Source organism: Delphinapterus leucas, chromosome 3 (assembly GCF_059928025.1).
Source record: "Delphinapterus leucas isolate spDelLeu-1000000601 "Yukka" chromosome 3, BTC_Dleu_Yukka2, whole genome shotgun sequence".
NCBI classification, from domain to species: domain Eukaryota; kingdom Metazoa; phylum Chordata; class Mammalia; order Artiodactyla; family Monodontidae; genus Delphinapterus; species Delphinapterus leucas.
In genome coordinates, this window is record NC_143131.1 from 73,698,559 (window position 1) to 73,759,506 (window position 60,948).

Consider the following 60,948-nt stretch of genomic DNA (forward strand, 5'->3'; position numbering starts at 1 on the left):
AGAAAACAGTTATAACAGCAAAACCAAAACCCACAGGCCAAGACCTAAAACAAAGTAGGTGATAAGGTACCCTGTTGAATCCCCAAATCAAGCAGATAGGGACAAAAAATTAGCATCTACATGACCTGTGTGGAGTTGGCATTTTTGTATAAGGAGGTGGAGAGGTGTCTGACTGACCTAAGGATGGCAAACCCCCCAAATCATTGGAAAGTGTTTCAGGCTAAGACTCAAGGCTTCTTCCTAATAAAAATAAAATTGCTGTTTTAGAGGTAAATGTTGATTTAATTGATATCACAAAAGATCGGTGAGCTATTCTTATGCTATAGACTGCAGATTGGGTCACAGAAAATTTGAATATTGGAAAGTTATCAGGTTATAACAGTCACATTTTTAGTTGGCAGTTTTTAAAAATTCGTAGTTAAATAAATAGCAGTTTGAAAGACTATTCATGTATGTGTGTGTGACCTTATCTATAACAATCTATCAATATTTTTATATAATCTTTCCTTCAGACTATTAGTTTTGTACTCTTTTTTGGTACTAAAACAAATATTCTAGAAAATCACTATATCTTGATTTTAAAATTGTTTCAAACTATGAAATTGACCTTTAAAAATACTAATGTTTAAGCTAAGGGCCGAAGTATCCTTTTAGCATCAGGAATACTTACTCTTATTTTGGGGATATCAAATCTGCTATTTTCCCTCACAATGCATGAGAAGACCCTCCAGTATACATTGATATGGTGCCCTGAGGATGTCTCTATTTATAATGTGGGGTATCTCATGAACAATTCTGGTTCTAGGCAATAGTGCTCCAAGGCAGAAGAGCGTGGTCTGTCCCAGATGAGTTTCTTAGGTGGCCCCCTACGATGCAAATTGGGCTGCCCTCAAGGCACCCTGTAAATTTATTATAAAAATCTAAAATAAAAAATACACAAAAACCCAAAAAAGTTTGCCTTAGTAAAATGAAAACTGTTCTCCTGAACTAAATGTAACTTTAAAATAGAGCAGAGCAACAGCTGCCATAAGAAACAATGGAGGAGGCCTCCAGTACTTCAAAAAGCACTTGTATATAACTCTGAAAGAAGTTTTTAAAAATCTGATTTTAAGTTGCTGAGGTGATTATAGTGTCTTCTGTGCTTTGCAATCATTACATTGCTTTGTGGGTAGACAATGAGCATTGACAATTGTTACAGTTTATTATAACAAATCCAGGATTTGTTTTAATAACCTTCTCACTTTAATGTCTCCAGAAATGGATCCTAGCAAGAATTGCTGAATAAATAGTTAAATCCAAGTCTTAAACTACCTTTTAAACTTTAGTTATTTGCAACATCTGCTTCTGACTGTGATAGAGTAACAGGGAGCTTTCCACCTTAAACAGTTAGAAAACTTGACCAAAATATGGGAGAGAGCTGCTTTCAGACATTGAATAATAGGTGGCATAGGAGTATGGTTCCTGAGGAGAGGGAGATGCTGAGCTCTGCAGCCCTCCAGCATTCTGCATGAAGACAGTTAACAGTCCTCAGGGAAGGGGAGGGAGCCCAAAGTGAACCCGGTGATCTTGCTGAGTTGAAGAGACAGAAGTTGAAATTCAGAAAGGCCAAGACAGGTAGACTTTTTGGGGCAAAGTGCCAGAGAGGTGGGAGCTACAGAGAGATTTCCAGAGTTCTGTGGAGGGTGTCCCACAGATCTTTGGCTAAGCACTAATTTGTACGTGCAAGAGGAGGTAGTACCTCTGACCAAACAAAGAAGCAGCAGAAAGCAGTAAGCGGATCAATTTTCACATCTCCTACAGGGATGGAAATAGTCCCATGTTCCCATCAGGCAGAGTGGGAAGACATGTAATACAGTAAGCTTGAGGAAGAATCTTCAGAGGGTACTGCCTTAGCCACAGGGCCAAATTAGCCCTAGACTAAAGGCTGTTCTGGATCCGCCTAACAAAGCTTAAAACTCAGCCTCACCCCCATTGTGAATGTGCAAAGTGAGAGAGTGGCATGGACGTATATACACAACCAAATGTAAAATAGATAGCTAGTGGGAAGCAGCCTCATAGCACAGGGAGATCAGCTCGGTGCTTTGTGACCACCTAGAGCGGTGGGATAGGGAGGGCGGGAGGGAGACGCAAGAGGGAGGAGATTTGGGGATATATGTATATGTATAGCTGATTCACTTTGTTATACAGCAGAAACTAACACAACATTGTAAAGCAATTATACTCCAATAAAGATGTTAAAAAAACAAAATTCACCCAAAAAAACAAAAGCACAATACCCATTATCCAATCAGTATTCACCACACAGGAAAAAGAGGAGTACATGACAGAGATGATAGAATTGGCAAACATGAGGTGATGAGGTGAGAAATGGAAGATTTTTTTTTTTTATGGAACTTTTAGAGATGAAAATTTTAGGACCTGAAATTTTTAAAAAATATATCCTGATATAATTAACAGCAGATTAGGCACTACAGGGGGGAAAAAAAGTGGATTTGAAGACATGCAATAGAAACTGCCCGAAATGAAGCATAGAGAGAAAAGACTGGGGAAAGAAAGTATCACTGACCTCTGGGACAATGTAAAGTTGTGTAATATATGTGTAATCAAAATCCAGAGGAAAGCCAAGAGAGGGGAGGAGAGAAAAATATATGAATAAATAATAGTTTGAAATCTCCAAAATTTGGTAAATTCTAGTTATTTTTTAAATTCATACTATCTCTAAGAAAATTCCATTCTCCAGTGATTGATGAGCCTAATATTTAACCTGGGGAGATAAAAACGTCAAAAATTCAAAGCTAGTACTGAGAAATTCAACATAACATCTCAACTCTTTTATCAAAAAAATAGGGACAGAGAGAGAGAAAGAAAAATAAAATAAATAGTAGCCATAGGAAGTGAATTAAGGTTGAAATGCCTTGTGGTATTTTACCCTTAATTCTGAATTTCCTTGTTCTCATCTATCTAAATGAGGCCCTAATGATATTTAAATGAAGCTACTTGTAATTCCCATAATAGGCAAAGAGAAGGGAGGTTAAAATAATTCTATTATTTCACAATGATGAAACAGATTGAATATTTCAATTATTCTACTTATTATAGTACACATAGAACAATGCTCTGTAATCTGCTTCGATATATATAGGTTCTTTACCCACACCACAGTGGGACAAATGCAGTCAATTTGGTTGAGCCTCACTCGCTGATTCAGTGTTGGAATAAAGTACTTCACAGATTAGCTTAGTCTGCAGCACTTAAAGGTCAGGATTTATTGTAATGTAAATCACAAAGCAATTTTATCTTGACAGAGATTACATACTGTTACAATATTTCTCGCTGAATCTAGCGATGCGTTTGCTTTTTCTTTGCAACTGCTGTGCAAATTGGACCGTAGCCCAGAAAAGAAAAAGAGATGGCAGGCTGCTTTGGCTTTTTAGAAACAACTTAATTCTCTTCATTTTTCAAAGTTCCACAAAGAAAAAAAAACTCTGAATATACACATAAAACCATACATAAATACTTGTAAACCTTTACAAATCCTGAGCTTGAGTGCACACAGATATCTTTGAATGACCACTCGCAAATATTTTGACGTGTTTTAGGAAAGAGTATAATTGCTAATGGCTGACCTCTTATCATTCATACCAAAGTGTCTTGATATATTATCTAAATTGTCTCCATTTGAAGCAAACAAACAAAAGCAATAACAAGCATTCATGCTTTCTATTGTCGGAAGTCACAAACAAAAGAAAACTGAGTGCAAACAAAGTAAGGTGAGCATTAGGAAGTCCACTGCTGTCAGATCTTGGTAACATACTGAGAGGCAGAATGGTAACACCTTCCTAATTTTTCTGTTTCTTTGGAGACTGCAATTAAAATAGAAGGGATTGAGACTAGATATCAGGAAGACCTTTTTGATTACCAGAGAATTATATGAATTACTCAAAGAGTTTGAAGAGTATTCATTCCTGAAATTCTCAAGACGAGATCAAATAAGTCTCCATCCTAAATCATGTATCTCAAAGAATAAACATGAATAAAATGTTCCCACAAAGTTTAAACCAGTGTATGTATTAAATTTTGCCAAGTTTTATCAATTCTTCATACATAGCTTCCATTAATAACATACAAAATTACTGGTGAGGCCCAGGACTTACCAGGAAATGTAACCAAGGCTTATCTTCAGGTGCAAATACTCCATTTCTATTCCCCTCACCTGAGCCACAAGTGGGTATTTGTCTTTTCTCCAACTCTTGCAAAGCACTTTTCCTGGAATGAAAGGTGATATATTATAATACTGTTTATTCAAATACTGAATAGTTTATTCTTTCATTCTCCTGGCTGTATCCTATCAAGCAGAGCTTCACACATATCAGTCATTCTGTAACCCATTTATAATGATTTATTTGTTTCCTTTAAATCAATTCTAAGTTTGGTCTAAATAAATTTATTTTAAAATTAAAAACTTTACTTCCAAAAATATAGATTTGACAGGCTAGTTTAAAAAATTTAATGTTTGCTATATAACAATTGAAATGGTCTCAGGTAACACCTGTTGTCCATGTAGCAAACTTTGGGAAATATAAGCTATACAAGGAGTTGTGAAAATAAAATATAAGTGGTACAGGTTCATCTTGTATGTGGGCAATGAATGATATTCTTACTCATAAAATTCAGGCACCTGTTTCCACAATAATATGTACAATTAGGCATAGGCACTTCCCATCTGAAAGTTCCCTACCTATGGACTGATCAGACATCCTGGTTTGCTTGGGACAGTCCCAGTTTCTGTCTGTCATTGTCCTGGAGCTCCCTCTTTCACTCTCAGAAAATGTTCTGGTTTGGATGATAGCCAAAAGAGTGGAAAACTGGACACCCTCAGAAAACCGGACAGTCAGATGTTTCTGATTGGCCTTAATCTTATCTGCTGGACAGCTCTGCAGCTCTTCCATACACGTTGTCTTATTCAGCCTTCACAACAAACCTGTGACTTAGGTAGTATGTATAAAACAGAAATGGGGGGAAAGGCTCAGGGAAGTTAACAACCCAGGGTTCACACAGCTATTCCAGGACACAGCTAGAACTCACATCCAGTCTCTGCTCCATATCGAGAGCGCTTTTCTAGGGAATTGGGAGGTGTGGGGCTCTAGAAAGGAAAAAGGTGGGGTTTAGGAGGCAGAAGCATTCTGAGACACAGCCCATTCCCTTTCACAGTGGATTTGAAGAGATCAGAGCAAGAAATATCACAGCTCGTCTGCAATGTTGCCACATTCTCACGTCATAAGAAGAACTCATTTTCCATTAAAAGTGTAAGTACTGGTTAGATTACCAGGATTATAGTCAACAGGCCTTGTGACTTAAATGGACTTTTGTGTTCTGCCCTGAAAATCTAAGCAGACTCTTAATCACAGTTAAATTTTATAACCCTGTTTTCTTTTTTGATGCTGAAAAGAAAAGAACTAGATGGAGGAAAAGGAGGCACCCCTGTGTGGAGACATGGAGAAAAGGGGAGGACGTGTAACAACATAGTCAGCCTGCCTTTCCCCAAGACCCTCCTTTCCTCCTGTGCCACTGTGCACTGCCAAGCACATCTCCCCTCCCAGCTCGCGTCAGAGAGGGCCAAAAGCTTTGCGTTACACCACTGGTTTACACCCTGAGAAACGTCGCGTGAGCTGCAAAATACACTTTGAAGCAACTTTCTAAAAGGCACATCTATATTTACCAATGTGTTCCACATGATTAAACTGTGAAATTTGTCTCCAATTTGGCAATACCTTAGAGAGATGTTGTGAGGTTTAGAAAGAAAATGTCTGTGAAGTGCCTTAAGTTCCATGGAAAGAAAGCACTATATACATCCAAGGTGCTGTTACATGCCTTGATGCTATATTGGTGCAACAGCAAATAAAATAACGTAAGTTATGATGTCACAATGTTGTCACGCAACATCATCCACAGTGAGAGCAAGAAAAATCTGTTTTTAAAATGCCTCTTTTCCCCCTCCTCTTCAGCATGTTAAAGCATATGGTATCCAAAACTAGTTCGCAGTGAACTTCATTTCTGCCACTGCTGTAAATGAAGTTTCTTCTCAGGCAGATGTCAGTGCTAAAAGTTTGGTGCTCATAAATACCAAATTTACATAAAATCTATATAGCTTTTCTCAAAAGTCTTCCTTGGTTGATTTAGGCTAATTGGATAGAGCTCATAGTTCACATATTTATTCCTGAATCCCTAATACATTTCCAGATTCACTAATTTGAAAAACAATAATTATGACTGAACCACAAGTGATATTCCCTGAGGCCTCTCTGACTGTAAATGTCATATATCAAAAGAAAGAGAAAAAACTAGAAAGGTAATGGAGTTCTTGAACTGTTACTTTAGGCCTTATGGGTCTAAACTATGAGTCACCAGTTATACAAAAAGCATTTGTAGATGGAATAAGAAATAAATCTTGTATGTACTTTACTCCCTGAAAACACCACCAAAATAACCTCTTAATAAAGCAAACCTGAATTTATTGCTTACCACAGTACAAGAGGCCAATTCTCTTGACAAGAATCATGATGGTGTTTCAGAAGAGGAAAGGCAAAGACATGATACATATAAGATTTGGGGGATCTAGTTTAAGATGGATATACTGGATGGCTTGATTACAATTAGGCAAATTTATGATCTGATAGTTTAGGACTGGTAGACAGAGGGAGGGAAAAGTTTTTTTAAAAAAAAGGGTTTCAAAGCACATCTTGAAAAGTAAAAAACTGTTTAATGCTTCTTTAGTTTGAGTTGTCTAATATTGGTTTAAATGGATTCCCAGGAATTTTCTGAAGTGAACAATAAAGTTATTGTCAACTTTATCCTTTTGGGCAAGAATTTTCTGAAATAGTAAGTAAAGTCATGTCAGTGCAAACCATAGGCTGTTGTGGGTAGAGATCGTTTTGTTTCTCAACTGTTATTCAGCTGGAAAAGCCCAGCACACCAAGAGCAGCTCCTTTTCTGAGAAAAGGACTCACTTTAAGCCACAAAAACAGACAATGGTCTCCTCTCAGATGCCACTTCCCTTCAACCTTGTTGTCATTGCTTACCAAATTCAGGTCGGTCCATTATTTCTTAAAGAAGCTACTTCTTTAAGCTCACAGTTAGTTCTTGGGACCATTCCTTTCCTTTACGTGACTTAACATATCTCTATGTATACAACATAGTTCAACACTTTGAGGACAAACCTCAAGTTCTTTGGAAACATCTCATCATCATTTCCACAATGAAAATCCTGATCATATCTCTACTCTGCTTAAAACTTTTTAGTAAGTCTCCTTTGTCCTCTGGATGAAGACTAAACTTCTCAACATGCCTCTTGAACTGTATTTCCCTCTGCTCCTCTCTCACTTCTCTACATTTATGAGTTCATACATGAATTCTATATGCCAATCACATTAAACTACTTGCAATTCCAGGACATATTTGGCTCTCTCTTCCCTCACTGAAAGTTCTCTTCTGTGCAGAGCTGTGGCTTTCTGGAAAACTCACCAACACTCCTTTACTTCTCTTTCCACCGGTTAATTCTACTCATGTTAAAGATCCACTCAGCTGGATCTTTCTCCAGGAAGCCTCTTGCAAATATAAGGGAAATGCTCCCCTTTAGTGCTCTGTTAATACTTTGTACTTATTTGCATCAGCCAACACCATCCCCAATAATAAGGTTCTTGTTACATTGTATTGTAATGGTCCATTTACTTGCTTACCCCATCCTCCCTGTCAGTAAGCAGCTTGAGGGCAAGTACCATGTCTTACCACATTGTCTGGGAAATAGAGGTCACTCAAGATATTTTTTGAATAGGTAGTGAGTGAGTGGATAGATAAAACCTTATGACTTGACCAAAAAAATTATAAAACTTGACAGGATCTCAAAAAAAAAAGTCATCTGATAGACCCTAAAAAATAAAAAGGAATTCTCAGAGTGTTAGTTCCAAATCAACAGTAAAATTTAAGAGAATTAAAATTAAACTTTACACAAACCAGATTAATAAAACTTTTAAAACATGGGAATGAACTCTGTTGGTGAGGCTGTGGGAAGGCAGGCACTTTCGTACCTTAGGGTACACCCTTTTGGAGGGGAATTTGACAGCAACTAACAAAACTACATACGCATGTACATTTTAGCCCAACAATTCCACTTCTGGAATTTAGTCTGAAGATTCACTTACAATAGAAAAAGACATATACACCAAGTTGTTCATTGCAACATTGTTTACAATTGAAAAATACTAGAAACAACCTAAATGCCCATAAATAGAATAATGATTAATAAATCATGCTACATCCACAAATGGAGAATTATGCAGCTAAAAAAAAGAATAAGGAATATCTCTATGAGCTGATATGGAGTGATTTCCAGGATACTTCGTTAAGAGAAAACAGCAAAATGCAAAAGAGTATCTATGGTATTCTGCCATTTGTGTTAGAAAAAGAAAAGGGAAATAAAAGAAGATATACATATAAAGGATAAACCAAAAACTAATAAAATTGACTACCTACAAGGGGTGGGAACAGAATGGAAGGAAGGAAGAATAAGAACAGGATAGAATGGATAAGGGGAAATATCTCTAAGTACATCTTCTTGTATAATTCTGGTTTTTAGAAAAATGACATTGCTTCACATACAAAAGAATATAAATAAATGATTAAAATCAACCAGGACTTGGAGAAAACCCCAAATGGAATATAAATAGCAAAAAATGAGCCTAACTGTGTTAGAAAGGAATAACATAACCCTATTTAAGAGGACAAAGAAGAAAAGAACTAACCTAAGTAACTTTGGAAAAAAAAATTTTAATATATATTTTAAGTCTAAAGACAATAAAAACTGTACATAAGTATTATACCCTAATTAATAAATTATTCTGAAACTAAATACATTCTAGAACTGAGCAAATAAATATATTATGGATAATAAAATCCAGGTATCTATTTCACTGTTGGAGAAAGGATTTACAAACAATGAAAGAGGGAAGGCTAGAATGAATCCTGTAATGTAGGATTGGAATTAGAGATATCAGTATGAAATTGTGGTTTTTATCTATACAGAGAAAGAGAGAGAGAGAATGTTTCCTTGCTCTGTCCACTGAAAGGGTCTAGAAGCAATGACACCTCAGTAGTAATGAACACACTTAGCCCCCAGATCTTGATTTCTAAAGGTATCAATACAATGAACCACGACTCCTTGGAGAAATGACTGATTCAAGGGCTGGAGCAGAGAAAGTTCAATATGAGCCTAGAACATCTCGTGGAACCAGAAAGTATGGAAGTGTTCAAATAGGTAATGTTGATATATATTGTTCCTATGCACACACAAATATACAAATCTCACAAAACCTAAATGAAATAAAGAAGGTGGAAAATATATGAAGTTTTTAAAAAAAAAAAAAACCCCACTGGTGGCAAGGGAGTGTAGAGGAAAAACTATAGGGGCAATATTCAAAATAGGTACCTAAAACTAATTAATTAATTTAACTCTTGTTTAATTTTTTATTTTATTTTGTCTAGGTATCCAACTTTCCCAGCCACTTTTTGAAGGGTATTTAGAATGAAAGCATAAGCAATTATTTTATATCATGTGCTCTAATACCATAAATGAGAAAAAGAAAACATTCTACTTGCTTGATCATTTTAATCCATTTTCTCTTTACCTATTATGGTCATTACAAATAAAGATTAAATACTGCATACCTCAATGGTATTCTCAAGAACAATTTCCAACAGTAAGAATAAAGATCCACTTTTATGTCTCATGGCCCTGCAATAGAAGTTGGTAAATAACTATAGACAGTATTTCTTTGACCTCCCTGGGTTACCCCGGAAACAGAAAAGGGAAAAATGTAATTCTGATTGCCAATATCAACTTCAGATGAATGTTTTTATTTCAAATGAAAGTTGACCATTCTTCAGAGAGTTGCATTAGCACATATTTATGCTAATGGTGAGTGTTCGGACAATTACTCAGGTACTACCTGGGTCATCTCTTCTAACGTTGCTTTGAATGTTATTTAAATCTTCTATTTTTATTTACTTTTCCACTTGTTTCTGATGTCTGTCCACTGGTGAATCAAAGATACCTGAGGGCACAGATTATATCTTACAATTCTCTTCTTTACACCCCCTATAGCATGTATCACAGCATTTGCTTAAAGAAGGAGAGGGAGTTTGAGTAAGAGAGTGCATATTACCTTGCAATTTTGATACATGCTTTCTTTACAAAGGAAAATAGATCAATATTACATACTATGAATAGAAAGGACAACCAATTAATAAGAAAAAAATAATTTTAATCATCTTCAAACTGTCTATTAGAAAAACGTAAATACAAATGAGAATTTGAAAATGATAAATACCTTTAGTCAAGTTAAATTAATCTAAGCAATTTTTTAAATGGCCAAAAGTTATTTTAGAAAAAAAGTAAAGGAGGGACTACCCTGGTGGTGCAGTAGTTAAGAACCCACCTGCCAACTCAGGGGACACGGGTTCGAGCCCTGGCCCAGGAAGATCCCACATGCTGCGGAGCAATTAAGCCCATGAACCACAACTACTGAGCCTGCACTATAGACCCCGTGAGCCACAACTACTGAGCCCATGCACTGCAACTACTGAAGCCCACGTGCCTAGAGCCCGTGCTCCACAGCAAAAGAAGCCACCACAATGAGAAGCCCATGCACTGCAACGAAGAGTAGCCCCCGCTCACTGCAAATAGAGAAAGCCCACACAGCAACGAAGACCCAAAGCAGCCAATAAATAAATAAATAAATAAACAAATAAATCTTATTTTTTTTAAATGGGGGTTTTCCCCAGCACATTCCATTCTTTTCTTTTTAACTTAATTTTATTTATTTTTTTATACAGCAGGTTCTAATTAGTCATCCATTTTATACACATCAGTGTATACATGTCAATCCCAATCTCCCAATTCATCACACCCCCACCCCCACCTGTCACTGCTCTCCCCCCTTGGTGTCCATACGTTTGTTCTCTAAATCTGTGTCTCAATTTCTGCCCTGCAAACAGGTTCATCTGTAACATTTTTCTAGGTTCCACATATATGCGTTACTATGTGATATTCGTTTTTCTCTTTCTGACTTACTTCACTCTGTATGACAGTCTCTAGATTCATCAACGTCTCCACAAATGACCTAATTTTGTTCCTTTTTATGGCTGGGTAATATTCCATTGTATATATGAACCACATCTTCTTTATCCATTCGTCTGTTGATGGGCATTTAGGTTGCTTCCATGACCTGGCTATTATAAATAGTGCTGCATTGAACATTGGGGTGCATGTGTCTTCTTGAATTATGGTTTTCTCTGGGTATATGCCCAGTAGTAGGATTGCTGGGTTATATGGTAATTCTATTTTAATTTTTTTAAGGAACCTCCATACTGTTCTCTATAGTGGCTGTATCAATTTACATTCCCACCAACAGTGCAAGAGGGTTCCCTTTTCACCACACCCTCTCCAGCATTTGCTGTTTGTAGATTTTCTGATGATGCCCATTCTAACTGGTGTGAGGTGATACCTCATTGTAGTTTTGATTTGCATTTCTCTAATAATTAGTGATGTTGAGCAGCTTTTCATGTACTTCTTGGCCACCTGTATGTCCTCTTTGGAGAAATGTCTGTTTAGGTCTTCTGCCCATTTTTTGATTGGGTTGTTTGTTTTTTTAATATTGAGCTGCATGAATTGTTTATATATTTTTGAGATTGATCCTTTGTTGATTCGTTTGCAAGTATTTTCTGTCATTCTGAGGGTTGTCTTTTCGTCTTGTTTATAGTTTCCTTTGCTTTGCAAAAGCTTTTAAATTTCATTACGTCTCATTTGTTTGTTTTTATTTCCATTACTCTAGGAGGTGGATCAAAAAAGATCTTGCTGTGATTTATGTCAAAGAGTGTTCTTCCTATGTTTTCCTCTAAGAGTTTTATACTGTCCTGTTTTAAATTTAGGTCTTGAATTCATTTTGAGTTTATTTTTGTGTATGGTGTTAGGGAGTGTTCTAATTTCATTCTTTTACATGTAGCCGACCAGTTTTCCCAGCACCACTTATTGAAGAGACTGTCTTTTCTCCATTGTATATCCTTGCCTCCTTTGTCATAGAGTAGTTGACCATAGGTCTGTGTGTTTATCTCTGGGCTTTCTATCCTGCTCCATTGATATATATTTCTGTTTATGTGCCAGTACCATATTGTCTTGATTAATGTAGTTTTCTAGTATAGTCTGAAGTCAGGCAGTCTGATTCCTCCTGCTCCGTTTCTTCCCCTCAATACTGCTTTGGCTATTCTGGGTCTTTTGTGTCTCCACACAAATTTTAAGATTTTTTGTTCTAGTTCCATAAAAAAGGCCATTGGTAATTTGAAAGGGATTGCATTGAATCTGTAGATTGCTTTGGGTAGTATAGTCATTTTCACAGTATTGATTCCTCCAATCCAAGAACATGGTATATCTCTCCATCTGTTGGTATCATCTTTAATTTCTTTCATCATTGTCTTATAGTTTTCTGCATACAGGCCTTTTGTCTTCCTAGGTAGGTTTATTCCTAGGTATTTTATTCTTTTTGTTGCAATGGTAAATGGGAGTGTTTCCTTAATTTCTCTTTCAGATTTTTCATCATTAGTGTATAGGAATGCAAGAGATTTCTGTGCATTAATTTTGTATCCTGCAACTTTACCAAATTCATTGATTAGCTCTAGTAGTTGTCTGGTGGCATCTTTAGGATAATCTATGTATAGTATCATGTCATCTGCAAACAGTGACAGTTTTACTTCTTCTTTTCTAATTTGTATTCCTTTTATTCCTTTTTCTTTCTGATTGCTGAGGCTAGGACTTCCAAAACTACGTTGAATAATAGTGGCGAGGGTGGACATACTTGTCTTGTTCCTGATCTTAGAGGAAATGCTTTCAGTTTTTCACGATTGAGAATGATGTTCGCTGTCGGTTTGTCATATCTGGCCTTTATTATGTTGAGGTAAATTCCCTCTATGCCCACTTCCTGGAGAGTTTTCATCATAAATGGGTGTTGAATTTTGTCAAAAGCTTTTTCTGCATCTATTGAGATGATCATATGGTTTTTATTCTTCAGTTTGTTAATATGGGGTATCATTGATTGATTTTCTTACATTGAAGAATCCTTGCATCCCTGGGATAAATCCCACTTGACCATGGTGTATGACCCTTTTAATGTGTTGTTGGATTCTCTTTGCTAGTATTTTGTCAAGGATTTTTGCATCTATATTCATCAGTGATATTGGTCTGTAATTTTCTTTTTTTGTAGTATCTTTGTCTGGTTTGGTATCAGGGTAATTGTGGCCTCATAGAATGAGTTTGGGAGTGTTCCTTCCTCTGAATTTTTTGGAAGAGTTTGAGAAGGATGGGTGTTAGCTCTTCTCTAAATCGTTGATAGAATTCACCTGTGAAGCCATCTGGTCCTGGACTTTCGTTTGTTGGAAGATTTTTAATCACAGTTTCAATTTCAGTCTTGTGATTGGTCTGTTCATATTTTCTATTTCTTCCTGCTTCAGTCTTGGAAGTTTATACCTTTCTAAGAATTTGTCCATTTCTTCCAGGTTGTCCATTTTATTGGCATAGAGTTGCTTTTAGTAGTCTCTTTGGATGCTTTGTATTTCTGTGGTGTGTGTTGTAACTTCTCCTTTTTCATTTCTAATTTTATTGATTTGAGTCCTCTCTCTCTTTCTTGATGAGTCTGGCTAATGGTTTATCAATTTTGTTTATCTTCTCAAAGAACCAGCTTTTAGTTTTATTGATCTTTGCTTTTGTTTTCTTTGTTTCTGTTTCATTTATTTCTGCTCTGATCTTTATGATTTCTGTCCTTCTGCTAACTTTGGGTTTTGTTTGTTCTTCTTTCTCTAGTTCCTTTAGGTGTAAGGTTAGATTGTTTATTTGAGACTTTTCTTGTTTTGAGGTAGGCCTGTATAGCTATAAACTTTCCTCTTAGAACTGCTTTTGCTGCATCCCATAGGTTTTGGATCATCTTGTTGTCACTGTCATTTGTCTCTAGGAATTTTCTGATTTCCTCTTTGATTTCTTCAGTGATCCCTTGGTTATTTGGTAACATATTGCCTGGTCTCCATGTGTTTGTGTTTTTTATGCTTTTTTCCCTGTAATTGATTTCAAATCTCAAAGCATTGTAGTCAGAAAAGATGCTTGATATGATTTCAATTTTCTTAGATTTACTGAGGCTTGATTTGTGTCCCAAGGTGTGATCTATCCTGGAGAATGTTCTGTGCACACTTGAGAAGAAAGTGTAATCTGCTAGTTTTGGATGGAATGTCCTATAAATTTCAATTAAATCTATCTGGTCTATTGTGTCATTTAAAGCTTGTATTTCCTTATTAGTTTTCTGTTTGGATGATCTGTCCATTGGTGTAAGCGAGGTGTTAAAGTCCCCCACTATTATTGTGTTACTGTCGACTTCCTCTTTTAGAGCTATTAGCAATTGCCTTATGTATTGAGGTGCTCCTATGTTGGGTGCATGTATATTTATAATCATTATATCTTCTTCTTGGATTGATCCCTTGATCATTATGTAGTGTCCTTCCTTGTCTCTTGTAACATTCTTTATTTTAAAGTCTATTTTATCTGATATGAGTATTGCTACTCCAGCTTTCTTCTGATTTCCATTTGCATGGAATATCTTTTTCCATCCCCTCACTTTCAGTCCGTATGTGTCCCTAGGTCTGAAGTGGGTCTCTTGTAGACAGTATATATATGGGTCTTGTTTTTGTATCCATTCAGCAAGCCTGTCTCTTTTGTTTGGAGCATTTAATCCATTCACATTTAAGGTAATTATCTATATGTATGTTCCCATGACCATTTTCTTAATTGTTCTGGGTTTGTTTTTGTAGGTGCTTTTCTTCTCTTGTGTTTCCCACTTAGAGAAGTTCCTTTAGCATCTGTTGATGGTGCTAAATTCTCTTAGCTTTTGCTTGTCTGTAAAGCTTTTGATTTCTCTGTCGAATCTGAATGAGATCCTTGCCGGGTAGAATAGTCTTGATTGTAGGTTATTCCCTTTCATCACTCTAAGTATATCATGCCACTCCCTTCTGGCTTGTAGAGTTTCTGCTGAGAAATCAGCTGTTAACCTTATGGGACTTCCCTTGTATGTTATTTGTCGTTTTTCCCTTGCTGCTTTCAATAATTTTTCTTTGCTTTAATTTTTGCCAATTTGATTACCATGTGTTTTGGCGTGGTTCCCCTTGGGTTTATCCTGTATGGGACTCTCTGCACTTCCTGGGCTTGGGTGGCTATTTCCTTTCCCATGTTAGGGAAGTTTTCGACTATAATCTCTTCAAATATTTTCTCAGGTCCTTTCTCTCTCTCTTCTCCTTCTGGGACCTCTGTAATATGAATGTCGTTGCATTTAATGTTGTCCCAGAAGTCTCTTAGGCTGTCTTCATTTCTTTTCGTTCCTTTTTCTTTATTCTGTTCTGCAGCAGTGGATTCCACCATTCTGTATTCCAGGTCACTTATCCATTCTTTTGTTTCAGTTATTCTGCTATTGATTCCTTCTAGTGTAGTTTTCATTCCAGTTATTGTATTGTTCATCTCTGTTTGTTTGTTCTTTAATTCTTCTAGATCTTTGTTAAACATTTCTTGCATCTTCTCGATCTTTTCCTCCATTCTTTTTCTGAGGTTCTGGATCATCTTCACTATCATTATTCTGAATTCTTTTTCTGGGAGCTTGCCTATCTCCACTTCATTTAGTTGTTTCTCTGGGTTTTTATCTTGTTCCTTCATCTGGTACATAGCCCTCTGCCCTTTCATCTTGTCTATCTTTCTGTGAATGTGGTTTTTGTTACACAGGCTGCAGGATTGTTGTTCTTCTTGCTTCTGCTGTCTGTCCTCTGGTGGATGAGGCCATCTAAGAGGCTGGTGCAAGTTTCCTGATGGGAGGGACTGGTGGTGGGTAAAGTTGGCTGTTGCTTTGGTGGGCAAAGATCAGTAAAACTTTAATCCGCTTGCCTGCTGATGGGTGGGGCTGGGTTCCCTCCCTGTTGGTTGTTTGGCCTGAGGTGACCCAACACTGGAGCCTACAGGCTCTTTGGTGGGGCTAATGGTGGACTCTGGGAGGGCTCATGCCAAGGAGTACTTCCCAGAACTTCTGCTGCCAGTGTCCCTGTCCTCACGGTGAGAAACAGACACCCCCCGCCTCTGCAGGAAACCCTCCAACACTAGCAGGTAGGTCTGATTCAGTCTCCTATGGGGTCACTGCTCCTTCCCCTGGGTCCCGATGTGCTCACTACTTTGTGTGTGCCCTCCAAGAGTGGAGTCTCTCTTTCCACCAGTCCTGTCAAAATCCTGTAATCAAATCCCACTAGCCTTCAAAGTCTGATTCTCTAGGAATTCCTCCTCCCATTGCCAGAACCCCACATTGGGAAGCCTGACATGGGGCTCAGGACCTTCACTCCGGTGGGTGGACTTCTGTGGTATAAGTGTTCTCCAGTTTGTAAGTCACCCAGTCAGCAGTTATGGGGTTTGATTTTATTGTGATTGAGCCCCTCCTACCATCTCATTGTGGCTTCTCCTTTGTCTTTGGATGTGGGGTATCTTTTTTTGATGAGTTCCAGTGTCTTCCTGTCAATGACTGTTCAGCAGTTAGTTGTGATTCGGGTGTTCTCGCAAGAGGGAGTGAGAGCACATCCTTCTACTCTGCCATCTTGAACCAATTCAACAAATAAATATTTTTTTTAAAAAAGTAAAGGAAATAGGAATGTAAGCATCTATTTGTTTCATCCTTACAATAACATTCCTAATACATTCCTACAACATTCTTAATATTGTAGGAATTTGTTTCATTCCTACAATAATAATGTAGGAATTCTTATCCTCATTTAATTGATGAGGAAACTGAGGCTCAGAGAACTTATTACATTTGCTCACAGTCATTCAGCTAGTAATTGGCAGAACTAGAATTCACAACTCAATTTGATTTCCAAGCAAATAATCTTTCTACTATATCACAAAAAGAAACATCTCTAATAAAATCTGAAAAAGATAAAATCAAAATAGTCAAATGAAGTTTTAACTATATTAAAACTAAAAACAGAGCATGAGAGGCAAAAACAACCTTAGAAATTAAAAGCAACTCAAATAGCACTGGACTAGAAGTAAGGAGACCTGAGTTCTAGATTATTTCTCACTTTACACCTCTTCACTCTTCTAATACCTAGCTCATCAAAACCAGTCATTAAATATTCATTGCCTCATCCACTGACTGCAAGGTACAAATAGAATTCTTAAAATCAATCAACAAACTGTATTATAGTAAAGTTTCAATTAGCCAGAACAATTAGGAGATTGTTCATTTTAATATAATCCTTGGTTAATTAACCATAAATGAGAAAATCCTTTTTGTAGGTTCAAGGTTGCCAATGGAAATCTTTCCAACTCTATTTTACTAAGCAGAGCAAATTTTATTGTACAGAAGCAGCACTGGAGGACTTGCTACAATGCAGATTCCTAGGTCCCACCTCAAGAGAGTCTTATTTGGTATGTATGTCTGGAGAGGTTCTTGTTCAGATCTTAAGATGAAACTAAGAAGCATTAAGTAAAGGATACAAAACATAATAAAACCTTTTTTGATGGCAAGACTTGACAGTACCTCAGCCATCATTCTGACCACTAATCATTTTTTCCAAACCTCTGAAATTAGAGGTTGAAGGCACAGAATCCAGGACAAGAATCTAAGAGTCATTAACCCTGGCTTTTACCTTTGTCCTCTAAGGAAACTAAATTTTAGAACTTCAAACTGAGGTTAGTTGCCTTCTAGTAAATTGAGGTTTTGAAATTTTTATTAGATTTATGTGACATGGAATACAAAGTGATATTTGGGATTATTAAAAACAATGTTCATGATACATCATACCTCAGGAATTAATAAGAATATGCCAGTGTCGCACAAATGGTGTACACCAGATCTACTATTTCACATCTTCCTATTTCAGTAGATCATAGGCTCAGTATATTCATGGTTACAACACAAAGTGCATGGTCAATAGCCATGGGTAGCAACCTAATGGATATATTAGGATACATTAGGAATTAGTCTATAAGTAGCAGAATTTAAATGATATGTTAAACAGCTGGTACCAATATTCTTCTTAAAGAGAGAAAGAACAGTCTTTGTTTAAGAAAATGTCCTGATGAGCCACTTGGATGGGAAAATATAGATCAGAAGAAAACAGAAGAACAAAGGGAAGATTAAATTGTTCTGGATGAAAAATGTAAGAAATTTGGGAAAGATCTTCCTTGAGAGTGGAGAAAGAATGGAGAAAGATAAAGGTAAGCAGTATGGCAGGAGGTTAGAGTACAAGCTATGAGTAATAGCTAAAATTTTTCACTTTCTTTGAGCACAGCAATGTTCAATACAATTTAAAATTATCTGTTTTGGCTAAGATATAAACTTTTTCTCTCTCTCCAAACATTCACTGAAGTCCACTACTCTCTAAACTTATACTTTTCATTTTAATCCCTTCTGAATTGTTCTATTTTTAATGTATACATATATATTCATAAAAAGGAGACAATATTCAAGTACTAAGCTCTTCAATATTTATTATTTCATTTAATCTTCAGACCAATTCTATAAAGAAGGTACTATTATCAAATCCATTTGACGGATGAGTAAGCTGAGTTTAGAGAGGTTAAATAACTTACTCAAGGTCACAAAGCTACTAAATGATGTACTGGAATTCAAACCATTACTAGATCAAACTAGTATCTACATTTAAGCAAAATACATTTTTATAAAATAGGAATATTCAAAATATGAGTAATATTCAAAATACTAGCAACAATGTTATATTACGATTCTTTTCAAAATCTTTCAAAATCACTAAATCTTTCAAAATCACTAAAAGTGAAAGTATAGTAATAATGAATTCTAGCTATTGAATTCTGGCTATTCTGCATTTCTACTTTATTCCTTTATCATATTATCATCTTTGAAGAGTTAATCACTAACTAATTAATTAATTGCTAATATTAGTAAATAACTAATAACTACTTAGTTAAATACTAATTATAGAGTATAATCTGTACATTGATTTTAAAATATGCCCACGAATTTTTTTGACACTCCTCCCTTTAAAAGTGGATCCTAATTCTCCTTCCCTTAAGTGTGGACTGGACTCAGTGACTCACTTTTAATGAATAGCATGTGGCAAAGTGATGGTGTATGACTAGGTCATAAAAGTCTGTAGCTTCCTCATTGCCCTCTATCTTGGATCACTTGTTCTGGGGGAAGCCTGCTGCCATGACATAACGACACTCAAGCAGACCTATGAAGAGATGCAGATAACAAGGAACTGAGTCCTCCTGCCAACAGCCAGTGAGGAATTGAGGCCTCCTGTCAACAGTCAAGTGAGTGGGCCACATAAGAAGTGGATCCTCCAGCCCCAGTCTAGCCTTCAGATGACTGCAGACCTGGCTGACATTTTGACTGCAACCCTATGAGACACCTCAAGCCAGAATCAGCTAAAGCACTCCCAGACCTGTGCCCACAGAAACTGTGTAAGATGATAAACATTTGTTTTAAGTCATCTAATTTTGGAACAATTTGTTATACTAGCAATAGTTAACCAATACACTCCCTGCGTCAGTGATTCCCAAAATGTGGTCCCAAGACCAGCAGGATCAGCATCTCCTAGGTACTTGTTAGATGCGCACATTCTCACTCTCTACCCAAGACTTACTGAATCAGGAACTCTGGAGTTGCGGGGCAGCAATTTGTGTTTTAACAAGGCCCCTAGGTGATTCTAATGTACACTAAAGTTTGGGAACCACTATGCTAAGCCCTCAATAATTTGGCTAACAGTTAACAAACCTCAAACCTCCTTAATACCAGCCCTCACTCTCCACCTCCAGGGAAACCTGTATTTATTCTTGGAATATGGTATAATATTTCAGCATCAGATTGCGGACACACTTCATTCTCATGACAAAACACCAGCTCGGAAAGGGCAGAGAATCTGCCTATCTCCACATTATGCCTGGCACATAGTCAATGTTAAATAAATATTACTTGGATAAATACATGAATAACTAAATACACAGCCATTGTTTAGTGAAGATTAAAATGAAGTCTTATCTTTTTTCTTTTCCATTTATCATCACTTGAACTTGAACTCTTTTAAATTGACTTCAGCCAATATCATGTTTTCTATGATATCCATGGAAATAAGATGCTCCCAGTATATAAAAGTAGAGATTAAAATGACTAAGCCTGACTTCACACAGACACTCACTTTGGTGGCTTTTGGAGTTGTAGAACACAAAATGAAGTCCATCAATTATCAGTAATGTACAATATGTCCCCTGGTCCTTATTAGGGACCTTATTTGGTGTTTGAACACCAAAAAGAGAGCTTGAGGAACCTGACAAATGCTAACATTTGCCTGACATTTGTTCATATCATTCCTTTCTAAAACATGTATTATTAGAATATGATAACTCCAACTGACTACAGGAGTGTAGGAAAATTAACAGATAGTGATATGAAGCCCTCAAAATCAGCCAACTTGCTGAGCTCATAACACTAATTGTGTAGCATTTTTAATTAATTAAATGATAAAAATCTGTATTCATACAATTGTGGGTTACAAGGTAGAACAGTCTTTTTTCCTAGTGAACATATCAGAGCCTTTGACATACACTAATGTGAAAATATGGAACCTTTTAAAGGAGCAGCTTGTAAAGCTAACACTTTAGTAAACAACAGTCTATTGTAAACCTTTAACAATTCCTTTACTTTGTTTCTTTTTTTTTAATTGGAGTATAATTGCTTTACAATATTGTGTTAGTTTCTGCTGTACAAGGAAGTGAATCAGCTATATGTATACATATATCCCCTCCCTCTTGGACCTCCCTCCCACCCACCGCCATCCCACACATCTAGGTCAACACAGAGCATGCAGCTGAGCTCCCTGTGCCATACAGCAGGTTCCCACTAGCTATCTATTTTACACATGGGAATATATATGTCAATCTTAATCTCCCAGTTTATCCCATCCTCCCCTTCCCCTGCTTGTCCACACGTCTGTTCTCTACATCTGCGTCTCTATTCCTGCCCTGCAAATAGGTTCATCTGTGCCATTTTTATAGATTCCACATATACGTGTTATCATATGATATTTGTTTTTCTCTTTCTGACTTACTTCACTCTGTATGACAGACTCTAGGTCCATCCACATCTCTACAAATGACCCAATTTTGTTCCTATTTATGATGAGTAATATTCCATTGTATATATGTACCACATCTTCTTTATCCATTCATCTGTCGATGGACATTTATTTTAGCTTGCTTCCGTGTCCTGGCTATTGTAAATAGTGCGGCAATGAACATTGGGGCACACGTGTCTTTTTGAATTGTTGTTTTCTCAGGATATATGCCCAGTAGTGGGATTGCTGAGTCATACAGTAGCTCTATTTTTAGCTTTTTAAGGAACCTCCATACTGTTCTCCATAGTGGCTGTATCAACTTACATTCCTACCAACAGTGCAAGAGGGTTCCCTTTTCTCTACACCCTCTCCAGCATTTATTGTTTGTAGATGTTTTGATGATGGCCAATCTGACCAGTGTGAGGTGAAACCTTGTCGTAGTTTTGACTTGCATTTCTAAAATAGTTAGTGATGTTGAGCATCTTTTCATGTGCCTCTTGGCCGTCTCTATGTCTTCTTTGGAGAAATGTCTATTTAGGTCTTCTGCCCATTTTTTGACTACATTTTTGGCTTTTTGATATTGAGCTGCATGAGCTGCTTGTAAATTTTGGAGATTAATCCTTTTTCGGTTGCTTCATTTGCAAATATTTTCTCCCATTCTGAGGGTTGTCTTTTGGTCTTGTTTATGATTTCCTTTGCTGTGCAAAAGCTTTTAAGTATCATTATGTCCCATTTGTTTGTTTTTATTTTCATTACTCTAGGAGGTGGGTCAAGAAAGATCTTGCTGTGATTTATGTCAAGGAGTGTTTTTCCTATGTTTTCCTCTAAGAATTTTATAGTGTCTAGTCTTACATTTAGGTCTCTAATCCATTTTGAGTTTATTTTTGTGTATGGTGTTAGGGAGTTTTGTAATTTCATCCTTTTACATGTAGCTGTCCAGCTTTCCCAGCACCACTTATTGAAGAAACTGTCTTTTCTTCACTGTATGTTCTTGCCTCCTTTGTCATAGATTAGGTGATCATAGGTGCGTGGGTTTATCTCTGGGCTTTCTATCCTGTACTACTGATCTATATTTCTGTTTTTGTTCCAGTACCATACTGTCTCGATTACTGTAGCTTTGTAGTATAGTCTGAGTCCAGAAGCCTGATTCCTCCAGCTCCGTTTTTCTTTCTCAAGATTGCTTTGGCTATTCGGGGTCTTTTTTGTTTCCATAAAATTGTAAAATTTTTTGTTCTAATTCTGTGAAAAATGTCATTGGTAATTTGATAGGGATTGCATTGTATCTGTAGATTGCTTTGGGTAGTATAGTCATTTTCACAATATTGATTCTTCCAATCCAAGAATATGGTATATCTCTCCATCTGTTTGTGTCATGTTTGATTTCTTTCATCAGTGTTTTATAGTTTTCTGAGTACAGGTCTTTTGCCTCCTTAGGTAGGCTTATTCCTAGGTATTTTATTCTTTTTGTTGCAATGGTAAATGGGATTGTTTCCTTAATTTCTCTTTCTGATCTTTCGTTATTAGAAAGTGTGCATACAGGGAACCTACCTCAACATAATAAAGGCCAAATATGACAGACCCACAGCAAACATCATTCTCCATGGTGAAAACTGAAAGCATTTCCTCTAAGATCAGGAATAAGACAAGGATGTCCACTCTTGCCACTATTATGCAACATAGGTTTAGAAGTCCTAGCCATGGCAATCAGAGAGGAAAAAGAAATAAAAAATACAAATTGGAAAAGAAGAAGTAAAGTTGTCACTGTTTGCAGATGACATGATACTATACACAGAAAATCCTAAAGATGCCACCAGAAAACTACTAGAACTAAACAATGAATTTGGTAAAGTTGCAGGATACAAAATCAATGCACAGAAATCTCTTGCATTCTTATACAATTTCTTTACTTTGTATTTTTAATTTAAAATTTTAACTAAATTGTTTGTTTTACAAGATATGTCTTCTAGTGATATTTAAATCATTATTTCATATACTTTCTATAAACTTAACTCCATACCCATTCCCAGCTCCATAATTATTATATATTCATTGATATTATTATTATATACAAAGTAATTCTTTTATTATAAAGTACAACTTAGTTTTTAAAATTACATGCCCAAAATCACATCAATATTTTCCCCTTGTGTTATCAATTTAAATAAAAAACATATAGAAATATTTTAACAGCTCAAGGAAACAATTTTATAAACTGACTGTGATAGTCAAATCCTTTGAGAGTATACTAATAATCTATATAATTGTACTGATAATACTCTAAAACAATGATTTCCAACTATACTGTTTTCCAACTGTTATCTGCAGCATACACATTCTAGGTTGTCAACCTCATTCTCTGAGAACAAATATTCCACCCCATTCAGAGATGGGTCCTGATACCCATGTGTCCTGGTGCCATAGACCAGAATTAATTGGGCCAGATTTGGATAATCAACTAAAGCTTGTCCAATCAGATTCTCTTTCCAGGAAATTGTATTTAGGAATAAGAAATTCTAGTATGTCTCTGCTGCTGTTAAAAACTGAGTCCATATAAATTGGGGGACCTGTGGGATGACTATTAAAATAGAAAAGAAAAATCAATCTGCAAGAAAACCAATAAAACATACACACCAAGGAAAGTGTGTATGACCTTAGAAAGGTGCTTCATAATTTTCTATTTGTAAAAGCATGGCATGTCTTTATAATGGATGCTTTACAGATTTAACAAAGAAAAGTCCCTTCAGTTTGTCACAACCTACATGAAATACACACAATAGAATGGTTATAAAGTAGTAGGTAAATTGCGAGTCACAGAACCATACTTAGAAACTTCTACTTTGACATAAATTAACATAAATTTAAAAATAAGGAAACATATAAATAAAAACACTAATTCTCCATTCTCCAAGGTCAAGCTTTCAAAGATCCTTTACCCACATCTAAAGCAGCAGCCTTATTTTTATAAATGGCTTCTGTAGCTGAGCCACAGAACTCAAAGGCTGCTCTCTGTTCTTCTATCAGCAGATTTGATTCTAGGTAACGGGCCCTTGTAAGGAAAAACTTACTTCTGTGTGTTTCTCCTTTGCTTTCACACTACTACCACACTCACACTTCTGATACCAGATGTGTGGGGCTTTTTCTCACACCAAGCAATTTTTTGTGACACCAGCTGAGTGTCCTACAATTCAATTCAATTATGACACTAACCAGAGTTAGTGAAGACCCCACAGGTTAAGGACTCAGTCCTACAACACTGTCCCCAACTTTAGATGTCAATTATAAGTAGTAGGACCTTTGGTTACCCACAACTACTGTCCAACTTAGTATAAATTGGAGGTTCCCATGACCCCCCTCCTTGGATTCAATCATTTGCTGAAACAGCTCACAGAACTTAGGGAAACATTTATTTACATCTACCAGTTTATTATAAAGGATATGATTAAAGATACAGATGAACAGTCAGATGAAGAGATACAGAGAGCAAGATCTGGGAGGATCTTAACACAGGAAATTCAGTCACCATGGAGTTGAGAAGTACCACCTTCTAGGTACATGGATGTGTTTGCCAACCGAGAAACTCCCTAAACCCTGTACTATGGGGATTTTATTGGCACATGTAGGCACAATGGAATATTAACTCTGTCTTTTCTCTGGAGAATGGAGATTAGGGCTGAAAGTTTCAAGCTTTTAATCTTGGCTTGGTCTTTCTGGTGACTGACCCCCATCCAGAAGCCCACTTAGAGTCACCTCATTAGAACAAAACACATTCCTATCACCCAGGAATTTCAAGGAAGTCTCAAGGAGCTCAGTGTCAGGCATTCTTTTCACTCAGGAAATTACAATGGTCTTAGGAGCTTTGTGTCAGAAATCACATTTAAAAAAAAATTTCACAGCCTTGCTGGAACAACTTCCACCATCTTGTGAACTACCTGTGACTGTCATGACCTGCAGAGAACGCTAAAGGTAAAACTTACAAACACTCCTTGCCCTACAAGGGGTGGATGAAAATATAAGCTATTCGGTGTCTGAGATTTCAACTCTTCCTGACTTACTAGTGTATGATAGCCATCTGGGTTAAAAAGAAAAAAAAAACTATTCATTTGAAAAACCAACTATTCAGTGAATAATCTGTGGATGGAAATCTGTGTTGTTAAGATATCAAAAAATTATACTTTTGTTTACTTTTTTATCGATCCAACAAAACTGGATTATGATGTGATAATAAAACACCTCCAAAACATAGCAACTCAATACAACCAGTTTAATTCTTTCCATGCTAAATATTAAAGGTGGATCATAGGAGCTTTCAGTCTTGTCACTAAGTCATTAAGAAACCCAGGCTATGGAAATTCCATCTTAACATATAGCTTCAGGATCGTCACAGCAAGGGAATGCCAGATTGCACATGGGCTCTTAATATTCCTACCACTGGTTGACATATATCATTTCTGCTCCAGTTTTATCATCAAAAACATATAATACAGCCCACCTAACTTCAGAGGTGGTGGGAAGTTCACTCCTTTCAAACTCCTAAAAGTAGAGTGTAATACTTGTGAATACATTATGACATGTTTTGCATTGGAGCACCTGACAGTTCACATTTCTGTGTAAAAAGTAGAAAACACTCCTCCTCACCTCCATAGCCTCTTCTCACTTAAAGTTCAAGTCTGACCCAAACATTTCAATTCATACACAGCACCTCAAACACTTCTGAACTAGCTTCTTATGATATAGAAGAATTCGCTAAGGGATTCTGGCACAGGCACTAGCAACCTTTCAGAAATAAGAGGAAGACGATTTGTGTAAGCAAAAGAAATAGTGAAGCCTTGCTTTTCACAAATATCTTCTACCCCCAAAGTCTATCAGTTTTACCTCTTTAGGTTAAAAGGACCTTAAAATTATTTTAAATTTAAAAAGCAATGTATGCTCAGAAATTTCAGAAAGGGTAGGAAAGAATCAAGACAATTAAATGTACTCTTTTTCACTACCTAGAGATATCTATTTCTTATTATAGAGAACTTCAATACATATTCAAAAGTATCTAAGCATTTGATACATGGCATTATATTGTTGGGCGTTTAAGGAGATTATAGTTTTATGCATTATAAATAATGATGCAATAGGAATTTGTGTGCATCAATCTTTGTACAAATCTCTATCAGATTAGATTAATAAAAGTATAATAACTAAATTAAAAAGTGAGGACCTTTTTAAAGTTCTTAATGCATATTTCTCACCTGTAAAATCCATAAGGTCAGGAACTTTGTCTTATTTGCCCCTGGGTCAGCAGAGCCAGAAAAGTGACTGGCACATAGTAGACCTTCACTAAGAATGTGCTAAATGAATGAATGAATATATTGCAAAGAGACTTTCCAAAATAAACTGTACTTTCAAATATTATTTTTCCCACAGAAAGTTAAGTCTATCACTTGTTGCCATCTTGATCTGATTCGTTGTTTAGCTAAGTTCTTTCTTCCTGATACTCACTAAAGGAATAGGTACATTTAATGAGAGCCATTTCCTGGGAAGTAGTAAATGAGAGGATACAAATTTACTTTTCCCTCTAAGTCCTCCCCCAAATTTCCCTGAGACCTTAGGATTCAACAATTTATTTGACAATTTTTCAGCAGGAAAAAGAAATACACTCCATAGGAAAATATTTATATTTTCCTAAAGCCTGGGTAGGGGATAGATGCTTATAGTTGAATGAAAATAAATACTATAAATTACTGGTGTGTGTGTGTGTGTACACCCACTAATGGACACAATAACACCAATTACATTTTGCCTCAGATGAAAAAATGTTTTAAAAAATTGTTCATATTCTTCAAATTAATCCACATCCAAAATGCATATATTGTTTTCCATTTCTAAACAGTACTATGATCTCAGCTAGATCAGCCTTTGACAAATTCTTTAGTTTGCCTGGCTCACTTTTCTCTAATAATACAAACGAAGTATACATGTAGTAGTTTGATATGAGCTTCTATATCTCAATTCCTAAATTAAGAACTTTCACAGAGCTTTTAATAATACAGTCCCATGCTCCTGGAATTACAAAGTTAAAAATAATTCCTTCTTTGCCTTTCAACAAATTTCAGTTCTCTCCTCTGTGTGCATGTAAATTCTATTAATGCTAATGGAAGCAATGCATGTGCATACGGAGTGGAATATATCTCTAAACCACACTTTAATCTTTAGCTACATAACTCTGGCACCTGTTCAAATGATGCATGTGCCTCAGATACACACTGTATGTCTGTGGTTTCCGGTCTGGATATTAAAATTTATTCACGTATTTTTAGTAGCTATTACAACATTTTGGCCAACTAATTTTCCTATTATTATTATACATGTGTTGAGTTTTCACTGAGTGCTAAATGTGACTGTAAACATTCATGATTTATTATAATGTAATTAGAATGTAAACGCAATTCCTGATCAGGTTATATTTGTTTTAAAAAAATGGAAAATTTCTGCTGTTTTCCACCTGGTTAAACATAGGTAGTAAAGAGAAAACATAATGCAAACAAAATAAATATAAGTAACCTGGTTGCTTGTTTCTGTACTGAATCATGGTTATCCTTACATTAAAAAAAAATTAATGCATGTATTTAAAACCCAGTTAAATGATATCATATTAGGTTTACTAAAAATATTTTATTAACCATATTAACTTTTTGGAGAAAGTGGTTAGCTAAATAATTTTGCACTATTTTTACATAATCCTAATTGTTCTGTAAAACCATGTAGCAATTTCTCAAGAGAACCCTACACATCTCCATCTTTACATTTCTTCTTTCCTTTTCCACTTTTTACAATATTGCCCCAAAAGATGAAAAAAAGAAGATAATCCTGAAATATGTAAAACATTGCATGGCCAAAATCTATATACTTCGAGGTGAAGAAAAATGGTAATTTTTCTCTATAACTTATCTCTTCTTATTCTGAAGCCTCTTTTTTCCAGTAGAAAAAAATTCCCAATTAAATGTAATTCAGTCTATTTGCGTTTTGAAATGTGAATATTCAGTCAATGCAAAGTTCAAAATCTCTGTCAGATCTGTTTTTCCTCTTCCTTCCCCTTTCCCTTCCAGAAACAGTAGAGGGAGTGTGAAGCTTTCATATCCTCAGGCAGTGATGTAGGGAAGCTCTCCTGTGATCCATGCAGTTTTGTCAGTTCTTTTGGTTGCAGCCCAGTCATTGGCCTCAACCAGTCTTCAGGCATAAAAATCCACCTTCTACAGGAACTTCAAATTATATGGCACTCACATACCCTCTCAGACACCTCTCACTAGCCCCATTCTTCAGCTATCTAATCTCTTACACAGTGGCATGTTGGATGTGGCTTTATTCCAATTTCAGGACTTCTCTAAAAGACTTGCAATGTCCTAAACCATGTTTTAAGAAGCCAAGACTAAGGGTCCCTTCACTAGGAACCTGTGCGTTTCCATCACCCTTAACCTCTGCCTGCAAGGCCCCTTCCCAAGTTTAAACCCTAAGGTGTGAAGTCAAGACATTCATCACTGACCTTTCACTGCCTTTCTCTCTCTCCTCTCAGTGAAAGAATTTTCCACTTTCCCTTCCTATCTCACCAGAACTATTGCTAAAACGTATATTTCTTCTTTTCTATTCCACGGCATTTGCCTTTCTCCTCCCTTATTCCTTGCTAACATAATCCTGGCTATATTCAGGTATGAGTCAGAGATGTGTTTCAGGGGAGCCTGAGCCCCTTACCAACTTCAGAGAGCATTATTTGGAGTAAGCCAACCTTGGTAATTCCATTACTCTAGTGACTAGTTTAGGAATGACATGTGATGCAATTATGATCGTTGAGATATGAGAAGAGACACCCTGGGGCTTCTGGCAAAATGTTCAAATGTGAATGTCTTCTTCTCCCATGCTGCCTTTGGATATTTATGAGGACATAAGGCCTGAACTGCTGCAGTCAGTTATTTTGTACCTATGACAAGAGTAGCCACCATGCTAAGAATGGCACACAGAATAAAAACAAAATATCTGGTCCCTAATAATGTCATTGGGCCATTGAGCTAGACACCCTACCTAGAACCAGTCATCTCAAGATTTCTTTTTATGTGAGAGAATATTTCCTTACGGTTAAACACTCCTAGTTGGCTATTATTTGCAGCCAGAAGCATACTAAGTGATTATATCTTCTCTGGGGTAAAAATGTCAGAACGGCCACACAGAGAGAAATCAGAGACCAGACAAGGAAAACTGTATGGAAATATAGTGTAAAAAAATTTATACCCATAACAAATATGCTGTTGTCAAGTGAGGTGAGAGATATGTAGTATCATTTCACAATTCTCTCTGAGGGGGCTCAGCTATAAAAGAGTTATTGGTGGACTTCCCTGGTGGCACAGTGGTTAAGAATCCGCCTGCCAATGCAGGGGACACAGGTTCGATCCCTGGTCCAAGAAGATCCCCCATGCCACAGAGCAACTAAGCCCGTGCGCCACAACTACTGAGCCTGCACTCTAGAGCCCGCAAGCCACAACTACTGAACCTGTGCCACAACTACTGAAGCTTGTGCACCCTAGAGCCGGTGCACTGCAACTACCGAGCCCACGTACCACAACTACTGAAGCCCGCGTGCTCTACGGCCCGCACGCCGCAACTACTGAGCCTGCGTGCTGCAACTACTGAAGCCCGCGCGCCTAGAGCCATGCTCTGCAACAAGAGAAGCCACCGCAATGAGAACCCTGCTCACCGCAACTAGAGAAAGCCCACGCGCAGCAACGCAGACCCAATGCAGCCAAAAAAAAAAAAAAAAAAAAGAGTTATTGGTGAATTCAGGTTCCTACCCAGGAGTAATGAGTCCCAGTTGGCTACCTGGACATTATAGAGGCTAGATTTTAATCTAGCCTGCATTAAAAAAGAGTGCCCAAAGTGCTATTAGCCCCTATTTAGTGGCATCTTTGATAGAGACCCAGATGTCTACAGTGCTTGAAAGAGAACTCCAAAGTGTTCTTAATGACTCAGATAAAAAAAGACAAGAGATAACTCTGATTTATCAGATGCTGCCTTCCATTTTTTTTGTTTGTGCTTTTTTTCAGTTATAAATATACATAGTTTACAGAATCAACGAGTTCCACAAAGTTTTCATTAGGAAAAAAAAAAGCCATCTCTCTTCTGTACTGCTTCCCAGAGACAACCACTCTTAGCTCTTTAAGGTAAATCTTCTGGAATTTGATAATGTATTAGTTTGCTAGGGCTGCCGTAACAAAATACCATAGATTGTGCCTTAAATAACAGAAATATATTTTCTCACAGTTCTGCAGGCTACAAGTCTAAGATCAAAGTGTCAGCAGGTTTGGTTTCTCCTGAGGCATCTCTCCTTAGCTTGCCTTCTCTGTGTGCCATCTGTGAGAAGGACACACTTCTCACATATCCTTTTCTCTGTGCCAATGCATCCCTGGTGTCTCTCTGTGTATGCCCTCATCTTTTCTTATAAGCACACCAGTCAGATTAGATTGAGGCCTACCCTAAAGTCTTCATGTTAACTTAATTACCTCTTTAGAGGCCCTAGCTCCAAATAAATCTCATTCTAAGGTACTAGAAATTAGGGCTTCAACATATGAATTCGGTGGTGGGGGAGGGCACAGTTCAGTCCATAACAAATAATGTAAATTGAAAATATTTATATTGCAGTTACTACATAGCAGTACAGTGGTGATCTAAGCTCACTTACATATTATCCTCACAATAACTGTGTGTGATGTGCATCATCATATCTCCCTTTTATAGATGAGTATTGATATACAGAGAAGTCAAGTAACATGCCTAAGGTCACACTGCTGGAGAGCAACAGAGCTATCTTTCAAACCTAGGCAGTCTGAACCCAAAATTCGTGTTCTTAATACTAAAGTATGCTCAATTCTTACATTGCTACTTCTATCTATAGAAGATGAGCATTTAGTTCTCTAAGACAGCAAATACAGACACATGAACACATGCACATACACATGTGCACACACACACCCATTCTTCCCTCATCTTCTCAATATTATTATTTCATCAATTTTGGTTAGATCAATATTCAACATTTAACTTTTATGATTATGTATGTTTTTACAGTTAGGCAGTAAAGACATTATTTCTCTTTCTTGCATAAGTTTTCATTTCCCTGGAGTTAATAGCAATCTTGTTTTTACATTTACTTAGTTTTATGTGTAGTTATCACCAACTTAACCCCAAACTCTCTGAAAATTATTAAATCTCTTCTCAATTTTTTATTCACGGTAGGTGTTCTAGTGATTTCATCTTGAATAATTTCTGCCAGAGCTTTCGGACTTACTCAAATCTGGGTTGGTCATTCCCTAAAGCCTAGGGCACAATCAACATCTTGGCATTTGCTTAATCCACATCACAGAGATTTTGCTTTGCTTCTTCTTTCATGGACAATACATCTTATAGTTTCTTATACTATGTCCTCATTTTACGGGAGTATATCTTCCAGGAGCTTCCAAAGAAGACAAATGGGGAGGTAAATTTTTTGAGAACTTTCAGGTCTTCAAATGTCTATTCTATCTCACACTTAACAGTTTGCCTGGCTGTGGAATATTAGCTTAGAAGTCATTTTTCTTCACCATTTTGAACCTATTGTTATATAGTCTTTAAGCTTCCAGTGTGCCAAGAAACCATTCTGATACTTAATACTCTGTATATGACCTATCTATTCTCTCTGGAAAGTTACAGAATCTTGTTTTTGCTCCCTAGTATTCTGAAATTTTGCTGTGAGGTGCCCTATATTCACAACTGGGCCAAGCACTCAACCTGGAAGCTCATATCCTTAAGTTCTTAGAAATGTTATTATTTTACTGATGATTGCTTTCCCCTTATTCTCCCCCATGACACCCATTTCCTCTATTGTCTCTTTCTGAAGTTTTTTTTATTCAGATGCCAGATATTTACTCACCTTCAGAACACCTTTCGCTGTACTTTCTGAGATTTCCTAAACTTTAAACTTATCTATTGAGTTTTCTACATTTCTACCATCATATTTTTTTTTTAATTTTCAGAAGCTCTTTTTTATTCTTTCAATTTTTCTTCTTACAGTGTCTTGCTTTTGTATCGTGGATGTAATATCTTCTCGTATTTATTTGAGGTTATTAATCTTTTTCTTTCCATTTTTTTGGTTTGTTTTACTTTCTGTAATAGATAGGGTTTCCTGAGGCTGAGATTTAGGGGCAGGTGGTTAATTGGGGAGTGCCTTCAGGAACAATACCTTTAAGTGAGTGAGGAAGGCAGGATTGGGCCGACCCGAGAAGCTGACCTCTGATGCAGTTGCAACAGCCAATCCCACAGGGAATTCTGAAGCCAGAATGGCCCTTTAGAGTTGTTCCCCATTTTTGTCCCCAACTGAGGCAAGGGAACCATGTCTTTGTGACCGCAACTCAATATCTTACCTCTCAACCAGATGTGGGCTGGTCTGAGGAGAGGATGTAACCCTAGGCAAAGTGACACTTTTCAGCCACTCAGCTGAAAGTGAGCCCTCAGTAGTCAACATTACCAGCAGCTGGAGGAAAGCTTGAAGGGCCAATCTGAACAGTGCAACACAGCATCTACTACAGTCTTTATCTTTCAGGTTAAAAACTTTCCTCAGTTAATTAGTGATCTTTGGTTTTTCATATTTAAGAATGAGGTACTAAAACATTGTCTGAAAGCTCTAAGTTCATGTTAGCACTTGTCAACTGTGAGCTTTACTGTACTGTGTTTGGACCGGTCATTCCATTGGATTCCCCAGATGTCTTTTCTCTTGACTGGTCAGATTTCATCAAGAAGCATCTTCAGCCTAGACTGGACTCTGAACACTCTGCGCACCAAGTGGGAAAAGAGAAATGAGAGAAAGGGTCTTGATATTCAGTATGCAAATGCTCAGTTAATCACTTTGTTTTCAGCAAGTTACTTACCCCTCCCCTACCTCTTCCTGGTACATCTTAATCCAAAGAGTTTTGTGGGATTTTTTCTTTTTTTAACCCAGTCCAGAAACTAAACCAGAAGATTGGGGAAGGGAATTTGCCTGGCTGTGAAACTGGGAACTTTACTTAAAGAGGCTTTCAACCATTCTTCCTATTTTTAGCCCCACCTTCAATCGCATTTCCAGAGATAACTGGAGAAGCCAATTCCTGAACCTTTTGGATATTCTGCAATGTGAAAGCTTCTCAGCTTTTCCCACTGTCAGCGAAGGATTTGGCTTTCTGGGTCTGCTGAGTCAGTACCATTCATTCATCTGCTTTCCAGCTTTCAGAAATTCGCTATTTCTTCCTCTTCCAATCTCTCTGTCCTTGTTGGTGTATGCCTTTTCAAAAATACCTCTTCTCATTTTAGGAAGCAAAAGTATACGTGTCTACTTAATCTCTGACTTACATATTCTCTTTTTCTTTCCTCTTTCTCACATACACACTTTTAAAATAGGTAGAATATTCTCCTGGTTCTAAAGAAAGTGTCTTTTTTACCCATCTCTCCGCTACCCAGTTGCCTCTTTTGCCTCTAATCCCAAGCAGGTAATCACTTGTATTAATCCTTTGTGTATCCTTCAAGAGTTTATGAATATAAAAGGAAATATGAATATGTATTCTTATTCTTTCCTTTTTAGACAAAAGGTAGCTTAAGACTGTTCTGCATCTTGCAGTTTTCATTTAATATTGCTTAAAGCTTTTTGTGTAACAGTGTAAAGCTTTCTCATTCTCTTTAACAGCTGTGTAGTATTCTATTTATCCAACCTCCTATCAAGGGACATTTATTTCCAACTTTTGCTATAATAAACCTATGAATAACCTTAAACATAAATAATTTTGCATGTGCACAAGTATATCCACAGGCTAAGTTCCAATAAACATGTTGCTGGAACAAGTAGTGTCTATCATTTATAGGGCTGATAGATGTTATCCATTGGTGGTTGTACCAATTTTTAATCCCAGCAGTGGAAGAATGTCTAGTTTATTTATTTATTTATCACCCCCCAACACACACACCTTCTAGTGTTTAACAGAGTATATTACAAAAATAACTGAATAGGTGAAAACAGTATCTCACAGTACTTTAACTTGGCATTTCTTTTAGTATGAGTAAAACTTTTCATATGTCTGAAATACATTTTCATCTCATTTTGCTTGAGTTGCATTCAATTCTTCATAATGTAGAGTTAAAACTTTTCTTTGGGGAGAAAAACGGTGTGTGTGTGTGTGTGTGTGTGTGTGTGTGTCTGTAAACAGAAATTCAAAGGCATCCTTAGAACACTGTTGAGTCAAACGTATTATTACGGTATGAACGAAAAATATCTCTTGCTACAACTAAAACACCATGTGCTGGTATTTTCTAGGGACAATGGAAATTATCCAAATACTTTATCTAGAGCAAGGTATTTCTCATACAGAAAAACATATCTAGTCAGAAGGTACACTAACTCAAATTATGAGTTCACTAGTCTTGGTTGAGAAATATGCTTGGAAAGATGGTTAGTCCATATCTGGAATACCTTAAAATCAACTGTGGTATTGTGGAGAAAATACTGGGCTTAGAATCAGAAGCCACAGTATATTACATTAGTCAGGTGATGTAATCATTCTCAGCCTCAGTTTCCTGATCTGAAAAATGGAGATAGTAATATCTGCCCCACAGAATTTGTAAACTGTTCACCACTGAGAACCATTAATGTAAATTACTACTAATCAGTAAACTCAGGAAGGAGGTAGTAACATGAGTCAGGTAAAAAACACCTAGAATATAGAAACAGAATTACTTGAACCATAAAAAAATTAAGGAATATTAAGAAATATTAGTACAAACAAATAGAATAGTACCTGATGCTAAGAAAGCATGTATAATCTGAAGGCACAAAAGAGAATGTCTTCACTAGAAATGAGGCAAAAAGATTTACCAATTTTGTGATTACATAACTTACCCATTTTATGATTATAAATATTATATAAATAAAAATGTTCCATAAAAACTATAAGCCTTTACATCACAGACAAAAGCCAGTAGAGTAGGGAATAAAATATACTGAATTGGCAAAATTTAGAAACGTGTTTTGTGAAAAAGATTTTTCTGTTTTATGTAGGTCATCCTATATATAATTTTAAATACAAATTATTCTCAAATAAAGACTGAATTTATATTTTCATTTTATAATTATTTACTAAAAAAAGTGTTAAATCAAGAAAACCTCATCTTATTTCCCTATTTTTATATTTTTACATATAATGTAAAAATAAAATTATGAGAAATATTCATATGGAATATAGAAGCATTTTTTCAAATGTGTGTATACCTCAAAAAAAAAAAACTAATGTCATGTAACTGTCTGTGAAATGCATGTTCGTTCTCAGATTCAATTTTTTAGTTGCAGTAATAGGTCCCCCTGGTGGAGGTTGAAAGTATATTTTGTCCTATTTTTCTCTCTCCGAATACTATTCTAATTTGAACAGATTAAGTACATTTACATTCTTCCTTGAAGAAATGCATAGAGAAAGGTTTAAGAGAAGAACTGGTTGATTAAATAAGTTAGAAGGCCTGTGAATTAACTGTCAATTGCACCACATGTAAATTTGTTCTTAACACATTCATAATTACAAGAATCAAAATCCCTCCCCCTAAAAAGAACATCCTCAAAACATAAGATTTAGTTAATAGAGATTAACAAAGTTGAATATGTAACAAGATGAAGCTTTAAAAAATCAGACCCATAGATTACAAGAATCCAGCTAATGACTCCTCTTATTGGTCTACATCTATTAATGTATACAAGGCAAATGGGTCCCTAGAAACAAAAGTGCAATCACTGTTCACTGAAAACTCACAAGAATATTACCAAATTGAAGTACCAAGAGTTATTACACTTCTCACTTTTAGGTTACATGGGATGATACCCTAAGTGATACAAAATGGGAGAAATAAGTGTGCCAACTTCTTCTATGCATGAATGAAACAAGTTTTTGAAATGAAACCAGAACCAGGTGTTCCCATTCAATCCCATCAGTGGATTCCCACCCAATCACCTTAGAACAGTATGGAACTAAGATTTCATTCTGTGCTCTTTTGAAAACTGAGGTCAAGCAAAGTCAGTCTCAGGACAAAAACAGAAATTTGGATGATATTGTTTTCCACACCCTAGAGGTCCTGGAGATCCCAGAACATCCAAGATCAGATTGTAAATGCACAAGCCAATGACTACTGAGCAGTCCTTTGCCATCAGTGTCTGTTGGCCACCCATCCTTTTCTGACAACTCCTTCCAGCTTCTCCCACACCACTCCTAAATCCCTGGCTTCCTCGAGGCTTAGGAACCCCTGAGCAGCTATTGATATGGTGAGCAGCTGTTGAATTGGTCACTCCTCAATGCCCAATTTATCAGAATCCTGAGCCATGTTTTAAGATACTGGGCCATACATTACAGCAATCCTAATTTCTTTTAATTTCATGTTTCTAGACTTTCTTTAGAAAGTAGTATAGGGGATATGTCACTGGGCAAACAATGAGTCTGTGAATTACTCTGCACTTCGGAAACTTCTACATCAACACAGTTAAGTCAGAGTCTAAATCAAGCTTATATATTTTTTACCTCATAGCCCTCACCTTTTGCCTTGGTATGGATTCCTGGAACAAATGTCTTGATTATGTAGGAACAGGTTAACTACTCTGTAGATTAACAACACTAAGGTATAGCAGGAATCCAGTATTTTCCCTCCCCTATAGTCTAGGAGTTGGAGGCATGTACTGGAGAATAAGGGGCTGCTGTAGGTTCTCACCCCCACTTCAACCAGAGATGCTTCTCAGTTAACTCAGCACTTCTCCAATCCCAGGGAGACAAAAGGAAGAAGGAGAGACTAAAAGGGGTAAAAAGCAGCTATTTGTGAAGGGGAGATAAGCCTTGTCCCAGGTCTCTGCTAGCCAGTTAATTTGAAAACTCTTTCAAATTAACACTGAATAACTGAAGTTGACTCTGATTTGTCTCTTCTTCCTTCCATCTGGTTTGTAATCTATTACTGCTCATTAAATAATCTTACTGTATTTGTGCTGGAGACGTTTGCTATAAATTTTTCTTTGGAAAAAGATGAGATATAAATTCTCAATAACAGAAACGAAGAACTCTTTAAGGAAAAAAATTTGCCTTTTCTCTTTTTCACATGAATTAGAAATGAAGAAATGAATACCCTTTAGAAATGAAGACCCTAATAGCTGCTAGGAATTAAGATTAGCTTTTTACAATAATTTTTTTAATATCTTTTGATCATAATAACTTAAGTAGAAATATAAACTGTTATGATTTTAAGCTTATTTCAACCAAATGGAAATAGTTAACATTATTATTGTTTTGACCAAATGTAAACAGTATATGATTTATATAATTCTCTACTTTGAGATACCCCAGGTTCCCTAAGAATATACTTCCTTCAAATGGACTGAACACTGTGCTTGCTCATATGCTTATGAACATTCCAAAGAAGAAACTAATGTGGCTTTAAAACGTTCCTCTACGCAATCTCCTAGCTACCTGGGTCTGGGTACACCTGAGAGTCCCTTAGGGGCCTTGGAGATCCCAGAATTTCCAGGATCAGACTATAGAACTGTAAATAACCTGGGCCCATAGATCATAATTCCAACCAAAGTACATGCCTAATTATATAAAAATTTGTATTTTAATAAAATTCGCAATTCACAAAACATTTCCACAAGTATAATCTGATTTAATTTTTCCCAAAACCAAGTAAGTTAGTTACAACAGATACTACATTTTCTAGTTTTTAAAAATCTTTCCTAGCTATTTTTTTCTTTTAATCTTTGCTATAGCAGTGAAAATAGCCAATTAGATTTGAACACAGTTTTCTTTCGTAAAGAAAATCCTTAGAATCTATATCCTGCTGCTTTTTTTTCTATGAGGGAGTTATTTTGTTTTTATTGCCAATGCTGAAAAGCATCACATCATCTCTTAGGACTTAGGTTAGCAATAATTCTCTCTCAGCAGGATTGGTATAGAAAAAGTCTCCTGGAAAGTTTAGTTTTGGCCAGCTATTTCACATTTAATTGAATATGTTTATCTTAATAGAAAATGAAAAAGAAAAATGTAGATTTTGCTTAAAGTATGGTTAAGTTTACCAGCTTGGCAAGGACTTTAAATGCCTGAATTTTCAACACAAGCAAAATGCATGTTTTCTAAGGAAAGACTGCTCCTCAGTAAGCCAAACACAAATCATTAATCTGCTGCTAAATTTAAGGAGGTCATCCATGATACGAAATATGATCTGGAAATATTTTAACCATTTAGCATTTAGCCAATGTATGCTGAATGCTATTTACTCTAAAGAGACAACCATCAGGAGTAGGCTTGTATCAATGAGTCACCAGAATTTATGTTCTACAACAGTACACGTTTCCTAGCTGTCAGGCTTACACAGACCTTTTGGAAGACCTTGGGGATAGACAGTCTATGATGATGCCACACGGAGAAAATAATTGCTCTTTTCAGAGAACACAGTGGTATGTTGGACAAATGTTACAATCATATTAAAATTAGAAATATTGGACTCCAGAAGTCTATTAAGTATCCCTGATTTCTTTTATTATGGAATAAAGAAAACCCATTTAAAAATATTTTTAATTAAGTATAAAATGGAAGTAACCATGCTGATCTTTGATTCTATAAAATGTCAGTAATCTTCCCAAAATTATCATATAATGAAAAAATATTTTACGTATTCTCAGAACAGCACAAGACATACAGCTTTCCCAAGTTCTAAAGAAAAAGACAATTTGGATTTTTGTAGACAATTAGATAATACTATTATAATTACACTCAATACTTACAGTACAACTCACAAAGGTAACTCTAACATAAATATATTATCTCAGAAAAAAACAAAGACTTGATTTCACTAGTTTTAGATTGTATTTGGCAATCTTTTGTAGAGTCTTAGATGAAGTTTTCAATGAATGCTGTAACTGTAGAATGACATATGACTTAACACAGAATCAGGATATGTAGGCAAATTACCTATTTCAATTGAATGGGTAAGCCTAGGCTGTTTAATCAAGATCTCCAAGACCCAACTAAGCTGCCATCCAGATGACTGCCTCATTTCATCCCAAGAATTTCTCTTTGCAACCCAAATCCTAAACAAGTTATCATTCTACCATTAAAATAACCTTTACTGACCCTCTTCTCTGACCACTGAGACCGACAAGAGCTTTGCTTTAGACTATCAGGTCCATAAACCTTCCTCCTCTCCAGCTAGGTGCCTCAAAGATGTTCCCACACACCCTTTTACCAAATATACTCCTAAGCCCCAGGTTCCTTCCATTTCCTACCAAGAATTTAAAGAGTTCTTTCTTCATTCAAACAGCCCCTAAAATAAAATCTTCTTCACAAAGGGTAAGTGGAAAAAATGTTTTCTCAAAATGAAAATATTTTATGACTACTCAATAATATGCACTTTATCAATAAGCATTTGCTTAATATTGTATTATTTTTTTCCCAAACATTTACTTTTTCAATGTGTTGACTCCATGATTTTAAAAACAGTCTATCTAAGCTTATTAGCTTCCAGAGGACTGGCACCAAATGTTAACTCACATGGAATAATACATAATACAACAAATGCCATGCTAGATTATGCATAAATGTTTAATGCTTTTGCTGCTGAGCCTCTGAATTCCAGATTCTATCTCTTAGTTTTGTAGTTTTAAAAGTCTGATCCTTTACACCTTGAGATAGTTTATAAAAGTCATTGTAAGGAGATAATACAATCTAGTGGCTATGAGTGGGCCATGGAGTCAGAAGACTTAGGATCATATTCCAATTCCAATGTCTATTACCTTGAACAAGTTACTTAAGCCTAAGCTTTGGTTTTCTTGTGTGTAAAATAAAGACAACCCAACAGTATCTACCTCAGGTTACTGAGATTAAAATATATAATGTATGTAAATACCTATGTGTGCCTGGAACACAGCAGCACTTAAGTTACTAAATTTTTTTTTTTTTTGCGGTATGCGGGCCTCTCACTATTGTGGCCTCTCCCGTTGCGGAGCACAGGCTCCGGACGAGCAGGCTCAGCAGCCATGGCTCACGGGCCCAGCCGCTCCGCGGCATGTGGGATCTTCCCGGACCGGGGCACGAACCCGTGTCCCCTGCATCGGCAGGCGGACTCTCAACCACTGCGCCACCAGGGAAGCCCAAGTTACTAAATTTTTAAAGACATTTCCTTTATAAAACTTAGCTGCAGAATGGATAGAATATTCATGTGGAAAAAACTACTTCTATAATTTCATGTAAATACAAAGGAAACAGGTTGAATGAATCTCTAAAATAACAATGGTTACTATTCCTAGAGATCAGGTGACAGTTATGTCCTAGTCTGCCCAGGCTAGTTCTGAATTACACCTGTTGTGCCAAGATTAATAATAGTCTCCCCTAAGCTCCTTCACTCTCAGGTAACCCGGTTTAGATCATAAAATATATGGTCAATTGTGTTGGTCATTAAACTTTTTTTCCCCACAGCTCCAAACCACTATTCTGTATTCAAATGTGTAACAGTAGGGTTGGAACTGTGTAAACTACATTTCCCCTTTGCCAGCTGAATTTTTTTAAGCTCCACTAAAAAGAGGACTAGAAGAATAAAACAGGAAGGCAGGAGGGGAAAAGACTCTTGCTGTTTCCAGTTTGCCTGGAGTTCCCGTCAGCATCCCCAGGGCAACAGTTCTTCGTTCCAGGAGCAGCACTTGGTTCCATCCTCCAGCTTTTTCTCAAGATTCCCCAAACCAGCCTCATCATTCCCCATCAGCATTAGCACCACCTACCAGTGCCCCCTTCCTCAACCATCTCCGAGTCTCTGCTCCATAGGACCTCTCCTCCCAGCTTCTAGTTTCCAGTAACTACAACTTTTACCCTCAGCTATCCCAGTGCTCCTTTCCTGATTTTTTTTTTTTTTTTTTGGTTCTCCAGCACCAATTTAACCTATTCCCTATATTACACTCTGTGAAAATATCCAGTTGTGCTCCTCTTGATGTCTGAGGTCTAACTGAAACTGACACTATTCAGAGGAATAGGAGTGGAGCTGGCAGTTAAAAAAAAAAGAATTTTCACTTTTACTTTATATATTGCCTTTATATATTACTTATGTAATTTGTTTAACTTCATATTTTAAGTGATTTTTTTGAAACTCTTTTGCCGTCTTCACATTGGTCTTCAGAACATTAGAAATTATCTTTAGTGTAGAACACATCACTAGCAATTCCCAAGAGAATTTACATCCAGAGATTAGCATCAGACAGAATGGTTTAGGGAGTTGAGGAAATTAGCAACTCAACTGGATCATCTAACTCATCATGGTGTTTGCTAATGCAAGACCATTAACATTGGCGCATCAACTAAATTTGAAAGTCTTCCATTAGAAGTGCTGTATGAATTTCCTGCAGTGAACGATTAAATGAGCCTAGTGCAGTACCCACACCACATATTAACTGCATAACAAATATGTTTTTGATTTCCTCTCCACCCCAACTACCTACCGCCAGACCCTAATCTAGGAGCTGTTAAGAGGCACATAACTTAAAGTAGGCTTTAATGGTTTACATGTAAGACAAGATCTTAGCTGACAAATCCCAAACTATCAAAGCTTACCAGGATACCAGAACAGCAGATGCAGCAGGTAAGTTTAACAAGAAAGTTATTTTCTTACATCATGAAATGCCATTGTATAATAAATATAACTATAATGGTAAATGACTAATACCCACCTCCACTTCCTTCTTGTTTAAAGCAAATTCTCTCCTTTCTTCTTATTGCCACCTCTACTAGCCAATTTTATAAGCCTCTGACTCTACGGTTATTAACACTGGAAAAAACTTGAAAATAATTCATACCCTTCTGTAGGAGAAAGCTTTCACAAACATAAAGAACTGAAGTGAGCACTCTTCCCTCAACCCACAGTAAGAAGAAACAAAATGCTGGCATCCCAAGGAGTAACCATTTATATCAAGAATAAAGAAGTTATCTCTGTAAGTGACAAAAAAGTACCTTAGGTTACTTATTCCAATAAAGTGGTAGAAGACTAGCAAGCCTAGATACATGTTTGTGTTTTATTCTTCATTTTCTTTATTCTTCAATTTCCTGGAAATCAACATATTTGGTGACTGAGATATAGAAGGCAAATTCATCAGTAAACGTGATACAATTTTTTAAATTTCACAGTCTATTTGTTGCCCTGGATATTGGTATTACTGTGAACACTGATTTCATATTCAAAACTGAATTTTAATATGGTGAACAATTAACTTGCTTTCTAGATAACTATTTGAAATATCACTACTGTTACATTATTCTCTACTGATTTTTTTGTTAAATTTCTAGTGGATAACTCTTTCTGTAATATTCTAGGAGGCTCACAACATTTAAAGTGCCTCAAATTATTACTATGACCTATCTCCCCTAACCACGTGTTTCCCCCTAACATACACTTCTACAAGGAAGAAGAACCCACCAATATGTGGAAAATCTGTCTCCACTGTTTCCTGGTGAATCACAGAACGTTCCTTTATACAGCTAAAACAGAGCCTTAAATGATTTCTGTGGCTTACAGTTTCCTATTTTCATCACTGTGACGTTTAATTGAGTGATAATTATCTTAACAGATCAAAATTCCAAAATTTAAATCTTTCACTTTGTCAAGAAGTTAGATGATTCAAACTATATTCAATTAGTTTAAGAAAGAAATATCCAGATTTAACTGTCATAACTTAAGACACCAAAAGTGTTACAGAACATAATATTGAATACATGAGGATAAATGAGTCTATATGCACAATACTTTTTCCCTCCAAACTGAAAGACATGACTCATGAAAAAGGAATTATGCCTATACGGAGTCATCATTTTGTACTGAAACATCAAATGTCAAACTTGTAATGGAAAAATGTGCTCTTCTATTGCAATTTATATTTCAATTTTCGTTTCTGAAACCAACCATGTATAGAGAAAAGATTTAAGAAAGATACTCTTGAGGGTTAGCAGACATTTGGAATCAAAATAAACAGAAAAGTTACCAAATTTTGAAATACTAAAAAATAAACATTTTATTAAGGAAAGTCTGAAAAACATGTGCACCAAAAGTGACTACTAATGCTAAATAAAAAACCTTCAAAAAATGTGTACCACATGATTCAATTTTTTAAACTTTATATATAAAAGCTATATTATAAATACAAAGCTAAACTATTAGAGTACTAACAATACTGTTCATATAAAGAAACTTAACAGTAGTAAAATATGAATACATAAGATGCTTATTTTTGGTCCTTTTGGAAAAAAGAACTAAGTTGTTGTTTTTTTTAAACACGGCTTCAGGCACAAAAATAGAATATAAGATGATAACTGCAACATTCTTAGTGTTTATCCTTGTAATTCTTTAAATGTCACCAGTCATAATAGCAATGAATTCCTCTTGATTTACTGTGGTAAGAAAGAAAATGTAAGTCAGAAATACAAATTTTTTTCAGAGAACACTATTACTATTTTACTAAGTATCTTTAAATTTTATATTATACAAAATTCTTAATAAACCAAAACATAGCTTTTTGCTTTTTACTTCTTTGGTAGGAAGTTGAATACGTTAATTAAATTGAACTTCATGAATACAAAAATACATAAAATATAATAATATAAATTAATATTCTATAGTATTAGCTAGGAAAAAGACATAATAGTATATAAGTAACAAAAAATCCATCATAATCATAATATGTATACAAAATAAAATAGTTTTAAAAACAAAATTTTAAATTTCTTAGATAAACTCTCTTGATAATCGTTATTGTACTAGTTCATTTAGCAAACCCTTTCTTAATAAATAAGCTTAAATATATCACACATGTAAGTTAGAATTCTGAAGGATAAAAATATATTAGAATTAGAAAAAAGTCAAATCATTGTTTTTTGGAACTTTTATATATTTAAAAGCCTATTTTAAAGAAAAACTAATTGAAACATAGTTAAAGAAAAAAATACTGCAAAAAATAAGCTATAAGGAGTTAAGTGGAATGAGCCATCCAGGAGCTGATAAATAACCAAGAATTCATGCATTCAATATGAAACATCTACAAGACACTATGATAGACACAGAACAGAATACAAAACCTGTAATACAAAACTGAAAATACTTTCAGTGATTTTATAAATTGTAGTACTGATCTTTAACCTTTGCAGTTAAACGAATACATTTCAATATCTTATGAAAGCTATGACCCCTCTCTCCCTAGTTAAAAAAAAGAAAATCAAAATATATAAAAATTTTAAACAATTTCATCAATATGTACCTTCATTTAAGAACCCCTGATTTAGAAAAATCTAGAGTGAGGCATCTAGACCAAAACAGGAAACAAGGGTATATTTTTAAGAAAAACAACATAAGGAAAGCAGCCTTGGAATGATCTGACTACACATTATTTTAATAGCATAATAAAGCCATGATTAAAATATTCAAAATCTGAAAAGTACTTATGTTTTGTTACTTAAAAGATCTAAAACTTTTTTCCCTCTCAATTTGTAAACTCTCAATACTCAAATTCCAAATTAAGCTTCATATAGTTCTAAAACAAAGCAAATCAATATTTGTTATTTATATGTAAACACTTTAAAGCACTGTAGCATTTCAAAAGTATTTTAAACTATTCCATAATTTCATACCTAAAAACAAAATACTTAAGTCCAAAAAAGTGAACCTAAAAGCTGAAGGGAAGAAAGTGGCTAAGGAATTTAAACTAGGTCCTTTATCGTCAGTGAGACTTTCAGACAATTAGGAGAATCTGTGATGCCTTTATACATTTGGTTTTATAACCTTCTCTATCAATCATACTTATATCAAGTTCCTTGATGTAAGGAACACAATACCTACCTTAAAATAGGCATTTGATAAAATATATATTGAATCAAAAATACATGACACTTCATTTTTTTCTACACTGCCTTTTTAAATAATATTTTCATAAATCAATCATTTCATAGGGTAAATCTTATTACATGTCATTAAAATAAAAAATTTTAGAGAAATTAAGTACCTTAGAGACCATCTGGCTTTGAGGGGAAAAAACAAATTTTAATATCTGAAGTGTCAGTTGAATATTTTACTAACACACTGTTTCCTATAATAGTATGCAATTTTAAAAACTCCATAAACATAGAAACCTAATTAATATTTTACTTTATAGCACAAGAGGCAATACAGTGTTATGGCTAAAAGCATATTGTCATTATGGAGGTATGAGTTTAAGTCTGGCTCTGCCATGTATTAGCTTTGTAATAACCTTGGACAGGTTATTAAACTCTCAGAGCTTTAGTTTCCTCATCTATATATATATACATGTATCCTATGCATAAATGGGTATAACATTGTATTCACTTCACAAAAGCTATTATGTAAATTAAGCGACATAATCCACAATGTAACATGCTAAGCACAGAATCTAACATATATAAAGTACTAAACAAATGCTAACATTCATCATAATTATTTAGAAGATGGTCCACTCTGGTTTTTTAAATGTTGCTTCCACTTTTCCAAAATGATTTACTGTATTTTATTTTATATATCTTGGGAGGGATTCTTTCTATATCATTACCACAGCTGTATTTATATTTTGTATTATGTCTTCTTTTCCTTTAATTCCTCATTCACCATGTTTATTATTCTATACATACAATAAAAAAAAATTTTTCATTGCTCTCAAATACTGAAGTGTGAAAAACTCGTAAAAACAGAACAATTACTGAAGTCCAAAAAAGGTAGCAAAGTATTATGATCTTTACCAGTTTAACATATACAAAGAAAACAGGTTAGTTATATCTAAGAAAAATTCTGCCTACAGTCCAAAAAAAAAAACCAGATTAAGTGATCAGATTAATAAATTATTATAAAATCTAACTTCCCACTTTTTCAAAAATGGGCAGATTTTCAGATAGCTACAGAAACCCAATATAAATTAAGGCAGTAACCCAAAGCCACACTAAATAGATTAGGGTTGGAGTTCTCATTGTTTCTGAATATGAAAATGCCTTTCAATAATAATTTTCTGGACTTGCCACAATAACAGCTATCCTTAGTATATCTCGTTTGAGAAGTAGATAATGTCAAATAGCTATATAAACTCTGCAATCAATCACAATAGCATTTAAATATAACTGAAAAAAGCAGTATATGTATGCATGTGCAATGCTATTATTCGTATGGTCTACAGACAATATTTGATGCATACATGAACTCCCAGACCCTGCACAATACCTCAGAAGGCCTTCACCCCTAGATACCCACATCTCAGATTGGAAACTACTGGATTAGACTATTTTAATATGATAAGACCACCCTCCTATCCCCCCCAAAAAAGACAAGTCTTAACAATAAAAGACGTGTCAGGTGTATTTTATTTGTAATCAATCACTTGGAAAAAAGAAAAAGAGTGTTATGTGCCTGTTATTTTATTTGTAATCAATCACTTGGAAAAAAGAAAAAAAAAGCATTATTTGCCTGTTAGTCATGTGAATAAATGACAGTAGGATGCCCAAGCAACAGTTGTACAGTGACTTAAAGTGGAATAATGCAAGCAGTAAAAACCAAAGAAATGTTTTAAGGATGTACTAAAATAAATCTCCCAGCAATGGAGCACAGGTGTGAACTCAAATTCAAAAGCAGCAGGTAGAGCAGTCTAGCAAGGTATGCCAGAAATGGACACATTTTCTAAGAAAAGTTTCACATGAAGTTTGAATTTAAGAACAGGTTACTAACTGGTATTTTATTCTAATGTCAAATGAAGCTAATAACTAAAACCTAACTTGCATGAGCCTAGTACAGGAAAAAGAAACTGTTTATAACTCTGGTCATTTGACACATATTAAGTAGCTGGAGTATGAAAAAGACATATCAAGATTCTCTCTACCACTGAAGAGAGTACCTTTACATAAAGGAACTCATTTAAAGCTAATTTAGGGTAATAATCAACAGCTAGGGAAGACACAAACATTTTTTAACTGTGAAGACAGCGGATTATCAATCCAAATATTAGAATTACAGCTTAAGAAGTCCTTTAAGTTTTCTCAAGTTTTAATCATCTCTGTTTTAAAATATAACTAACTATATCGATACCCTTCAAAGAGCTAGTACTAAAAATAGAAAAGTTGTATAATGCTTAAATAATAGTCACATAATGAGAAAGCACAATAATGCGCAATTCTAATGGACAATCTGAGCTGATAACTATTTGCTAGTGTCTTATTTCCTTATTGAAGCATGCCAGTATTTCCAAGGTTTTAGATATATATATTTTTTTTATGTAAAAATGAATAGCTGGTACTATAGCAACATATATCTACTGTAACGCACACTCCTCACTGCTTAAGTCAACAAACGTCAGAGTACTCATCATGTTCAAGAAAATGCAGGAGAATATAAAGATGAAGAAGAAAAAGGAAAACAAGCTTACATTTAATGCTAGGCACCTTCAATTATCTTCATTTAATACTCACAACCATCTGGAAAGGTATTACCATTCTGATTTTTATAAATAGGGAAACAGACTCAGACAATGTTAAAAACTTGCACAAAATTACAGAGCTACTAAGTAACTGGTAGAGATTCAATTCAAATCCAGGTCTGTATGATTTTAAAGCCTCAGGCCTTTCACACTATATGATTCCAAACTACTCTTCAGTGGCTCACAACATAACTGGAGAGACACACATGTATATAACTAACAGAAGGCAGTGTACAAAAGGTCAAAATAGTTTATTTCTCTAAATGTTATGGGCCCTTAATGGAAATCTCATAATTTATAAACAGAGACCACTGAGGGAGGCTTTTGAGAAAAAGATGGAGCTTAAAATGAACCTGAGAGAACGACTAACATTTTAGCAGACAGCAATTGGCAATTAGAGCATTCTAGGATTAAAGAATAGCATGAGATGAAAGGCACAGCATAAAAAGATAGGACAGAGTATATTTTGTCAAAGTGTGTATACTATATGGGAGGTGAGGGTTAAAGTAGAAAGTAGAAGAATACAGTGGGAAATAAAACTAGATAGTTATGGTATGACAGATCATAGAAGACTTTGGACTTTACTCCATAGGCACTGAAGAATCATCGTAAGTGTTTGAACAGGAAAATGACATCACCAAACCTGCATTTTAGGAAAAGAATGCTGCTAGAACAAATCAGGAAGAGAAAAGAGGCTTACAGGCATAGAGGGCAATTAGGAAGCTACAAGAGACTGTAAAGTCAGTGAGAGCAGGGACAACATCAGCCTCTTTGATTGGGTAGCACCAGTCAGCACACAGAACACTGTACCCAGCAGGCATTCAAGAAAATAATGAACAAAGCTATGATAACATTCCTACAAAGAAATTAGGGCCTGAATTAGGACAGTAGCAGTAAACAAAGAAATAAAACAGATTAAAAATATTTGGAGGGTAGACTCAACAGAACTTAGACGTGCATGTAGGTTGAGGAAGAAGACATTAAAGGCTGAAACTTTACTGAGTGGCTGAAATTTTGGAGATATTTCACCTCAAAGAAAAGTAAAGCAGTTTCTTGAAGTGTGGAAGCTCATACTACAATCTGTACAGTTGGTTTTAAAGGTCTGCTTCATTCTAAACTGACTATGTGAAATATTTATGCAAAAATCCCATTATAGGATGAAAAACATTTACACTAAATAGTTTGCAAAGGGTCTTGAAAATCATTTGGTTTTAGAAAAAATTACTATATGTGTACAGTAGGCATATTTGGAATATATGTTTTACTCAAAACTTACTTTCTCCATCACCATCTTTATCAAATTCTTCTATCATAGCCCGAAGTTCTTCATCACTCATGTTTTCACCCAATTCTCTGGCAACACGTCGCAAATTCCTCAGGCTTATTTTACCTGAATCATCATCATCAAATAGTTTAAATGCCTTCAATATTTCTTCATGTGGATCTCTTTCCAATATCCAGTCTGTCACTATAGTTAAAAAAATATGAAAAGTAAACCTTTATAGTCTCAAAGGCATTCATTTGTGAAATCAACTAATTATTAGATGAGAATTAAAGCTATGAATCTGTCAACATTTAGTTTGACAATAAAAATGCCAAAGTCCAAAAGCCCAAAGAGATAAACAGAAAATTAGAAAAACCAAATCCATATTTTAGAATTTAACCTTTACATTATCAACAATTTATCCTATTATAACTATATCACACATAAGCAAAATTTTGAAAACTACATTTATATCATATTTAAGGTTTACTATTATCAAGAATTGTACTAGGCTCCACTGACATCAAGCACACAAGTCTAGGAGTAACCTAGTTGTAGAGATGATATACCAACAAAACAATTAAAACCAACTAGATAAAAGTTGTTTGCTGGCTAAACTTAATGGTAATACTGACTGTTCTTCAAATTTAATACAACCGCAATCTCAGACAGTAGATGAAAATTCCATTCATATCCTCATGATTTAAAAGAACCTCTTGGTTTCTCACAAGTAGTTATTAAAGGGATTGAATCTGACTGTAGTAAGAAAAAAAAAAGGTCTGAAAAGGAGATCTCTCTAAAGTCAAATCCATTTTGTTCATCAAGATAATAACTATCAGACAGCTTAATTAAAATTAAATGTGAGTAAATTCAAGCCTCAATAGTAATAATTATTTTAAAATACTAAATGTAATAATATATAATAATAGAGTCAACTCAATATTTTCAATATAACCACAGTCTTTAATCAATAGCCATAATAACAGAAATTTTTAAATCTGTGGTATAAAATTTTTTAAGTTACTAGATAAAATTCTGAAAATATCAAAGGAAATATCTCTGAAGTAATTCTACACACTAGTCTACCACTACAACAAGACATATTTATGACCTTCACTGTCCCATTAAAAATAACTCAGTCCTGGGCTTCCCTGGTGGCACAGTGGTTGAGAGTCCGCCTGCCGATGCAGAGGACACAGGTTCGTGCCCCAGTCTGGGAAGATCGCACATGCCGCAGAGCAGCTGGGCCCGTGAGCCATGGCCACTGAGCCTGCGCATCCGGAGCCTGTGCTCCACAACAGGGGAGGCCACAACAGTGAGAGGCCCGCGTACGGCAAAAAAATAAAAAAATAAAAATAACTCAGTCCTGTTGACGTTTACAAAATCACTAAAAATTTGCAAATGCTTATAGATGGAAAATACTGGAATATTTAATGTACCCAAAAGAAAAATACAATTCAAGACCCCCACAAATAGTTGTTTTGCTGCTGTTTTCATCATATTTGGTTGAATAAGCTTTAGAATAAGCACCTATTCAAGCTAACGTTAAATCATCTGCACATATATTCAATAGTTTTCTTTTATCCATTAATTTTATACAAAAAGTCTTCCAAGTAACTAATTGAAGTATATTACTATAAGTATGCAAATCATCAAAGCTCATAAATATTCAGTTAAAAAGGAGTTGGCATATATACAGCCATAACACCAAAATAAAATACCACACTTAACTCTATGGCTCCTACTCAACTTATTTTGAATTTAGTCCCAACAAAAAAGCAGGACAAGGAAAAAAAAAGTGTTAAGAAATTTTCTTCACCAATTAAATAATTTACATGACAGGTGAACCAAAAAAGCAGCTTGCTGAAAATATTAATGTATTTAAAGAAGCAACAGGGTGATCTGGGGAACAGATGGGGCTCCAAGATGTATAAATTCCTATCCCACTGGTGCTTTAATTGTGTTAGTTACTTCAGACTTATGTGTCTATATAATCTTTTATCAATACTTTGCCTTAGAATGCAACTTTTCTTTGGAACTATAAATACCCATCATTCTGGACAGCTAAAACATTGTAACTTTATGGTGACTATCCTCCATGCCTTAATCTTCTATTCTTATTCTACAAAGTAGAATTATAAGAAAGACATTTATTTTTCAACGAAAATAAATTGACTGACATACAAGCAGTAAAGATGGGTTCAATCTATTTCACAAATTTCTGTCCATGTAACTCAATTTTCAAATGATTTAATTATACTCTCAGAAATGTACTTACTCAAAATAGTTAGCCCTTATACATTATAACAATCACTTAATAAAGCAAATTCAAAAACATCACATTAAAACTTTAAACCCAGTTACTTATATCCTAGAGTACTGAGGTTACCACCTTTTTTACTCTTGAATGTACCTCTTTTCTTTTTATTCTCACCACCCTCAGCATAAAAAGTCTATTACAGTTATCCCTCAGTTTCCATGGTATCCATGGGGGATTGGTTCCAGGACTCCCCTCAGATACCAAAATCTGGGACGGATAGCATTTGCATATAATCTATGTACATCCTCCTGTATACTTTAAATCATCTCTAGATTACTTATAATACCTAATATAATGTAAATGCTATGTAAATAGTTGTAAATATGATGTAAATGCTATGTAAATAATTGCCAGGCACTCAGCAAATTCAAGTTTAGCTCCTTGGAACTTTCTGGAATTTTTTTTTTCCTAATATTTTCAATCCACAGAAGCAGAACCCAGGGATAGGGAGGGCCAACTGTATCTTCTGCCTGCAATCTCTTCCCTCCAACACATCTTTAATAATCTCAACAGTTACCTCTCTAAAACATATTATCTCCTCTTCTTTAAAAACTGACATAGATCCTCTGCTGACTAAAGTCCAAACTCTGTGTCATGCAAGACTTTACCTAGCTGGCCCAGTCCTACCTTTCCAGTTATTTCCCTATCCTCTAGAGCAGGAGACTAACTGAAGTTTTCTGAACATGCTACATGTCTGTTATTACTCCTTGTTGTTGCTGTTTTCTCTGCTTAGAATGCCATTCTATACCCCTCCCACAATTTTCCCCTTGTGATGAAATCCTATTCCTGTTCCCAAAGCCTAAATTAAAAATCCCCTCTGCAAAGTCTTCAACTGCTCTAGATCAGGAATTGACAAACTTTCCTGCCTAAGACCAGACAATAAATATTTTAGGCTTTTTTTTTTTGCAGGGGGGCAGCGAGGGAGCATAAGGTCTCTGTCTCAACCACTCACTCTGTCATGGTACCACAAAAGCAGCATAAAAAAATGGATGTGGCAGGGACTTCCCTGGTGGGGCAGTGGTTAAGAACCCACCTGCCAATGCAGGGGACACAGGTTCGAGCCCTGGTCCGGGAAATATCCCACATGCCACGGAGCAACTAAGTTCATGCACCACAACTACTGAAGCCCGCGTGCCTAGAGCCCATGTTCTGCAACAAGGGAAGCCACCGCAAAGAGTAGCTCCCGCTTGCCACACATAGAGAAAAACCACACGCAGCAACTAAGACCCAACGCAGCCATAAATAAATAAATAAATTAATTAATTAAATTTAAGAAAAAAAGAATGGATGTGGCAGCATACAGGCAACAGCTGAATTTGGCCCAAGGGCTGCAGTATGCCACTACTGCCCTATACAAAATTATAAGTCATCACAGAGCATCATAGCTTGTTATCACCCGCATTTAAATTGTAAGCTCCTTGAAAGAACCTCTTAGTAACTTGTGATTAATTCCCCTCCCTCACCCCAGCACAGTACTGAATGCCAAAAAATTCAGCAAATGTTTGCTAAGCAAAACAAAAAACAATATAATATTCTATTCTAAATAGGCAATAAAATAATAAATAGTACATGCCAAAAATAGATGAGTACAAATAGCTGACTTATCTTGGTCTTACTTTAAAGCAGCAATTCCTAAAACACCTGTAACTCACAAGCCTCAGGCTGTCTAAATTCTAAACTTACATTAAGTATATTTTAATACTTTTTTCTAGCATTGGAAAGAATATGAAGTGCCAAACTTTACCTAGAAATACCTGTAAATATCTGTGGAACAATATCCTTAAACAGTAATAGATAGTAGATAAAAGTAAGATTCAAATATTCTGATTTAGAGTTATTTGTCCCAAACTATAAAACATATATTCATCTGTGGCCAGTTACTATTTTAAAATGATTTAAAAAATGGGGAAAGTAATAGTTTTTGATTATTTGATTCCCAAATAGTAATAAAATTTTATTTGACAGTTGATATTCTCAATAGGTAACCTTAGGATAGTTAAAGTATGTACTAAGCCTGCCAAATGGTTGATCTTTGAAAGTCAGGCTGAAGTTTACTCATGACCATTTATTCTAAAAGGAACCCAGTATTTCTGTGCTGTTAATAACATAGAAGAGATGCAGGGTCAGGAAAGGTAGAGATTACATGGGACTCTGGCTTCAACTGCTAATAAAATCAAAATTTTAAAACTGTATTCACCTAAGATGAAATAATGTGTTTTGTAAAATTACTAGAGGCAAATAGTGCTTAAAATAACCTACAACTACAGGAAAAAGGTAATGAGAAAAATATAAATACATGGAGCAGAATATTTTTATGTTCCAGTGATATATATATTTTCCAGCCATTGAAACAAAGACTAATTTTTGAAGTAATAATAACAACAAACACTTAATAGAGCTTACTATATACTAGGCCCTTTTCTAAATACTTTACATAGTTTTAGCTTAGTTATTTCTCCTAAGAACCCTATGAGATAATACAACTATCCCCATTTTATAGCTGAAAATGAGGCACAGAGAAGTAAAATGACCAAGTTACACAGCTGGTAAGTGGCAAAACCAAGATCTAAACCCAGGCAACCTGGTTCCAAAATGTCCATGCTAAACCACTACACTGTACCAAATGTACCTGAATTACAGCTCTTTCCTAGTAGTATCATTTCTACTGTATCCTGATCCTTGTTTCTATAAACAATCTAAGTTGAAACTTGAACTAAGATCATAAACCCCAGAAAGCTTCAATACTGGGAAAATAAAGATGGCTCTCTACCTCTTCTCAAGTAAATAATTCTATGAACTAGAGAAAAAAAAAAAGAATATCCTCTCCAAAGGGACAAGCTGCCTCTCTAAATAGTCATCTATTAGTTCATAAATTGGGGATCTTCTGTGCAGTGCTTTTTTTGGTCTTTTAGATTTATTTGTTCTTTAATTTCTTTTTTCCTTCCTTTTGGTTTGAATTTTCAGATTTAAAAGAAATTACTAATGATATGAATCTATTTTTCCACACGTACTAACTGCCATTTCTTTTGGTTTCTCATATTACTTCTTGTTGAATATTTAAAATAAAGGGTTTGTATGTCTGTAACTGAATTTTCCTAGATTTTTAAAATATCTAAAAATAACTAAATAATATGCTGATATTATAACCCAGTGGGTTGTTCTAAAATGTCTTCTCCTGCTCCCAGTCTGCCAACTGCCTCCCTTACTACAATCTTCTCCCCACCAGCAACTTTAAAGAGATGACTTTATTCATTGAGATCAAGGTCATCCAGAGTAGGTAGGCCCTCATAAGCTTTGTCAACCTGAAGGCATGCACTTCATATACAGCTAAAGATACCAACTGCTACCAATTTCCTCTCCTTCCACTTTGCCAACAAAAATGACATACTAGGATGGTGCTGGGAAATATTTTCCGAACAAAAATATACCAAATTTTATCTTTTACTGTGAGAAATAATTTTTTGATCACTCTTTTAGTTTTATCACATAATATAGGTACATATTACATGGAAAGGCATCTTCCCAGGAGAAGCTACACAATAGTTCCTTGGTTAAAATCTTCAGAACAAAAGACAAAAAGATAAATCCCATTTACAGTGAAGCTATAAATCTTATTTTTTCTTTGAAAATTAGCAAAAAAAAAGAGTACCAAAAAAACCCCAAAATAAGATCCACATTACACAGCAATGTTCAATAGCAAAATTCCATAACCCCAGAGACTTTCAAAAATATTGATAGCAACCAGATAATTTCCTAACAAACTGCTGATTACAAAGACTATTGTAAAATAGTCTTTACAATATTGTAAAATACACACCAACTTCATTAAAATCTTCAAAGGTGATTTTCCCTGTGGCTTCTCTGTCATAATCTTTAAGAATCTTCAGTACATCAGCTTTTTTTACATCAAACCCCAAGGCTCTCATTGCCACCTTTTGGATTAAAAGGGAAAAGCAAATTATAAACATTTTTTACAAAAGAAGTGAATTCCAATTCTTAAATAAGTTTTTACTACTTAAAAGATGACAACGTATCAATAAAACACACACTCTTTTGCATGTTTTATGTCTCTAAAGTAACAGTGATAGTTCTTCTTCATTACTGAAATTAAATAGCAATTTTTTTCATTTATATATCCTTTTTTTAATGACAAACTAATCAGTGAGTGTTTATAGAATACATTCTACAATGTACTGACTTCAGTGCACAGATAATTTTAATAAGTTATTTTTTCTCAAAGGATTAACAAACAAATCCAAAAAAAGGCACACCCTAAATATTAAAAAGTTATACAACAGAAGAGATTATAAAAATTAAAATAAGAATTTTCATCAGACTCAACATGATTAGTTATCAAGTAGGTGGTCTAAGAACCCGACCTTAGAGAAAGAAGAGATCTAGTTACTAGTAACAGGAAGGAGAGATGTTACTGGTTAAAGAAGTCTTATTTGGAGAGATTCAAGTTGTTCCCTGAATCGTATATGGATGAAGTAGAGTAGAAGGGCATTTAGAAAAGAATGACTAGTATTAAAACACACACAGAAATAAAAAATAGTCTTAAAGGAAATGAACAAAGCAGTTTACCTTACCTGAATGGGAAAAGATCAGGAGGAAGAAAGCAGCTAGCAAATGAGAAAAGTAGGTGGTAGTAAAAGTGTGGAGGGCATTCAATACAAATGAAAAAAATCTGAACTTTATCCAGTGTACAATGAGAAGCCACTAAGGGTTTATGAGCAATGAATAATATGATGAAAGAATTTTAGAAAGACGAATCTAATGATAGTGTACAGGAAATGGAGAAACCATTTAGGAAGTTCCAGATATAAAATAAGATCCCAAACCAAGATAATAAGAATAGCAACAAATGGAAGAGACATTATAAAGGAAGAATGGATTGAAGCTGAGTAACTAAAAGAAACAGTGGAAAAGTGAGCTAAAGAGATACAAAAATACTATCTTTCGCATTGTGCTGAGTTTAAGACCCAAACTACCTTCAACACCAATTTCCCCTTGGTTCTTTATAAATAATTCTAAAACCTAAAATTGACATTTTTTCCCCATTAGCATTGTGTCAACACCAGACATCACTTATGTTGTTTGCACCAGAGAAAATAGGTTGAGGCTGTTAATAACATGTTCAAATTAAAAAACAAATAACACTCCCTCAATCTGAAAAATCAATGGATCACCAAACAAAACAAAACAAAACACAGTGGGAAGAGGAATATAGTTAGAACTGTTTAAAACCTATAGTTTCAAATTATTTAAGTATGTGATTAGAAAATAAGCCCCTTCGTAGGAATATATTTTTACAGTTAAAATATTATTCATTTTACCATGTGAAAAGGAGTTTCTAAAAAGATATGTTTTGAGTACTATTCAATTTTATTATAGCACTTAACGGTAAATGTTTAAAATGGTTTCATATTTCCAAAATCAGTTTAATTAAAACATTTAAAAATATATTTTTAATCAACTGTCAAAAATGCAAATCATTTTAACAGAAAAAGATATATTTTAAGTATATTACCTTTAATTCATGATAATCTATTGCTTCATCTTTGTCTGTGTCAAAAAGTTCAAAAGCATCTTTAATTTCTTGTTTCTGTTCTTCAGAGAGTTCTCTTCTTTTTTTCCTCTTTGTTTTGTCTACTACAAGCTCATTTCTATGAAATGATAAGAAAAAAGTCTATTTAGTCCACTTTAATCCTATTCTCCTAGGCTTCTAAATAATAAAATACCAAAAATGCAATAAAAATTAGCCAATGAATAATCTTCTAAATTTCGAAAAAGGAAGTACTTTGTAAAAATATAAAGAAATTTTCCCTACGTGAGTCAAAGCCCTGCTCATTTTATAGTCTAGGCTGCTATAAATGTGTATTTCCTAAACTGAAAAGTGTTACAGGTTATTAAAAGAAATGAGGACCTAGCTTTCCCTCTTCCTAGCTTTGTATTTATTCCCACTAATATTACTGTGGAAGAAACAAGAACTGTGAATAAGAAACACTAGTTTTATGCCAGAAACCCCAACAAAAAACAAAGCAACCATATCCCCATCATTCTACAATATAGACTGTTAAAAAAAAAAAAAAGAATTCAAAACTGATGATCACTATAGATTAGGTTTACTTTTATAGTGCTTATAATTATCAAAATCATTGTAAAAAACATCTAATTCATCAATTAACTTACTATTTTGGCATTGTGGGTTAAAAATGTTTTTAGATTACACATTTTTAACAGTTTGGCACTTCTTTGTAATTTCTCCCATTAATATTAACAAATCAGCCAAAATAATGAACCTAAGCATACCATGAATACTAAGCACCAAAAAAGTACATAATATTTATGCTAATTCTATATAATAATGTGAAGAGTCAACAGTCTTGTAAATCTCACTTAACATATACATCTAGACTTAATTTCTCATAAACTCTGAAAAAACTTTAAGAAAGTAATTTACTGTAAAAGCCAGAAATGTCTTCCTTAAGAGGTGCCGATCTAAGTGTTCCAAATTTTCAAATGGGGCTACAAAACTTGTATAAGAACAAGTTTTGAAACGGAAGAATTCTATAAATTTAAAAAATGTAAAACCCAGTGGAGTTTATTTATTTGCATTTTAAGTTGTATTGTTCTCTGAAATCTACCCCCAAAAACGCAAGAGACGACTAAAAATGACCAAAAGAGGTATGATAAAGCTGAGGAAGTTCTTTCACAAGAGACCTGACTTCACACAAACTTGCAACTCCCGGGGGTCATTTTCTTCCTAAGATTCTGAAGGGACAAGTTCGCAACCCACCAACAGCTGACCCCATCCAAGGATACCACGATTATCCCTTATTATAACTCGGTACCTTTTTAGTGTGACGTAACTACATAGACATTTTTAAGGTAAAACTTCTAGCTGGGGTTGGGGGCGGAGGCAACAAACAGTGCGTTAGAGGTTGGAACTGAAGGAAAGGTAAAGAAGCTGAAGACATTTAGGAAACTAATAGATTACCAACTATAATCACTAAAATGTGTCTCCGATTATACCGTAAAGCATGGCGGCAGGAGAAGAGCGAGGAGTGGGTTTTGTGTTATTTCCAAAATTTACGGGTAAGTATGTTAGCAGGAGGTCTGCGAGCTGGAAGCCGCTGACAAGGAACTGAAACAAGGGATGTTCCAAGGCCTGGTTTCCCGCAAACACCGCGCATAGAAACCTCGCGATATTACACTGCCTCCCCGAGACTAAGACAGCCCAGCTTTTTGGCGGTCGAAAGCCCAACGCCTTGACAGAAATGACCACCTCAGCAGAAGTGTGCGGAGCTCACCAGAGCCTCCAGGGTGAGGGGTCCGGGCCCGGGAAGGTTGGCCAAAGCTCTCTCCTCTCGTCCCAAACTGCATTCCCTTCCTCGCCTCGGCCCCAAGCTGCCTCCCTTCCACACACAGCCGCCCTGGGGCCCGCGGCGGGGTGTGGAGAGCATTGCCGCCTGCTCATTACCGACCTCAGAGCTAAACTCATGTTCTCTTCGGACAGAGACGTTCCTCTCGAGAACGATTTTAACCCCTACCCAAGGTAGCACGACTTCCACAAGCCGTTCAACAGACACCAACGACCTCCGCGGCCTCAAGCACCTCCCACAAGGTAGACACGTCTGAGCTGGATTGGTTGAAATCGCTAATGTCCTCCCCATTGAGGCGAAAGCGTCACTAGTCCTCTGCTTTCATTGGGCAATTTTCGCGTCAATCAAAGAGATCTCCCTGCCGGCCTCCCCCGCTACGCCTACGGCCCTTTAGATTGGCCTATCGCTTTTTCTCTCTAATTCTTTGCGAAGCGAGGATCTGAGTGTCTGTTTGGCTCTTCGGTCGGAAGGTGGCTGAGCTAGGCCTCAGGAGAGAAGGCCTGCGGCGTGTGGGCCAGTGTCCGGAGACGGGGCGGGAAGGGAAGAGAGACGCCGCAGGCTGTTCTCTGGCTAGAAGGAGGGGGAGGCTTACGAAAGAGGTCTGCGAAATTTGACAGCCTTGTGTTCTACATTTTTGGATGGTTTAAGTACATGGGGAGTTTGTTTAAAACGCAGATTTAAATATCCCTCATTTTGATTCTAGTAGGTGTGAATCTAAGTTTTTTTTTTTCCCTTACAAACGCCAAGTGATTCTGAGGCAGGTGCTATGGATTATACTTTGATAAGCACTGGGTTGAATTATTAGGCAATTTACGGTGGAGCTGTACCTAAAGGGCCGTTTGCTCCCCTCTTCCTCCTTTGAACGTTTTTGTCCTTATTTTCAAGGTCTGTAAGCTACTTATACACATGATGTTACCTTCACTTACCTAACCAAGTCTCTTGAAGCTCACTTGGGTATTTAATATCTTTACCTGTTCATCTCTCCTACTAATCTTGAAGGCCAGGATTATACCTTTCATTTAACGCTATTCCTAGATGCTCAATAACTATTTGTTGCACTGAATGGAATCTTGCTGTGAAAACTCAAAAAGTACTGAGCTAAACTGAAAATCTCATAAAGGAATGAAATTGCTTGAGGGTAGGTCGAGCCGGGGAAGGAGGAAGATATATAAACCCTGTGGTATAAATATAAAGGGATACATGTACAGATTTAGAAAAGGGAGAGAACACAGCAGGGTAGAAGAAAGACTTCTTGAAGGAGATGACATATATGTTAGGCCTAGAAGGATGAGCTAAATTTGGTTAAGTAAAGATGGTATGATGGAATAAAGCTAAATAAAAATTAATATTTACAGGATAGTCCCCCGAAAAAACAAAAGTAGAAAACTTCAAAGTGTCTTTATAAATCACCTTTGAGTCTAAAAGGACAGTAAAATTGCAATTACATACTTGAACATAATGACAGTGAAAAAACTATGTATTAAAATTGTAAGATAAGAGACCAAGCTATAGAAGAAAATTATTATTAAATACGAATGAAAATAAACCAAACATTTATTTGAATATTTTAGAAATGAACAAAATTAATTGAAATTAGGAAGAAGAAATTACTAAAGATAAAACGACAACAAAAGAGTTAGAAAACAGGTTTTAAAAAGAAAATTGTTAGGGCTTCCCTGGTGGCGCAGTGGTTGAGAGTCCACCTGCCGATGCAGGGGACGCGTCGTGTCCCGGTCCGGGAAGATCCCACATTCTGCGAAGCGGCTGGGCCCGTGAGCCATGGCCGCTGAGTCTGCGCGTCCGGAGCCTGTGCTCCGCAATGGGAGAGGCCACAACAGTGAGAGAAAATTGTTAAAATAGTAAATTGGTAAGATATTCTCATAATCCAATAATAAACTGGTTTTTGGCAATACCAATAAAATTGACAGAGTTAGAGAAGTGTTTTTGGCAATACCAATAAAATTGACAGAGTTAGAGAAGTGCAACAGGTAAGGGAATATTGTCACTAATAAAGTTGATAGTTTAAAAGGGAGGTTTAAAAATTATTAAAATACTTTATACAACTTCATTCTGCCAATAAATATTAATACCAAAATGAAATAGTCACTTTTCAAGGAAAACAAAGATAAGGACTCAAAAAAGGTAGAAAACTGATTTAGGTTAATAGCTATAGACAGGACTTAAAAATGATGCCAAAGTTCTGTATCACAAAATAAAAAGGCATCCAGCC

The 60,948-nt window shown here is 35.6% G+C and overlaps 1 protein-coding gene across 1 annotated transcript; it reads right to left on the bottom strand.

Moving 5' to 3' along the window:
• Nucleotides 1-35,411: 35,411 nt before the first annotated feature.
• Nucleotides 35,412-58,955, bottom strand: CETN3 (centrin 3). The gene is made up of 5 exons (XM_022593032.2): nt 58,821-58,955; nt 56,864-56,999; nt 55,151-55,265; nt 49,026-49,217; nt 35,412-43,679 (listed from the first exon to the last, which is right to left on the bottom strand). The coding sequence occupies exons 1-5, from the start codon at nt 58,835-58,837 to the stop codon at nt 43,636-43,638; spliced, it is 504 nt and encodes a 167-aa protein (XP_022448740.1). The 5' UTR covers nt 58,838-58,955; the 3' UTR covers nt 35,412-43,635.
• Between the last annotated feature and the right edge of the window lie 1,993 nt (nt 58,956-60,948).

Excerpts from the sequence above, each read along its gene's own strand:
- CETN3 (XM_022593032.2), bottom strand. Across the intron at positions 49,218-55,150 it reads TGAAGATTTTAATGAAGTTG|TGACAGACTGGATATTGGAA; the intron begins GTGTGTATTTTA and ends TTTTAACTATAG. Across the intron at positions 43,680-49,025 it reads TAAAGATGGTGATGGAGAAA|TAAATCAAGAGGAATTCATT; the intron begins GTAAGTTTTGAG and ends TTCTTACCACAG.